Source organism: Chelonia mydas, chromosome 12 (genome assembly GCF_015237465.2).
Source record: "Chelonia mydas isolate rCheMyd1 chromosome 12, rCheMyd1.pri.v2, whole genome shotgun sequence".
Lineage (NCBI taxonomy): Eukaryota > Metazoa > Chordata > Testudines > Cheloniidae > Chelonia > Chelonia mydas.
In genome coordinates this window covers 19691404-19763492 of record NC_051252.2, presented here as the reverse complement: position 1 = coordinate 19763492, position 72089 = coordinate 19691404, and the positions used below count along the sequence as shown (strand labels likewise).

Genomic DNA, 72089 nt, shown 5'->3' with positions numbered 1-72089 from the left:
TGCCTGATGAGCAGTCCTGAGTTTGGCTGTTCTCAGAGACATTAGCACTGGGAAGGATCCCTTTGGTCATCTCCCTGCATAAGCTTCAGGATAGCATGAACGGATCATTGCAGAATCCCTATTAATTTGTTCTCTCATCTTGCCTTGCAATAACACTAGTGATATTGCTACCACCTCTTCTGGGAGATCATCAGATGGTCTAACTGGCCTCACGGTTATAAAGTACTTCCTCCTATTTAGCTTAATTTTTTCCTTTTCTTCAATTTTAGCCCATTATTGTTTGTTGTACATGCACTGACTACTAAAAATAATCCCCCTCCTTCCCCCCCCCCGCCCCAATTCCGCTCAGGTGTGCATAGACAATTGCTGTGCAATCCATGAATCATTTTTCTTTTGGGCTGTACAAATTCAATTCTCTTGATAGCAATGAATTAAGGACCACACTGTTGTGTGCATTTGCAAGATGTGTACCTTTTCAATCAAATCCTGTTTTTATAACACCTTATCACAAGCCTCCTTAAAAGCTCTCTGTTCCAAATATTACATTCTCTGCTATGAATGACAAAGCTTAAAAATCCTACCTGTGCTAAAGGTTACAGTACAGGCAGAATTCCTGCAAAGGAGCTGTCTCATGTATACTATCTCACTTACTTCCTCTATTACCATGAACCATTTTAAAAACGTTGAAAAGCAAGCTATGAATTGCTAAAAGACCTGACAAAGATGGATCATAAGCCATTTTATAACGAAACATCTCCATGTTTCATTTAGGCCCTTATTCTGCAATGAATCCCACAAAAGCAGACTCCTGCACCCACGCAGAACTAGGTGCAGGACTAGGGACTTCGCAAGCAATACTCTGTAGTGCTGTATTCCTGATAGCAAACTAGATCGTGTGCAGGAAGGACCTTTTGACTTACTTATAGGTCCAGATTCAGCAAAGCACTTAAGTGTGTGCTTAAGGCCCATTGGCTTCAATGGAACTTAAGCACATGCTTAAATGGGACTTGCAGTGCAATTAAGGGCTTTAGTAAATTGAAATGGCCTTATGCACATTCTTAACTTTAAGTATAAAGAAAAGGAGTTCATGGCACCTTAGAGACTAACAAACTTATTTGAGCACTGAATGCATCCGAAGAAGTGAGCTGTAGCTCACAAAAGCTTATGCTCAAATAAATTTGTAAGTCTCTAAGGTGCCACAAGTACTCCTTTTCTTTTTGCGAATACAGACTAACAGCTGTTACTCAGAAAGTATGTGCATAAGTGCATTGCTAAGTCAGGGCCATAAGCAATTTCCTCATCCTAGAAATTGAAATCCTTCAAAAAAAATTTTAAAATTATAATTGTATGTTTGCTTATGATATTTGACAAATTGCTTTCTTGTTATGTAGCCATCAGGAGCAACCATCTCACTAATTGGCTCGAGGGTTCTCTACAGCAAGCCATTATCTGACTCACCTTAAAGAGCTAAAAATATCACTTATCGGCAGGTAAAAGAGATGTTTGATATAAACCACATACAGAAGCTCTGTGTTCAGAAAGGCCCATCAATATTTTCTGAAATGGCAGAAATACATTTTTAGGAAAACATAAGGAGAGACAAATCAATATTAAAAAAAATATGGTTCAGGATGTTCAAAATCTAAGTAAAGCTAAGTAGAGCTAGTAGACTGAACCAATTATGGGACAAATTGGCTTGCAAGTTCATCCAGATATTTCTTAAGTGAATTTCACCACATACAGACATCATTGCAACATTCACCCTCTTTACAAAAAACAGCCTTCCCTAAACTATAGCCCAACACGTTGGGAGACAACCATTATCACTGGAAAAGTCTGCTTAGAAAGCAGGAAAATTATTCCTTCGAGAGATCTAATGTATTTCAATCATATAGAAGGCCCACATACGACACTGATGGGAGCTTTATTGTTATTGTATACGTATGTCTAATGTGTGTTAAAATGGCTTCAAACCAAGTAGAAAGTGCTTCTGGTAGTGGATTTCCCCCCCCCACACACAATCACATACTTGCTCCTTAAAATGACTGCCAATGTCATCATTACAAAAAACAGTTTAGCCCCTAATGCTAATGGTGCTGCTTGTAAGTTTGGTAGGTCAAGATCAGACTAGTCTAATGGTCCCTGTAGCCTTAAAAATCTATGCATTTCTTGTTACACTTTTCATGCACTGTACAACTTTTCAGTTATAGGTAAGCATTTGGAGAAGTATTTCAAAAGTATGTAATAAGCAAATTTAGTAGAGGATGAAGCTACAGTCTGCTGTGGCATACAGACCTACAGCAAATTAAAAAGGTTCTGAAAGGCTGAAATAAGCTCTAAAAGAATTCTGATACATAAACAGCATCAAAACTTATACTTTCTCCTTTTCCCTTCCATAAACATGCCTTAACTCTTTCTCTCTTCTGCCTAAAGAGCCAAATCCTCTTATTCGATCAAGGCCGCTACTCCAGGAAGAGCTTTCTTTCCAGCAATTACTCTTTTCAGCAGTGGCTCATGGGGGCAGCTGGTGTAAATTGTCATAGCTCCATTGAATGGAGCTTCCTGCTTCATCCCAGACTACTAAGCACTTGGACCCTAATCCACAAAAGGAATGTAGGCACATAAACCCCAGACTTAGGAAACAACGTCTCCGGTTTAGGTGTCTAAAGTCTCAGTTTTAGACTCCACTGCGATCCCCAAAAACTCTCATCAAAACTCAGTCAGCATCTAGGTTTTCAGGGTAAAACTTTCTGCTTCTGCTGCCTCACTCTAGGGGTCCAGATGCCTATCTCCCACCTCAGTCCAGAATAATCCACAAACCCAGGGCAGATGGACATTGGGCACCTAAGTCACATGCAGGGCCAAATCCGGTAGGCATGCTCAGAGGCTGCCTATCAGATCGGGTCTGTCAAGGTTCCTTCCCCACTCTGAACTCTAGGGTACAGATGTGGGGACCTGCATGAAAACCTCCTAAACTTACTTTTACCAGCTTAGGTTAAAACTTCCCCAAGGTACAAACTATTTTACCCTTTGCCCTTGGACTTCCACTGCCACCACCAAACGTTTATCTGGGTTTCTTTATTAGGAAAGCGTTGTTTGGAAATGTCTCCCCCCCAAAAAAATCCTCCCACTCCTTGCACCCCACTTCCTGGGGAAGGTTTGGTAAAAATCCTCACCAATTTGCATAGGTGAACACAGACCCTAAACCCTGGGATCTTAAGAACAATGAAAAAGCATTCAGTTTCTGAAAAGAAGGATTTTAATAGAAGTAAAAAGTAAAAAAGAATCACCTCTGTAAAATCAGGATGGTAAATACCTTACAGGGTAATTAGATTCAAAACAGAGAATCCCTCTAGGCAAAACCTTAAGTTACAAAAGACACACAGACAGGAATATCCATTCTATTCAGCACAGCTTAATTTCTCAGCCATTTAAAGAAATCATAATCTAACGCATATCTAGCTAGATTATTAACTAAGTTCTAAGACTCCATTCCTGTTCTGTCCCTGGCAAAAGCGTCACACAGACAGACACAGGCCCTTTGTTTTTCTCCCTCCCCCCAGCTTTTGACAGTATCTTGTCTCCTCATTGGTCATTTTGGTCAGGTGCCAGCCAGGTTATCCTAGCTTCTTAACCCTTTACAGGTGAAAGGATTTTTCCTCTGGCCAGGAGGGATTTTAAAGGTGTTTACCCTTCCCTTTATATTTATGACAGGGTCCCATTCAAAATCTGTCTGGAGAAGGTGCTGGTGGTGCCAATGACTGTTCTACTGTGCATAAATATTTCAAAAATCATCCAGTGGTTAGGGCCCCCACATAGGACAGGGAGATCCTGGGTCCAGTCCCTCTTCTCTGATGATTGTCATTATTCAGCCAGAGTGGAAGAACAGCTTTAGCTGGAGAGACTGAGGGAGCCCCACATCAGAATTGCTCATAGTTCAGTGGTTAGAGCACACAAAAGGGGGAGACCTCTGTTCAAATTCTCTTTCCCCCTCCAGCAGAGGGGTGAACTGAACCTGTCTCCCACGTTCCACACAAGGGCTTTAACGACCGGGATAAAGGTTATAAAGTGGGCAGGAGCAGCATCTCCTTCCCCAGGCATTTTGCATGAAGGCATGTGCCTAACTCATTCCCACAAGCAATACCTTAGGCAGCTAAGACACCAGACTCCAGGCTGTGCGTTCCCATTCATAAACTGCTAATAGAGCTAGGTCCCTATCTCCGAGAGAGGGCTGGGGCTCATGGCACTCCCCATCATTGGCATCTCCCATTGGCTAGCTTAAGCTGCTCCCTGCCTAGCGCAATGACTTTTGTGGATTGCATTCATAGGTGCCTCTCTTGCACAATTCCACTGTACAGGGTACCTAGGAGTCTAACTCAGGCTTCATGGATTGAAGTGTTGTTCCTGTGATTTTCTGGGCACCTAAAAGTTAGGTGCTGTGACACTCAGCATTACCACCCTTAAGTTCATTTGTGGATCTGGCTCCACAAACAATCTGGTTGTTTGCTCCCAATACTCAACATACAAAGTATATGCAAAATAAGTTGACTACCAGGGAAGATGTATTGATTTTGCAAGTTTACTGGCTACTGGAATCTTTCTTTTTCTAGCCATATTTATGGTCACTCAGCAAAACTCATGCTATAAAAACAAGTTTTTCTTTAGCGGATTGACTGCAATGGGAGTTACACATACGGAGGCAAAAACTGGCCTATCGCATGTACCTATCCCAAACCTAGGCTTGTTGGCACAATGTGAATTTAAAAACCCCATGTCTTCGAGACTTATGGCCCAATTCTCCTCTCACATCTACTTTATACTAGTGTGATTTGGCTTCACTATACAATAGAATGAGGCCCTTTGTAGATGTAGTATGTCAACGTTAATTTCAGCTGCTGAAAGCGCCAGTTTGATAGCCCTTCAGGTTGAGCGCTATTTATCTACAAAAAGGATGCTCTGGAAGGAGACATCTGTCCTGGGGAGAGGGTAGCAGTCTCCCTGCCTCTTCATTCTTATGCCTTTCTATGGAGACTGCCAACAAAGTTGTAAGTTGTTCTCTCCGCCTACCCGAGAGTCGTTCCCCACCCCCCCATCATTTTACACAGGCCACCAACCAGTCTTCCGCTTGCAAATGACATTCAGTGACTATTGACCAAGGGCAGACCAGTTCTGATGACAATTTTGGTAAAAAGCTCCATGGTCCCATTACCAATGCCTGAGCCATCCACACCTGAATACAATTTACAGGTAAACATTTATTCTGTACAAGGAAACAATCCGTACAGAGAGGGGGAAAAAGACAAATGAATGCATACAAAACCATCAATTCTGTTGGCATGACTTTCCTTCAGTTTGATATCTGTACTCATTGCCAACTGGCTTTGGAAGATGTGTCTGGACACAACTGAGACACTGGCTAAACAAGTATTGAGCAACAGGACTAATTTTATCCACGAAAGAGACATCTACCCACTTGGCTATTTTAATAGGCATCTCTTTAGTGTAACTTCATTTGTTATTCTAATTAGCAGCCAATAGGTAAAGGCGAAATGTACTTTGATAACAATGGAGCTGTGAAGATACTGAATGCCTATTACCGTGGAGTCTGGGCTCACATTCCATTCACAGGGGAACATTAGAGCTTTAGTCTGGTATTAACTTTAAATAGGACTTAATGCCAATGGAGACTGGGAATTCCCACCCCACCCACTATGGAACTGTGTGGATCATACCATGACGACTAATGGCACTGCATATGGTGCCTCATGACGACATATGCAACTGGAATTTATTTTAAAATTCAGTTTCTTTAAAATGACATTAAAGAAAGAAGTCAATGTAAAGATTTCCTTTTAATAGATCCTGTTGCATAAGGGGTCAATTGTTCATCACCATAGTCCTCATATGGTAGGTAATTTATTGGGAGAGTTACAAAGAAGGCAGGGTCTTCTGCTATAGTCACATAAGGGGAAGTAGAGGGGGGCACTTCGTAAATTCTTCCTGGTTTCAGAGATAATACAGGCTTCAGAAATATTCCCCACTATACTTAAAATGGGCAATATTACTCGAATCAGTAACATCTGTACAACTGGAATGAGCTTTTTAAATGTATCCATTCTACAGAAATACATATTACAAATAGAGGTGAGCATCCCATCAGATGAACATTTGTTTCTCTGGCAGTTTATAAAGTAACTCAGGCTATTTTAAGGCACTGATAACAAGTTGTTATTGCTTCTCATATTAATTTAAAAGCAATCTATAAGTAACATTATTAATGTTTGTGGATTTAGAAGGGGTTTTTTTTGGTAAAGTTATCACATACGGACACACTGGGGTGGATCTAAATTTAAAAAAATCAAAAAATGTGCATCAATTTAAAAATTAGCATCGTTCAAAATCTAAATAAATGAAATCAAAACAAAAAACCACAATGCTGACTTTGACTTACAAGGCACTCCATTATTCTGCTGACCTCTGCCACCCCTTACTTGAAATATGTCAACCCACTCTTGAAAATGTCCAGATCTGATGCACAAGTTTATCTATCTGAAAATCTGCTATATCAGGAAGCAATATTTAATGATGTTTTATTTACTGAGTGTGCATACTAATCTATTTATGATTGTTTATGTATTATTGCACAGCAGGATGCAGCCAGATCAGGATTTTGATACATGTGTTTTTCTTCTCCAGGAGGAGTGGGTGAAGGTAGAGAGGGGAGAATTAGTATTTATTTATATTACACTAGTGCCTAGAGGTCTCACGCAGACCAGCAATCCCTTGGGCCACATGCTGTACAAACACAGAGTAAGGGAACAAGCTCTATCCCTCAATCTCAGTTCAGACAAGACAAACAGCTATACAAACAAATGGAGAGAATGTGGGAGGGAACAGAGGGTAACAGTGACAGGAACATGTGGTTACACAGATTGGTTGTGGGTACAGCTTGCAGGTTGAACATTTGTCTAAAGGCTATAAATAAGATCTATTAATGATCAGTCACCTCTGCTGGTCACTTGCCTAGTCGTTGTTAGTTGTCTGTTTACAGACATGGTAATAGAAATGGATCCTGAAGAGGACAGCAGAAGGTGTTCTATTCAGAAGGCACAGCATAGAAAAAAAAAAAAAAGAGCGTGACGGTGCTTAGGGAAAAGACGGGAAAAGACAAATGGGTGATCGAAGCTGCCAACATTAGTGGAGCAGAGAGGAGGTGGGTCGGGGTGACACGATAAGATACAAGAGCAGGTATGTTGGGATGGGCTAAGATATAGGGCGCCTTTTAGGAGCTTGTATTTGAAGTAGTGGAGAAAGAAGAGCAAATGGAGGGACTGAGGGAGTCAATGGCTGCAGCTGAATCACAGGGATAGCATGCATGGGATTCAATGAGTGAGAAAGGGTGGGGATGTTTGATAAGGCAAAGGGCACAGCTGAGAGAGGAAACTGGGAGGGAAGCCCACATAATTGTGGGATTTGGAACAGAGGAACTGAAAGTTGGCTGTAAGCCAGGATTGGAGAAAAAGGAGTCAAAGGGAGAAGAGAGAGTGTGGAGGGAAAATATATTATTCCTTGGTTCACTGATATTACTGGACAACCCACCTGGCACAAAAGGGTCTGACAGTCTCTTACACCTGTGTAGTGTGTAACGATCTACTAAGTCAGAATTCTTCACTAGCTCAGCATTGAGGGCATTCTGCACCTGGATACCTGACTACACAAGGTGCAGGGAAGTGGAGAATCAGGGCTATTGGGAAGAATAACCCAACCTTCCCCCTTGTTCTCATTCTTCAGATTCTGCAAAGTCAGCTTGATATTAAAAAAGTATCTGCACTTTGGGTAAAGAACTCTTGTAATGAAACATTCAGGAACCATCATATTGTAATTTGAGAATACTGACAATGCTGTTGAAACACACACTCTTGACCTATAATGTTTGCCTAGAAGGACTTCACAAAACAGCACTAGTTCTCTGTAAACAGGCTTTTATTGCAGCGTAGAGTGTAGTGTGCAACTGTAAAAGAGAATATGGTAAAAATTGAGGGCTCAAAGGGCATTATAACAGTTATGTAAAAGGAGAACTGAAAATGGATTTCCTAGCTGAAGCACACTTTGGGGTAGTGGAGGTATGTACAAATGCAGAAAGCTATTTGTCTCTGAGTTTGCAGGAGTTCTGTGTTATTTTCTACCTGCATGCCAAAATACTGACCCTTTAGGTCAGCCTTAAAACAAAAACCAGTGACTTCTACAGAGAGATGAAACTAGTATGAAAAAGTTTGGAGTGTGCTACCAATGCACCATATAATCAGCATCCACAAGAGGGAGGAGGAGTAATTGGTTAACATTTAGAAAGCTTAAATCCATTCATCCACCAGTATTTTTTATATGAAGTAAATGAAACTTACTACTCACCACATTTCAACATAGCTTATTGACTTGCTGTTATGTTTTCCCTTCATCATGTTTCTTGTAAGGAGGGGAACTGTTCACTTGCATAGACGACTATGCCAGACAGTTGGGATGCCAAACTGTAGTCATAATCCTCACACTCAGCTCAAGTGCCACTTTCAGAATTTGTTTTCTACAGCAGAAATTGAATGATTTATTTTGTTAATCATCAGTATATTACAGAGCTCTAGTTGTCAGCCTTGGGATTGCAGTGTAAGAAGCATGACTATACATGTATAGGCTGTATAATAGAATCTCCACAGGGTGATCTTGCAGGATATTTTCACATGGCACTGCTGCGGGTCCCTGTTATAGCCTCTGTCCTTCATGCCATTAGAGATTTTTTCCTCCCGTTCGGTCCATGCTGGAGCTCTTCGGCGATTTTGGGACTGCATGGTTTCCCATGCTGATGGGCTCTGCATAGTGACCTGTGCAGGTGCACTTGCCACGCTGACCAAACAGGAAGTGAAATTCAAAAGTTTGCGGGCCTTTTCCTGTCTACCTGGCCAATGCATCTGAGTTGAGAGCGCTGTCCAGAGCGATCACAATGAGCACTCTGGGATAGCTCCCGGAGGCCAATACCATCGAATTGCGTCCACACTACTCCAAATTCGACCCAGCAAGGCCAATTTCAGCACTAATCCCCTCGTCGGGGGTGGAGTAAAGAAATCGATTTTAAGAGCCCTTTAAGTTGAAAGAAAAGGGCTTAGTCGTGTGGACGGGTGCAGGGTCAAATCGAGGTAACGCTGCTAAATTCGACCTAAACTCGTAGTGTAGACCAGGTCTTGGTATAGGAGGATATTCTGTTCCTGGAAGTGACACCTTTTGGATGTCAACTGAAGTCTGGGCACTTCTCATTCAAGATTCCATAGCACATTTTGTAGAATATTACTTCATGCTGACCAAAGTCCATCATGAATAATTACGTCCCGCTGACGCCAATTCCCCTCTACCATTTCAGTTGGATATAGTATTCCTCAGTTCCTACACTCAAGTGTTTTGTAATGCCATTTAGTGTGCCGCTAAGCAGCTCTTGCATTTCATGCCAGCATTGGCTACATTTCATCCGTGGGTGGAATAATTCTTGCATATAACGCCCAGAGGTATTAGTGAGGCATAATTAGGTATTACAGAAATGTGAAATATTATAATGCTGTATGATCACATGTTGTGAAGCAGAGTAGGGGAATATGGCCTAACATATTTAGTACGATTGGCTGACACAGTGGGCATGTGGTTCAAGCCCAGGATAGTGAGGCAAGAGATCTGGGTTCTATTCCTGCTGCAGCCATATGAACTTGAGCAATTCACTTAACCTTGCTCTCCCTAATAGAGTGAGAATACCTCACAGTGCAGTTAATTGCCTGTAAAGCCCTATGACAGGTTTCAGAGTAGCAGCCGTGTTAGTCTGTGCATCCAAAGAAGTGAGCTGTAGCTCACCAAAGCTTATGCTCAAATACATTTGCTAGTCTCTAAGGTGCCACAAGTACTCCTTTTCTTTTTGTAAAGCCCTGTAAGTTCCTGGTGACGGTAGTGCAAATTTAGAGAGATATGCTAGTCCCCTCCCCCACAAGCTATTTTTCCACATTTCCTTTAACAATATGCACATTAAATGAGCAGTTAGACTGTGACAAGCAACACAGATCCAAGTAATTCCCTTTAGAGAAATAAGCTCCATCATCTAACATTTACTATATGCTCAATATCAGCAAAGCTTTCCTTACTTCATTCATTAGAGGTGATCTCCCCACTTGATATGCAAATGAAACTATCCTCTTCTCCCCGGATAAAGATGCAAGCTATGCATGGGTGCCATGGGTTAACTGAACCACTTAAGGACAACACAACAGGCGTTGTATATGTATGTTTCTACTCCTACTACAAATTCCCTTTGTTTACTGCACAGGAGAGTTAAATAGACCCCTAAACAGAAATGAGTTTGATGCAGAACATAATTCAGTTATAGTAAAAGGATTAATTTAGGCAAGCCCCTGTTGATTGTTACATCCAATTCATCACCAGATCCATAAAAGAGTGAGCTTCCCCAATCAAATACGTGCCTGTAAGCAAAATCCCCACCTTGTGAGGACACAGAATTCTGCTAGGCATTTTAAATTTCCCAGCTCAAAGTCAATCAAGTTATAATTGGCTCTAATCGGTACCCCCAAGAGGTGCTCAATTTTTTTCCTGCATCCAACTCAACCTCAAAATAAGTGTGACATTTTTTCCCTCCACGTGAAAACACAGTCATTTTCAAGTTGCTCTCTACAATTTAAAAAAAAAAAAAAAGTCCCCCACCCCCATCAGTACAAGTGAAAGAAGATACCCAACCAGCACAAATGGAAACTACTTGAATTCAAATGATCATTGTGAGCATAACTGTAATGATTATTTTTATTACTAATTAGATAATGGCAGCCTGCACTAGGTACTTTTAACCCCAAAAGAATTCACAATCTACAAAATGAAACCAAAAACTCTAAGCATTTTGGTTAAATGGATGTGATCTTGTCTTCCTTTCCCAGAGGTTCCTAGTTGCAGACTGGAGCTTTCAGTTGCCTGTTTCTTCATTACATTATGCCACATGAAAACAGAATTAGGTTGAGAATTTTAAGGAGGAAGGTAGCTTGGATGAAAGTGATCATGAAATGACAAAGTTTGTGATTCTAAGTACTGGTTGGAGGAGGAAGGACTTCAAGAAGGCTGACTTCAGCAACCTCAGAGAATTGGTAGGCACAAATACAAAATGAGAAATGTCTGCCTAGGAAGGAGTACTGTAGAAAAGGATCTGGGGGTTATAGGGGATCACAAATTAAGTATGAGTCAACAATCTAATATTCTTTCTAAAAAAAGCAAACTTCATTCTGGGATGAATTAGCAAGAGTGGTTCCCTTAACCCACCCAACAATATTGTTAATCTATCCAACTATACTCTTCGCCCAGCAGAAGCAGCTGTCCTATCTCGGGGCCTCTCCTTCTGCCCCTCCACCCCCACGAACATGATATAGTTCTGTGGTGACCTAGAATCCTATTTTCGACGTCTCCAACTCAAGGAATATTTCCAACACACCTCTGAACAACATACTAACCCACAGAGACCTTCCTACCAACACTACAAAAAGAAGGATTCTGGGTGGACTCCTCCTGAAGGTCGAAACAACAGACTGGACTTCTACATAGAGTGCTTCCGCCGACGTGCACGGGCTAAAATTGTGGAAAAGCAGCATCACTTGCCCCATAACCTCAGCCATGAAGAACACAACGCCATCCACAGCCTCAGAAACAACTCTGACATCATAATCAAAAAGGCTGACAAAGGAGGTGCTGTCGTCGTCATGAATAGGTCGGAATATGAACAAGAGGCTGCTACGCAGCTCTCCAACACCACTTTCTACAAGCCATTACCCTCTGATCCCACTGAGGGTTACCAAAAGAAACTACACCATTTGCTCAAGAAACTCCCTGAAAAAGCACAAGAACAAATCCGCACAGACACACCCCTGGAACCCCGACCTGGGGTATTCTATCTGCTACCCAAGATCCATAAACCTGGAAATCCTGGACGCCCCATCATCTCAGGCATTGGAACCCTGAGAGCAGGATTGTCTGGCTATGTAGACTCCCTCCTCAGGCCCTACGCTACAAGCACTCCCAGCTATCTTCGAGACACCACTGACTTCCTGAGGAAACTACAATCCATCAGTGATCTTCCCGAAAACACCATCCTGGCCACTATGGATGTAGAAGCCCTCTACACCAACATTCCACACAAAGATGGACTACAAGCCATCAGGAACACTATCCCAGATAATGTCACGGCAAACCTGGTGGCTGAACTCTGACTTTGTCCTCACCCATAACTATTTCACATTTGGAGACAATGTATACCTTCAAATCAGCAGCACTGCTATGGGTACCTGCATTGCCCCACAGTATGTCAACATTTTTATGGCTGACTTAGAACAACGCTTCCTCAGCTCTCGTCCCCTAATGCCCCTACTCTACTTGTGCTACATTGATGACATCTTCATCATCTGGACCCATGGAAAAGTCGTCCTTGAGGAATTCCACCATGATTTCAACAATTTCCATCCCACCATCAACCTCAGCCTGGACCAATCCACACAAGAGATCCACTTCCTGGACACTATGGTGCTAATAAGCGATGGTCACATAACCACCACCACCCTATACCGGAAACCTACTGACTGCTATTCCTACCTACATGCCTCCAGCTTTCACCCAGACCACACCACACCATATGATCCATTGTCTACAGCCAAGCTCTATGATACAACCGCATTGGCTCCAACCGCTCAGACAGAGACAAACACCTACAAGATCTCTATCAAGTGTTTGTTACAACTACAATACCCACCAGCTGAAGCGAGGAAACAGATTGACAGAGCCAGAAGAGTACCCAGAAGTCACCTACTACAGGATAGGCCCAATGAAGAAAACAACAGAACACCACTAGCCAACATCTTCAGCCCCCAACTAAAACCTCTCCAACGCATCATCAAGGATCTACAACCTATCCTGAAGGACGACCCATCACTCTCTCAGATCTTGTGAGACAGGCCAGTCCTTCCTTACAGACAGCCCCCCCAACCTGAAGCAAATACTCACCAGCAACCACACACCACACAACAGAACCACTAACCCAAGAACCTATCCTTGCAACGAAGCCCGTTGTCAACTATGTCCACATATCTATTCAGGGGACACCATCATAGGGCCTAAATCACAGCCACACTATCAGAGGCTCGTTCACCTGCACATCTACCAACGTGATATATGCCATCATGTGCCAGCAATGCCCCTCTGCCATGTACATTCGTCAAACTGGACAGTCTCTACGTAAAAGAATAAATGGACACAAATCAGACGTCAAGAATTATAACATTCAAAAAACCAGTCGGAGAACACTTCAATCTCTTTGGTCACTCGATTACAGACCTAAAAGTGGCAATTCTTTAACAAAAAGACTTCAAAAACAGACTCCAATGAGAGACTGCTGAATTGGAATTAATTTGCAAACTGGATACAATTAACTTAGGCTTGACTAGAGACTGGGAGTGGATGGGTCATTACACAAAGTAAAACTATTTCCCCATGTTTATTCCCCCCCCGACCATTCCTCAGACGTTCTTGTCAACTGCTGGAAATGGCCCACCTTGATTATCACTACAAAAAGGTCCCCCCCCCGCCCCGCTCTCCTGCTGGTAATAGCTCACCTTAACTGATCATTCTCATTACAGTGTGTATGGTAACACTCATTGTTTCATGTTCTCTATGTATATAAATCTCCCCACTGTATTTTCCACTGAATGCATCCGATGAAGTGAGCTGTAGCTCACAAAAGCTTATGCTCAAATAAATTGGTTAGTCTCTAAGGTGCCACAAGTACTCCTTTTCTTTCAGCAAGAGTGTTGTAAGCAGTAATGTTTCTATTCTACTCAGTACTGAGAAGCCTCAACAGAAATATTGCACCCAGTTCTGGGCACCACACTTTAGGAAAGACGTAGACAAACTGGACGTTAGACAAACACCAGTCAGGGATGATCTAGATAGTAATTAGTCCTGCCTCAGGGCAGTAGACTGGATAGATGGCCTATCAAGATCCCTTCCAGTCCTACATTTCTATGATTCTATTATCCCCATTGCAATAAGAAAGCTGGAGAAAGCTGAATCCACAAAAAGCGAACTATCAAAATTAGTTGCATACATTAATATGTAACATGCCCTGCTCTTTGAGAGAATACAGCTTAGAATAACCAGCAGCAAGCAAAACCATAAGCCATGGAAAACTACCATTTTGATGGGCAGCATTTCATACCACTTTGCACAGGAATAAACACCTGCACCAGGTGCAGGGTAGTGGAGAATCAAGCCCGCCCCCTTGCCGTTGAGGAAATTGAGAATGGTGCATTTACACATAAATAGTAATAGGTCTGTAGCACAGGCCAGGACATAAGGAAATTCAAGCTTGCCTGCAGCAATCTCTGTCTCAGATGAAGGCCACCTCCCTACCTGACCATTTATATTATGCCCAGGTATATGCAGAAATCAACAAAATTATTTCTGTTGGCCAAATTGAAAGGCAGATTTATGTTGACAGCAAGTTAGTGCTCCTCTATCACTTTTCTGTAATAATTTATTTATTGCCAGCACAACACATGTAGGACTTGAATTTACTCTGACTCCTCCTATAGGCTCAATTCTCTTTTGCATTGGAACTCTGGGCTGCACAGAAGAGGTCAGAGGCCAGTACCAGAAGACTTCTAGCACCTTGATTCTCAAGCCAACCCAGTCTCTGATAAGAATCTGTGCCACGGATTCAAGGTTCTTAACAGACTCTCTGCCAGTGAAGGATAAGCATGGCACAGCAAAGCTCCACTATACCCACTCCCTGTCTCCTATGCTAATGGATGGTTGGCTGGGGCAAACATAGGACCTGAAGCTGGTATATTCTGGCCAACAGGAAGGTCACCCTGTCATGGCACAATTCTTTCTAGGCCATTTATGGCCAGTTTTTGGCTCTTTGGCACCTCTAATCTGTCCAAAGCTGGAGTAGAGAATCCAGCCTTACAGGTCAGACTGTAACTTTCTTTTAAAATTTGCAGATCTTTTGTGGATCTTCAACAGAGGACTACTTTTGTGTGACAAGCTGATATGGTAGCATATCAGTTAGATGGTTTTGACATGAATGTCAATCATGAAGCCACTTTTGCAACAAGTTACAAAGCGTCTTGGTGCACAAATCACAGGATCATAGGGCTCTTTGTGTCTTTGTTTTCAGCACTGCAAACAGGCTTTAGAAGTGACTTCTTGTCCAGTTAAATCTCAGAAGGAATATGTAAATGCTAGTTTCTCAAAGAAACAAATCAATGAGATCTGATAGCTGTAACTATCAGAATGATAATGGAGCTGGTAGCTTTCATTACAACTACATCCAAAATCCACAGAGTTTCATGAGCTCAGATACAAGGGAACAGACTCTCAGAATCATAGAAATGTAGAGTTAGAAGGGACCATGAGAGGTTATCAAATTCCAGCCATGCAGGCTGATGCAGCACCAAGTAAACCTAGACCATCCCTGACAGGTGTTAGTCCAACCAGTTTTTAAAATCCTCCAGTAATAAGAATTCCACAACCTCCCTTGGAAGCCTATTCCAGAATTTAACTATCCTTATAGCTGGAAAGCTTTTTCTCATATCAATTTAAATCTCATTGCTGCAGATTAAGCCTGTTAGTTGTGGTCCTACCTTCAGTGGAGATGGAGAACATTTGATCACCTTTATAATAGCCCTTAACATATTTGAAGGCCATTATTGTGTTCCTTCTCCCCCCCTCCCCAGTCTTCTTTTCTCAAGACTAAACATGTGAAGTTTTTCTAACCTTTCCATAGGTCAGGTTTTCTAAACTTATCATTTTTGTTGCTCTCTGCTGGACTCTCTCCAGTTTGTCCACATCTTTCCTCAAGCGTGGCACCAAGAATTGGACACTGTATTCCAGCCTCACCAGGGGTGAGTAGAGTAGGACAATTACCTCCCATGTGTTACATAGGTCACTCATGTTAATACACCCCAGAATATTAGTTTTGTCACAACTGCATCACATTAACTCATTCAATTTGTGATCCACTATAACCCCCTAGACCTTTTCCAGCAGTACTGTGACCTAGCCAGTTACTCTCCACTTTGTAGCTGTACACTTGATTTTTCCTTCCTAAGTGTAGTACTTTGAACTTGTCTCGATTGAATTTCATCTTATAGATTTCAGACCAATTCTCTATGTCACAGTTGTTTTGAATTCTAATCCCATCCTGCAAAGTGCTTCCAAACCCCCCAGGCCCAGCTTGGCATCACCCACAGATTTTGTAAGTGCACTCTTCACTCCATTATCCAAGTCATTACTGAAAATGTTGACTAGTACCTGATCTAGGACTGACCGACCACTGGGGGTTAGTCCTACTGGATCCAGGATTAAGACCCCACTAGATATACCCTCCCAGTTTGACAGCGACTCATAACTATACTTTGAGTATTGTCTTCCAACCAATTATGCACTCACCTTGTACTAAATTTAATCTAGACCATACTTTCCTAGTTTATCTATGAGAATGTCACATGGGACTGTGTCAAAAGCCTTACTAAAAATCAAGATACATCACATCTACAACTTTCCCCCATTCAGTAGGCCAGTAATTCTATCGAAGAATAAAGTTCGGTTGGTTTGGCATGATTTGTTCTTGATACATTCATGCTGACTCTTCCTTATAACCCTATTATCTTCTAGGTGCTTACAAACGGATTGTTTAATAATTTGTTCTAGTATCTTTCCAAGTATTAATGTTATATATTCCCTGGGTCCTCTTTGCTCCCCATTTTAAAGATAGGTACTATGTTTGCACTTCTCCAATCTTCTGGGACCTCATTCAGCCTCCAAGACTTCTCAAACATAATTGCTAACAATCCAAGATTGCTTCAGTTAGTTCCTTAAATACTCTAGGATGAATTTTATCTGGTACTACTGATATGAATACCTCCAATTTATCTAAATATTTTAAATCTTTTCTTTCCCTATTTTGACTTGTATTCTTTTTCCCTTGTTGTGAATATTAGTTGTGTTGAGTATCTGGCCATCATTCACCTTTTTAGTGAAGGCTGAAACAAAATAGTCTTTAAACACTTGAACTTTCTTGATGTCAATTATTAATGCCCTTCGCTGCTAAATGGAGGGCCTACACTTTCCTTCACCTTTCTCTTGCTCCTAATGTATTTAAAGAATCTTTTTTTTTGCCTTTAATGTCCCTTGATCGGCTAAGGCACAAAATGAGTCCCACCTTTCTGATTTTGTCCCTACATGCTTGTTCTATTCTTTTGTACTCCTCAACAATTCATCCACATTTCCACTTTTTGTAGGATTTTTTTTTTTTTGATTTTCAGGACATTAAAGGGCTCCAGCTAGAGCAGTATTAGCCTCTTACTATTCTTCCTGTCCTCCCTTCACATCTGGTTAGTTTGCAGCTGTGCCTTTGGTACAGTCTCCCTGAGAAACTACCAGCTCTCATGAACTCCTTTATCCCTTAGATTCTCTTTCAATGGGAATTTAGAGAAGTTCTCTGAGTTTATTAAAGTCTGCTTTTTTAAAATCAGTTGTCCTTATTCTGCTGTTCTCACTCCTTCCTTCCTTCCGGATCATTAAATCTGTCATTTCATGATCACTTTCACCCAAATTGCCTTCGACCTTCAGATCCACAACCAATTCCTCCCTCTTGGTCAGAATCAAGTCTAAAATGACTGTCTCTGACTACTTCCACCACTTTTTGAAATAAAAAGTTGTCCCAATGCATTCCAAGAAGTTTACTGGAATTTTGTTTTGTTTTGCCATATTACTTTTCCATTAGATGGCTAGGTAGTAAAAGTTCTCCATTACTACCAGGTCTTGTGTTTTGGCTATTTCTGTTATCTGTTCTAGGAATGCCTCATCCACCTCCTCCTCCTGAGTTGGTGGTCCACAGTAGATCCTTTCCATTTTGTTACCTCTATTTTTCCCCCCTTTTATCTTTATCCAGAAACTTTTGATTGGTTTGCCGCTCACCTCCTTCTGGACCTCAGAACAAGTTATGTTTTCTTGATGTATAGCTCAAGATCTCCCATTTTTCCCTGCCTGTGCTTCCTGAGGAAGCTATACCCCCTAGTCCAGTCATGAGCTGTATCCCATCTAGTCTTAGTTTGGCTGCTAATTAAGTCATAGTTGAGCTTGAATACAAACACTTCCAGTTTTTCCTGTTTACTCCTGCTAGTCTTTGCATTTGTGTACAGACATCTAAAACGTTGAACAAATTCCACCACTGGTTCCCCTCATGTTGCTCCTACTGCAGCTCTGAGCACTGTACAGCTGACTTCTTCTCCCTCACCTGCATCCACCCACCTCTGCCACTTGGCACACAGGAGAGTGGAATGAGATATCCACCTACTCCCCCACCCCTGCCCCGCCCCACTAAGTGAGCTGTCAGAGGAAGCAGAGGCTGTGCAGCCCCTGCATTGGGAACAAGACCCCGATCCAAGAAATCCTAATGACCATTTGTCTCCCATATCCCCCTTCATAGCTATGCTAGAGATAGGGATTATCCAGCCCCAAATACTTAGTTACTCTAATGGGACAATATCCTAGCCTTGAGCTACATAATGAGCAGGTAATCACAGGTGAACTGAGGGTAGTATTCAGCACTATCTTTGTTGCCTATCCTACAGCTCCTATTTTAAATGTAATTCTGCCTTCCTCACAGGATGAATTGGACACCCTGCTGTAGAGCAAGCAGCATATAGGTTAGTGAAAGAAAGTGCTTGAGGTTGTGCTGGATAATTCCCTCTGTGTGAATTCCAAGAATGTTTCTATGCAGAGGAAAAAAAAGTAGAGATGTAGATTAATAGAAAGATGGAAAGGGAACGAACATCTGTCACTTATCTAATTAGCAACTGGATAGGATTGTCATTCCAGCAATGGACAGCTGAAATGCCCTTGTTATTAGAGGAAGAAATATGTGCATTTGTTGAAGAAAGCAGTTTGATCATGAAAGATTTTAGAAAAACTGGCCCTTTTCTCCTGAAAACAGCTGCAGTGTAAGTAAAAGTTGCATCTATTTAACTAGCTGGGGAAGCTGATGATGTACAACACGCCTGAGATCTTCACTGGAAAAGCTAATGGTTCCTGAGGCACAGACAGCATTAAAAGCAAAGGGAGCAAACCCAGGCTGCCTCTTCTCTGAATGGGAGCATGTATATAGAAAAGAGAGACACAGGCGGGGGGGGAACAGCAGGAATAAAAGTGCTGCTTCCTGCTCTCTAAAACCCATAAAGTTTATCGGGTCAAAATTCACCTCTTTGCGTGGGGACTAGAGTAGGTCCTTAACACGGCACTACAGTAGCCCCACCCGATTTGAGAACCCCTTGACCAACACATCCTGTGCACCGACTCCACCCAGGGTGGGTTACTGGGGGAGAAGGTGCAATGTTCAGTGCATGATATGCTCTTGCACAGTACTAGTGAGAAAGGAAAAGCAGCTGCTATGCCAACCCACAATTTGATGTGCAGCAAGGAGGGACTTTGTGCAGTTTTGTGGCATACCTCCAGGTTGGGGAGTGCAGCTGGATTGTGTCTCAAAGCCCCAGCAGGACACTAGATCAGGCATTGTTACTTGGCATTTCCAGGTTTTCATTCATTTTTCCCCTGCCTGTGCACGTCGCACAGAGGGTACAATGGAGGAGACATTACAGATTGGAGCCGGCTGTCCAAACGCATGGGAAGGAAGTTTTACCATATTCATTTCCTGCCTCATCTTTCACTATCTAGATGATTCCAGATGTAGAATTAATCTGTATGGGGAATGAGCAGCTGGATTATGGGTTCAGGATAACATTCCATTTGCAGTGCTCACTGTGTGTGTTTTTTTTTTTTTCCTCTCCAGGAAAAGCAGCATCAGGCCTGCAATACAAAAACCCATTGCAATTGAGTGGGGATTTATATTAGTTGTTTTTAAAAAATGCATTAAAACCAACTTTACAGATATCTTTTGGTTTCCTTCCACTCAATGCAGTTTGGAGAGGATGGCATATTACAGGGCAAAAGATGGAAATATTAGGCAGATGGTCACTGCATTTGTAATCGCTCCCATGCAAAACAATGAGAAAGCAAAAAGGCTTAGGAGCCCATTGACTTCAATTAGCTAAATACTGCTTTTTGTAAAGTTTGGGAGTACAAGACACATTTACTTCATTACACTCCAGAAGCTGCTGACATCCCCATGACCCAGCCCAGGAGCCATTTCCATCATTCAGTGGATGAACATCTCAAAAAAAAAAAAAAAAAAAAAAAAAAAAAGGAATTCTGGAAGAAAAATTGCCCAACCCTGATCACAACAAAATCCTTCCCCCCAAATCCATCTTATCAGCATCTTCTTCCACTGACACCTAAGAGAAGAAAAGATAGGCCTTGTGGCCTAATCTGAAAGTCATTAAATCCAGGCTCTCTTGGACGAAAAGGGACAGCAGGATTCCAAAGTCATGGTTCCCTCATGGAGCATGTCCAACCACCTGCTCCTCTGATTTAAACCATGGGGTTGTCATGTCAAAACTAAAGCCCTTGCACTGCACCTGAATACTACTGGGGAGATACAGAAATGCACATCATGACGCATAAGCGTAATGGACTCCCTCTGAGACCCATCACTGAACAAGCAGGTTATCATGTCCTGCGCTGGCTGATGTTTCCCCAACGGCCTTTGGCTGGAACCCTTGCTAGTACAGCACACTGCAGTGCTCTGTACTCAACACCTGTGGCAATATCTGCATTAAAAAAACAAAACAAAAAGTTACAACCTTCTAGCCAATCTTAGGGGTGTGTGTGTGGGGAGGTGGAACCCTGCACTCTTGACCACTGCAGCTACCTGAGCATCTACTGAGTAACATACTCCAGGCTGTGCATCTGTGACAAAGGGCAGGCAAGTCCCTCTACTCAAGAGGGGATGTTCTCTCTGCCATTTCTTCTAGGTTCCCAGCTTACTAATATACCTCAGTCTTGGCTAGGTGCTATTCAAATCCAGATCATCCAAGGCAGTTCACAAGTAATGGCTCAGAGTTTTAATTTACTGTTTACTAATACAGTCAATCTTTAGGAGAAGACATAATACTGAAATGTCATACATTGTTTTTGTTCATTTGCTAATTGCTGAACTACTTCAAAAATCTCTTTAGCAATGTGTTTTACAGCTGCTTATCTAAAGATTACTACATACACGTTGATACATTAAATTTCCCCTAATATTTTCTTCAGATAATACCAGTGTAATCAAGACAATACTTTCAAGATGAATTGGCATTTAAAATGAATCTTGAATCAGTAATGAGGACAAGATATTAAGAATTGCTTTCCAACTCCCCTAATGTGACCAAGCAAATACTTCAGAGCCCTGAAATGCTTTGGATTCTTAGCAGCCCGGCGGAATGATCTTTTTGCCAAGATTGTTATTTGCTGAAATCCGAGACATAATTATGGTCAGTGGAACATCTAATCTTGAAAGACCTTAGCTTTAATTCTTTATGCTATCAATCTCTCTCTGGATTTTCTTTATGTTACATTGGGAATGATTAACTAAGTGGGGAATAGGTCCATAGAATTACATATCAGTTAAACTGGGACAGGGGAGGATTACTTAGTTACTCCAGTAAGAACCAGGTCTTCAGTGTTCATGTTAACCTCTTGTGTGCTGCATTACAGTGCAAATCTAGCACCAAGTCAATTTCAGATGGCATTACAAATTCAGAGTACATGAGCACATGGCTGATGCTCTCTGAAATTATTCTTCCATAAGGTTTGCTTACAATAGTGTCACCAGTGTCTGGAATGGGTCACAGCTGAGAGAGCCAAACTGCCAGAACTGGGCAGACGCTCCCAAACTGGTGGTATATTTTACAATTAGATTAACCAGGCCAGCAACAAAATGTGTGCTCCTGGACCACTATACTAGCTCACCAGGAAGCCATCGGCAGTCCCCTTCAGCACTCCAGCCTATACCACCACCCAGACGACAAGCTGGATTTCTGTGGTGAAAGGTTATTTTAATACATACACACACACACACACCCCCACCACCAACCACACCACACACTAGGTTCTTCCAATCCCAAAGGATACGTCACTCACCCCAGGACTAGATGCTCAGGATCTCACTAAAGACAACCCGGCCAATTACTTCAGTAACTAAAGTTTATTAGCTAAGAAAAGAAATGAGAGTTATTCCGATGTTTAAAGCAGGTAAGCTACATTACAGGTGAATTAAAGCTTGTAAATCCAAAATGCTAACAGGGATGTTGTATCTGCTAGGTTTTTTTAGGTCTCTGGATTTGCCCAAATAGCATTGGGGACCTCAATCCTTTGTTCAAAATTTTCCTTGTCTAAGTTCACCAGTCCAGAGGAGATGTAGGAAAGAAGAGGTAAGGGGGTGCCTTTTGTTCTCATGTTTTATATCTTGGCCCCTCCTCTTCTGGAAAAATCCTGGCTGTATTATGGAGTTAAGTAGCGTCTTGAGGTATGTGCTCTGCCACCAGTCTTTCATGTGAATTGCAAATTTTGCTTGCACCTTGTGTGCGCTACATGCTGCTTAGGGTCTCTCCAGAAATGATACACAGAAGCTCACGTTCACAGCTCCTTTGGTTATTCCTGAAGGGCTAACCTGGGGGTATTTCCCAGATCCACAAGTTTGAATTACAAAAAACATAGTTGTAATGTGTGTATCAACATTGCATATGGAGTTATGAAAGTTTGCTAAGTAATACACAACAGATAACTTCTCCAATTATATCTTTCAGGGCATACTTTGTACAAGATTTATCACAATTTTGTAAAAGATGGTGACCATATTAGTGTAGTGTAGACACCTTCCCTTTTATACAGCATCACACCTAGTATATTTTGGTCAGTGCCCCTCTGTTGAATTACCATTGGCCCAACTCCCCTAGAGCTGGAATAGTTGTGCAAGAGGGGCTTTGGCATTACCACCATATCATGTAGACTTGCTCACAGAAAATGGCAGTGTAACCACCTCTAAACTATTGGAAATAATTCTGTGCATGGTGATGGGCATTACAGGCTTTCTAGAGGGTCCAAACTCTGGGCAGCATACCACATTTCTCCAGTGTGGACCATGCATGTGGTGTGAAGACTAGCTATAGCATTATGATATGCTGCCCTGAGGAGAGTTGTTGGCAGCAGGGTCCTGAACCCAGGACCTCTGGATCCAAGACCATGAGCCTCTACTGCTTGAGCAGTATGTTAATATAAAAATCTATTAAAGGTTGACAGGCGACAGGTACTGTGAAAATTATGTTACTTACTTAGTGTCCAAAACAGGGCTATAACCCATATGCTACCAGCTATGCATGGGACTGGTGTGATGCTCCTGTTTACTAATGGAAACTACTGCTCCAGGAGACAGCAGCTCCAAGTTACAGCACCAGAAATACTTGATAACATTTTGAATAGGGATAGGTAAATGCCCCCTCCCCCGAACACACACCTGGAAGTTTAAATCAGAAATCCCTTGAATTGGGAAGGGGGGCGGGGGAGGAGGAGGAGGAAGGAGAGAAGCGAAGCGTGTTGGAACCAGTGTGGATTCAAATCCTCAGTTCTAGACAAATCCCTATAGTTTTGGTTCTGAGTCAGCTCCAGAACGGAAATGGACCTTGTTTTTGGTTTGTGTTCTGCTTTTGTCAAACTTTGGCATGTGATGGCAAAAATTATATCATGATGTCACCTGATCTAGCAAGACATCTGCCATATTGTGCAGAAATATCCCAGGAACTGTTATTGCAAGATTTCAGTGTTCTCTAATTAAAATTTGAATGCTTACCCTGCGGCTATATAGCCTAACCATAATCTGGATACCTCCTCCTCAGACCATTTGTTTTTTTTCCTAATTTCTGGAAGTACCATCTTTTATTATCTAGAAGCACCCAAAATGTACAAGGTATTGTACAAACATTAAGATGACAGGGTGCCCACTCTGAACAGTTTACAAACTAAAAGAAAACCAAATCAGTAACATCTCTCAGAGGAGTTGCCTTCAGAAAGGACAGCCTATCACACACTTCAGGAATATTCGGTTACATGTAATGTATATTACAGGATCATCCTTACAGATATCAGATAGAAAGAGAAGGGCTAGGATAGTCAGGTGGATTAAAGTTCTGCAGACCTAAGTTAAAACAAGAGCTAGACCATAAGCAAAATTTATGGGCTGGTCTCAATCTAGCTTTAGTCGAAACCTAATATTACAAAAAAGACCAGAGAGAGAGAGACAGACACATTGTACATAGGGCAATTGGAATCTGTTTTGATGAATGCTTTCTAACAAAATAGCGAGGGACCTGTATTTATTTGTAGGAAACCTTGCACAATCTGACTATATTATTTCTTGTACTAGTGCTATCAATAGTTCACTTTAATATATGCTACAAATCACCACATTAATGTAAAAAAATTTTATGCATGCCACCCCCTAATTTAAGTGGTTGCATTAACTAGAAATTCTAAAATGGTATTCAATTTAAAAAAGGTATTTTTTCCTGTATTCTTGAGTGTTTGCAATGTGCAAAGCACCACATTGATCTGATATTGATCAGTGTTGAATTATGAAACCCACCAGGTATAGAGCTTCAGTGTACGCATAATTTAACAGCTGCTACAAGTGTGTGACAGTATGAAGATACCCATCTTGGCAATCATGCAGTAGAATAATCAATACTTAATATTACCACCAAAAATGTGCCAGTGAGGTTTATTTGGTAACTATTTTGTGCATGCAGAAATTCTCTATTTAGGTCTGGTATGAAGGACAGATTTTGCAGACAAATCTGTTTCCTTCCAGATACAAAAAGTTAATTTCTCCAAGGGGGTAAGGTGTAAGATCAATACCTTGTAGTTTCCAGTATTTTTTTTTTGGGGGGGGTGGGGGGGGGAAGAAGTGCATACAATTGTTACATTTTACTTTAAAACATTAGGAGCTTGAGACCCTAGCTACAGAAGAAGTGAAATACCTGCAGCAGAGATGGTTCATTTTTAGTAGGTAAGTTGTGATCATTAATCACTCAAAATATGTAAACAGAAAAGAAGGACTTGTGGCACCATAGAGACTAACAAATTTATTTGAGCATAAGCTTTCGTGAGCTACAGCTCACTTCAATGTAGAAGACTGCATTATGCATGCCTGCACTGAACTGCATTTACCCTGAGAAAAAAGGACTTCAGATTCCAGTGCTACGGACCATTAATTTGACTACAAATATTTTCCTCTCCTATGCCCCATTCCATCACCAGAACTTGCAGAATTTTTCCACTTGCTTGTTTAGTGTGTGATGTTCTTTTTGTAAATCTTAGTGATTTTGTTGACCAAAAAATGTTTTTGACTATTGGTGAACTTTGCTGTTTACAGTAGGAAGAATATTTATTACCCAGCAGGTGCTTTGCAGGGGATTCCATTGTTTGGTGGGACAAAGTAGCAAATGGAAAGTACAGTGTTCATTGAAATGGATTACACAACCAAGAATCAAACTCTGCCTCGCTTGTGTGGAGACTGATTTTCCCATTTCTGCTACATTGAGCTGATCATGAGTGCGCGTGCATACAGCTGCATCTATGCTAGTCAGAGTCCAAACCCAGAGCAGATTAAATGTCTAACTCAGAATTTTCTTTTTTTCTTCCAAGTGACAGGAATAAAATGTATTACCTATGACATTGCTTCTCATTAAAAACTCACAGCAATTAATTTTTTCCCCAGAAAACAGCAGATCTAATGCAGTTTTACAACAGCCCACTCATATATTGATTCTTTGAGTTTAGAAATAAAATACAACCTGTGTGTCTGTCTTTGACCCTGGGTAAATGATTCCAAGCGGTCTCTTATAAAGGAGGTCAATAATTCACTATTTTAGTCTTAACACCATTTATTTTAGCCCTTGCATATATCTAGCTATCACAAGCTGTCCAAGAAAGTCCTACTGTGAAAAAAGTATCTATATAATAAGAATACATCTGGGCACAGGCCCATTTCTAATGCATTTGGGACAGTTCATGAAGGTCTGCACTAAAAGAGAGGTCATCCTCCAAGGCACTGATACACTGGGTGAGCTCATTTACTCAATTAAAAACAGACAAAGGGACATCCTTGGCTAACAGCAACACAGTTGGAAAGCCATGAGCAAGGAGCCAATGTAGATATGGAAATAAAAAGAAGCAGTGAAGTGCAATGAAACTGCAGCTGAACAAGAAAAAACAGAAGCCTGCTTGATGGCTGTAGAGATAGCATTAAACAACACAGAGGGAATAAGGGAGAGGGTTTTCCACTGAAGAGCTGTTTTGGCTGGGAGGGGTCCTACGATGGATGTGGGGTGCTTGATGGTGAATATGCATCTGTATCACATTCTAGGATCCCATTATTGGGAAGAACAGTGGGTATTTTGGGGGCCCTAGATGTTGCTATTAAAAACAAAAAACAACCCCCCCCCTTTCTAGGAGTCCGGGGTTAAGTTCAGGGGTGGGCAAACTTTTTGGCCCGAGGGCCACATCAGGGAATAGAAATTGTATGGCGGGCCATGAATGCTCACAAAATTGGGGTTAGGGTGTAGGAGGGGATGTGGGCACTGAGGTGGGGCTGGAACCGAGGGGTTTGGCAGGCAGGAGATGTGGGTTGGGTGCGGGTTAAAGCTGGGAATATGAGCTCTGGGGATTAGAGGTTTGGGGTGCAGGAGGGTGCTCCAGGCTGGAATCGAGGGGTTTGGAGAGTAGGAGACGGGAAAAATCAGAATTCGGGCAGGGGCTCAGAGGGTGCAGGCTCCAAGCGGCACTTACCTCAAGCGGCTCCCAGAAGCAGTCCCTTCTCTGGCTCCTGTGAGGAGGTGTGGCCAGGCGGCTCTGCATGCTGCCCCTGTCTGCAGGCACCACCCCTACAGCTCCCATTGGAGCACATAGGAGCTGGAGTGGGGCCATGCCATGGCTCCTGGGAGCTGTGTGGAGCAGCCCCCGGCCCAGTGCCCCGGCTGGAGCGTCGGAGAGGGGCCAAGCTGGGTGGTGTGGCTTGCAGGCCAGCTTAAAATGGCTTCTGGGCAGGCTCTGGCCTGCAGTGGCCCACCCTGTGCTAGACCGACCCCTGGAAAATTGAGGATTCAGAGTACTTTAACACTAGGTAGCTATAGGATGAGAAGACAGACAAGTTTCTAGTCCCATGATAGAACCTAAAAACAGAAAGAGTAGGAATAAATCATCAGTTTTCAACATGGCAAAAGATTAGTAGTATGAGGTGCCATCAAGTTCCATTGCAGGACCACTAGTGATCCACTAGTGATTAATTATCTGGGGAGTGGGATGAACAGCAAAATGTCAAAAACTGCAGATGGCACAAAACTCTTCAGCTTAGTCAAGATGAGAAAAGACTATGAGAAGCTCAAATGGAATCCAACAGACTATTGAAATACAGTGTTGACAAATGTATTTCGTCCTGTGTGCATTACCTTGCAGATACATTGCTGGGTTCTAAAGTGAATATAACCACTTAGAAAAAAAAATTATGTTCAGTTAAAACCTCAGCTCAATGCAGAACATCAGTCAAAAACACCCAACCAAACAAACACAAAAAAACCAAAGAACTAGAAAAAGATCATCTCAGGGATTTTGGAACTCCCACTAGGACCAACTCATTTTAGTCACTGTCTTTGGGAGAGAGTGTGACTTCCTTTACATATTCTTTGCCATTGTAAATGGGGAAATCCCAACGTGATTTGAAGCTTCCCTTCCACTAACATACCCCAACTCCCCAATGCCACTTATACCTACACACACAGCTGGACCCATCATTGCAGGCGGCAAGAGTTAAAAGTGTAGATAATCCCAAAATTATTAAATCATTTGCAGAGCCCCTTTAGAAGGCACATGAATACAGTACATTATTGAGCAAGATACCAAAATGGAAGAGGACTGTTTTTATTGCTATGAAACCGATGGCTACAGCAGAGAGACACAAATAGCTCACTCACAAAAAAGAGGACTATCTTCCACTGAGATGTGAAAGGCCTATTGTATAACTTTAACATGCCACATATCTTTTAGCACAAATGTTTGTGTTTGTACCTTTAAAATGTCTTCACGTGTGTATGTATGTGTAAAACAAGCCATTATCCTCTGATCCCACTGAGGGTTACCAAAAGAAACTACACCATTTGCTCAAGAAACTCCTTGAAAAAGCACAAGAACAAATCTGCACAGACACACCCCCTGGAACCCCGACCTGGGGTATTCTATCTGCTACCCAAGATCCATAAACCTGGACGCCCCATCATCTCAGGCATTGGCACCCTGACAGCAGGATTGTCTGGCTATGTAGACTCCCTCCTCAGGCCCTACGCTACCAGCACTCCCAGCTATCTTCGAGACACCACTGACTTCCTGAGGAAACTACAATCCATCGGTGATCTTCCTGAAAATACCATCCTGGCCACTATGGATGCAGAAGCCCTCTACACCAACATTCCACACAAAGATGGACTACAAGTCGTCAGGAACACTATCCCAGATAATGTCACGGCAAACCTGGTGGCTGAACTCTGTGACTTTGTCCTCACCCATAACTATTTCACATTTGGGGACAATGTATACCTTCAAATCAGCGGCACTGCTATGGGTACCCGCATGGCCCCACAGTATGTCAACATTTCTATGGCTGACTTAGAACAATGCTTCCTCAGCTCTCATCCCTTAACACCCCTACTCTACTCGTGCTATATTGATGACATCTCATCATCTGGACCCATGGAAAAGACAACCTTGAGGAATTCCACCATGATTTCAACAATTTCCATCCCACCATCAACCTCAGCCTGGACCAGTCCACACAAGGGATCCACTTCCTGGATACTACGGTGCTAATAAGCGATGGTCACATCACCACCACCCTATACCGGAAACCTACTGACCGCTATTCCTACCTACATGCCTCCAGCTTTCACCAAGACCACACCACATGATCCATTGTCTACAGCCTAAAAGTCTATGAATCAACTGCATTGGCTCCAACCCCTCAGACAGAGACAAAGATCTCTATCAAGTGTTTGTTACAACTACAATACCCACCAGCTGAAGTGAAGAAACAGATTGACAGAGCCAGAAGAGTACCCAGAAGTCACCTACTACAGAACAGGCCCAACAAAGAAAATAACAGAACGCCACTAGCCATCACCTTCAGCCCCTAACTAAAACCTCTCCAACGCATCGAGGATCGACAACCTATCCTGAAGGACGGCCCATCACTCTCACAGATCTTGGGAGACAGGCCAGTCCTTGCTTACAGACAGCCCCTCCAACCTGAAGCAAATACTCACCAGCAACCACACAACAGAACCACTAACCTGCTATACCAATAAAATAAAAGCCAGCAGGATCTTAAAGGGGAAAAGGCAAAATACCACATTTATTGTGAATACAGAAAGAATCTTAGTAAGCAGTTATAGCTATAACATGCCATTCAATTTAATATTTATTCACACACAGGTTCTGCAAGGTTATCATCATAGTTATCAGCCTTAGAGTTGCTCATGCTAAGCCACTGGCCTGGTGGCCTGGACATGAGGAGGGAGCAGGGCCTCATCAGATGCACATCTGATGCTCCTGGAAGTTGGTTTGCAGAATCAGACCCCAAAGTTCTCACTTTCCAGAGTCCATTTTTATAGGAATTTCTTCCTATGTCAGTCTATGGGAATTGCTTTGTCATGTTGTTGCTGAATCAAAATCAGCAGATGTCACATTCTTGACAGCTCCATGCTGCCAGATGTTGTTATCTTGTTCTTTGGTTCTCCCATTCTTGAGGCTGTTGGGTGGATTCCAGTCCGCCCTCCGGGGGTCCTCTGGTTATTTCCACTTGATGCTTTCTTCAGCTGATGGACACTGGATTCTTAGGAGGGCACCTCCCTGATCATTCAGTTATTATCCACACCGAACATGCATCCACATACATCCTCTCTCTCTATTTTAATCACAATTGTTAAAGCGAGATGAATACAACAAAAGGGTGGGGAGCCTCTGGGTGCAGTTTCTGTTGTTACAGAGTATTGCTTTGAGTCTCTGTGTGAGTAGTTGTTGTTACAAAGAATTGGTTTGAAAACAGACTGTCTTAGAATGTACTAACACAATTAGCAGCTTGCAAGTTTCACACAGAGGGAAAGAAACAGTACCAAAAACCAAGAGACCTCTTAATTAGTAATACCCTGGAATTTAAATTATGGGGAATCAAACTCATTTCTGATTTTAATACAGAACTTCTTTAACATGATCCAACAAACCCAGGAACCTATCCTTGCAACAAAGCCCGTTGCCAACTGTGTCCACATATCTATTCAGGGGACACCATCATAGGGCCTAATCGCATCAGCCACTCTATCAGAGGCTCTTTCACCTGCACATCTACCAATGTGATACGTGCCAGCAATGCCCCTCTGCCATGTACATTGGCCAAACCGGACAGACAGTCTCTACGTAAAAGAATAAATGGACGCAAATCAGACGTCAAGAATTATGAACATTCAAAACCAGTCGGAGAACACTTCAAACTCTACAGACCTAAAAGTGGCAATTCTTCAACAAAAAAAACTTCAAAAACAGACTCCAGCAAGAGAGTGCTGAATGGGAATGAATTTGCATTGAATTGGATACAATTAACTTAGGTTTGAATGAAGACTGGGATGGGTCATTACACACAGAAAAACCGTTTCCCCATGTTTATTCCCCACCCCCACACGTTCTTGTCAACTGCTGGAAATGGCCCACCTTGATCATCACTACAATAGGTTCCCCCACACACACCCCGCTCTCCTGTTGGTAATAGCTCACTTTACCTGATCACTCTCGTTACAGTGTGTATGGTAACACCCATTGTTTCATGTTCTGTGTGTATATAAATCTCCCCACTGTATTTTCCACTGAATGCATCAGATGAAGTGAGCTGTAGCTCATGAAAGCTTATGCTCAAATAAATTGGTTAGTCCAAGGTGCCACAAGTACTCCTTTTCTTTTTGCGGACACAGACTAACACGGCTGATACTCTGAAACCTATCCTCAGTTTGACACACATTGTTATAAACTGGGTATTTATGGCAACACCAGCAAATTGTTTCTTGGGAGGATTGGTATAATACTATCTATGAAATTTGTGGCAAGGTACCTTCTCTGTCTCAACTGTTTTTTGCCTTGGTGAGATGGGCTTGGGTAAAACAGTCGTAGGATGCACAGGGGCAGACTGTTCCTTCTCCCAGACAGTCTTTTGGGTTTGTTTTTCTTCCCTTCTGGGAGGGAATGCAGCCTCTCCACCTGGTGAGGCTCACTATCTTGCTGCTCCTAGCCTATTGGCAGCTTGACTCCTCCTCGCTTCTCCCAACAGGGGAGGGTTTAAAAAGGTCTCAGGCAGCCCTTAGTTGGAATCAGCTGATCCTAATTGACCTCAGGTAACTCCCTCTCAGCTGATCCTAATTGATTAATCATAGAATAGAATCATAGAATATCAGGGTTGGAAGGGACCCCAGAAGGTCATCTAGTCCAACCCCCTGCTCAAAGCAGGACCAAGTCCCAGTTAAATCATCCCAGCCAGGGCTTTGTCAAGCCTGACCTTAAAAACCTGTAAGGAAGGAGATTCTACCACCTCCCTAGGTAACGCATTCCAGTGTTTCACCACCCTCTTAGTGAAAAAGTTTTTCCTAATATCCAATCTAAACCTCCCCCATTGCAACTTGAGACCATTACTCCTCGTTCTGTCATCTGCTACCATTGAGAACAGTCTAGAGCCATCCTCTTTGGAACCCCCTTTCAGGTAGTTGAAAGCAGCTATCAAATCCCCCCTCATTCTTCTCTTCTGCAGACTAAACAATCCCAGCTCCCTCAGCCTCTCCTCATAAGTCATGTGCTCTAGACCCCTAATCATTTTTGTTGCCCTTCGCTGGACTCTCTCCAATTTATCCACATCCTTCTTGTAGTGTGGGGCCCAAAACTGGACACAGTACTCCAGATGAGGCCTCACCAGTGTCGAATAGAGGGGAACGATCACGTCCCTCGATCTGCTCGCTATGCCCCTACTTATACATCCCAAAATGCCATTGGCCGCCTTGGCAACAAGGGCACACTGCTGACTCATATCCAGCTTCTCGTCCACTGTCACCCCTAGGTCCTTTTCCGCAGAACTGCTGCCTAGCCATTCGGTCCCTAGTCTGTAGCGGTGCATTGGGTTCTTCCGTCCTAAGTGCAGGACCCTGCACTTATCCTTATTGAACCTCATCAGATTTCTTTTGGCCCAATCCTCCAATTTGTCTAGGTCCTTCTGTATCCTATCCCTCCCCTCCAGCGTATCTACCACTCCTCCCAGTTTAGTATCATCCGCAAATTTGCTGAGAGTGCAATCCACACCATCCTCCAGATCATTTATGAAGATATTGAACAAAACCGGCCCCAGGACCGACCCCTGGGGCACTCCACTTGACACCGGCTGCCAACTAGACATGGAGCCATTGATCACTACCCGTTGAGCCCGACAATCTAGCCAGCTTTCTACCCACCTTATAGTGCATTCATCCAGCCCATACTTCTCTGGTAACCCCTTCTCAGCTGAACCTGATTGACCCGTAGTTACCCCTCCTCAGTTGATAGGGAGGAGGGCCTTTTAACCTTCTACCCCCACCCCTTGCAGCTGTCTGTCGAGTTTCAGGAATGTTTAGCAAATGGGCCAATTGATTTTTGTCTTTTCTTCACAAAACTTTTTAGTCTGGTTTGTATAGATAGCTCAGTGTGCTGGACGGGTACATAAAGTCTTTTTTTTAAGGCAGGACAAATAATCAAAGAAATATTAAAATGCCTATCATATGGCTAGAGAAAGAAAACAATATGTCCTTCAAAGTAGTTTGCCCTATAGCAGGTAGGTAGGTGAAAATATGGCAATAGTCAACAATAAAACCTCTTTGCACAATCTCCTTTTCCAAAGAGATGGTATCAAGTAGAAAGCAGCCATAAGGGTGTACTTGGAAAAGTAAACAAAACCCAAACCAAAAGGGTTTAATTTATTGCAGAATCCTCAACCCCTACTTATACTGCAGGGCCAACTGTCTGCTATCAATGAATGGTCATTGAGGAGAATAGCAGACAAGGCCAGGCTGTTCCTTCCTACACAGGGTTTTGGTGAGGTCAATCTGAGCTTCTTGTAGACCCACTGACCACATTCTTGCTTGTGTGATGTTCCCTGAATTCCTACTATCTGCCACAGAGATCACATGGTCTTCATGTCAGAACCACAGGTTCCCCCTGCACAAGCTCCCAGCTGCTTTCCTCTCCATCTCTTGGGCAGAAATGTGTAGTTTCCCCTGTGATAATCCCTATGCATGCATATAAGCAGTCTCCTAATTTTCTGGCCAGAGGGAATTTCCCACACCTCAAGTCTGTCCTGCTGAAGTTTGCATCTGCCATACCCATTACACCGCACCCAGTACCTGTATCATCTGGGATTCCAGGAGTAACTCATGTAATCGAAAAATACATTTGTTATTCAGCTGCAGTCTACTTAGACCATTGGCAGCAGGGAAATGCAGCAAAAAGGCAGGCAGAATACGGGTAGCATTGCAGAAGACTAACTTGCTGCTGGATTGTCAGCAGAGTACTTGGACATTAGATGCATGCGAATCAAAGTGGAAAGTACACAACTGTGTGAATGTTGGAATTGGGGTGCCTGGCATAATAGCTTGTGAGCATATGGTGCAAACTGTACTGCAGCAGGGAGAGTGGCAATGACAAAAGCAGAGTTTAGGACACTGGAATGTTAGGACAGGGCTTTTCAATCTTTGGTATGCACACCAGCATTGAGTGCTTCAGGCTTTAACTGGCACGCGGAGCTTTCCCATTTCAGCATGAAACTTTGCCAGCTTTCCTCATACCTGTAGTTCTACTTAAGCCAACATTGGTGGGTCCTCGTGTGCCCCCGTCACCTGCTTCCTCTCAGTTGTTGGCAATGTAACTATCACGGGAGTTTGGGCTACTCCAAACCACAATTCCACAAGCATGGCAATAGGAGTCTTCCAAAAGGTCTTATACCCTTATCTCCAGTAATCTGCCGTGAAAGCAAATCTAATCACCCCCAACAGAATATCAATAAATATGAAGAACGCCATCTCTGGCAATTTGATGATTAACTTATTAACAGAAGAATATATTCCTCCCTTCTTGATGTTGGTAATCTCTCATTAATACTTTAAGTAGAAACAGTCAACACATTGGATGAGGCTTTCTTCCGGCAACTCACGGAAGCTACTAGATCGCATGCCCTGATTCTCATGGGTGACTAATTTTCCTGATATCTGCTGGGAGAGCAATACAGCGGTGCATAGACAATCCAGGAAGTTTTTGGAAAGCGTAGGGGACAATTTCCTGGCGCAAGTGCTAGGGGAGCCAACTAGGGGGGGCGCTTTTCTTGACCTGCTGCTCACAAACCGGGTAGAATTAGTGGGGGAAGCAAAAGTGGATGGGAATCTGGGAGGCAGTGACCATGAGTTGGTTGAGTTCAGGATCCTGACGCAGGGAAGAAAGGTAAGCAGCAGGATATGGACCCTGGACTTCAGGAAAGCAGACTTCGACTCCCTCAGGGAACAGATGGCCAGGATCCCCTGGGGGACTAACATGAAGGGGAAGGGAGTCCAGGAGAGCTGGCTGTATTTCAAGGAATCCCTGTTGAGGTTACAGGGACAAACCATCCCGATGAGTTGAAAGAATAGTAAATATGGCAGGCGACCAGCTTGGCTTAATGGTGAAATCCTAGCGGATCTTAAACATAAAAAAGAAGCTTACAAGAAGTGGAAGGTTGGACATATGACCAGGGAAGAGTATAAAAATATTGCTCGGGCATGTAGGAAAGATATCAGGAGGGCCAAATCGCACCTGGAGCTGCAGCTAGCAAGAGATGTCAAGAGTAACAAGAAGGGTTTCTTCAGGTATGTTGGCAACAAGAAGAAAGCCAAGGAAAGTGTGGGCCCCTTACTGAATGAGGGAGGCAACCTAGTGACAGAGGATGTGGAAAAAGCTAATGTACTCAATGCTTTTTTTGCCTCTGTTTTCACTAACAAGGTCAGCTCCCAGACTGCTGCGCTGGGCATCACAAAATGGGGAAGAGATGGCCAGCCCTCTGTGGAGACAGAGGTGGTTAGGGACTATTTAGAAAAGCTGGACGTGCACAAGTCCATGGGGCCGGACGAGTTGCATCCGAGAGTGCTGAAGGAATTGGCGGCTGTGATTGCAGAGCCCTTGGCCATTATCTTTGAAAACTCGTGGCGAACGGGGGAAGTCCCGGATGACTGGAAAAAGGCTAATGTAGTGCCAATCTTTAAAAAAGGGAAGGAGGAGGATCCTGGGAACTACAGGCCAGTCAGCCTCACCTCAGTCCCTGGAAAAATCATGGAGCAGGTCCTCAAAGAATCAATCCTGAAGCACTTACATGAGAGGAAAGTGATCAGGAACAGTCAGCATGGATTCACCAAGGGAAGGTCATGCCTGACTAATCTAATTGCCTTTTATGATGAGATTACTGGTTCTGTGGATGAAGGGAAAGCAGTGGATGTATTGTTTCTTGACTTTAGCAAAGCTTTTGACACTGTCTCCCACAGTATTCTTGTCAGCAAGTTAAGGAAGTATGGGCTGGATGAATGCACTATAAGGTGGGTAGAAAGCTGGCTAGATTGTCGGGCTCAACGGGTAGTGATCAATGGCTCCATGTCTAGTTGGCAGCCGGTGTCAAGTGGAGTGCCCCAGGGGTCGGTCCTGGGGCCGGTTTTGTTCAATATCTTCATAAATGATCTGGAGGATGGTGTGGATAGCACTCTCAGCAAATTTGCGGATGATACTAAACTGGGAGGAGTGGTAGATACGCTGGAGGGGAGGGATAGGATACAGAAGGACCTAGACAAATTGGAGGATTGGGCCAAAAGAAATCTGATGAGGTTCAATAAGGATAAGTGCAGGGTCCTGCACTTAGGATGGAAGAATCCAATGCACCGCTACAGACTAGGGACCGAATGGCTAGGCAGCAGTTCTGCGGAAAAGGACCTAGGGGTGACAGTGGACGAGAAGCTGGATATGAGTCAGCAGTGTGCCCTTGTTGCCAAGGCGGCCAATGGCATTTTGGGATGTATAAGTAGGGGCATAGCGAGCAGATCGAGGGACGTGATCGTTCCCCTCTATTCGACACTGGTGAGGCCTCATCTGGAGTACTGTGTCCAGTTTTGGGCCCCACACTACAAGAAGGATGTGGATAAATTGGAGAGAGTCCAGCGAAGGGCAACAAAAATGATTAGGGGTCTAGAGCACATGACTTATGAGGAGAGGCTGAGGGAGCTGGGATTGTTTAGTCTACAGAAGAGAAGACTGAGGGGGGATTTGATAGCTGCTTTCAACTACCTGAAAGGGGGTTCCAAAGAGGATGGCTCTAGACTGTTCTCAATGGAAGCAGATGACAGAACGAGGAGTAATGGTCTCAAGTTGCAATGGGGGAGGTTTAGATTGGATATTAGGAAAAACTTTTTCACTAAGAGGGTGGTGAAACACTGGAATGTGTTACCTAGGGAGGTGGTAGAATCTCCTTCCTTAGAGGTTTTTAAGGTCAGGCTTGACAAAGCCCTGGCTGGGATGATTTAGTTGGGGATTGGTCCTGCTTCGAGCAGGGGGTTGGACTAGTTGACCTTCTGGGGTCCCTTCCAACCCTGATATTCTATGATTTAATGTATCGTTTTCTCTGAACAATTCATTTTAACTAGTCATGATATCCAAGAATCTGAGACTCTAAATCTGCAGTTTAGTACTGTAAGGCCACTCTTGACTTTTATATTTAAAATAAGATACATTTTATTTTCACTGCACTATCAGCATTGAGTGGGGCTCAGTTCATAGTGCCCAGTTGCAGTACAACTACATAAGGGAATTGTTACACTCCCCAATTTAAGCACACTAATGCCACACACTGAGGGCAGTGTTCTCAAGAGAACTACCACCCCACCATTAAAGATCACTGTGAGCCCTCAGTCAGCAACAATGCTATGGAGGGTACCTGAAGAAAAAAAAAGTTGGACCTTTGTGGGAACTTGCAAGTCTCACCAGTTTCGTCATAGGCTTTCCCCATCAGCCTATGCTTTTCCTCCCTCCCTGCCCCCCCACCCCCCACCATCATTTTTAAGTGAGTTTCATATATGTGTGATTCACTCCCTTCTTGCTACCCACCCACTGCAGCATATGAACAATGGGAGTTCTCCAAATCTTGAATCCTCAGGGATGTGTTTCTCCTGCTACAAGTCAACTACATATTCTGGAGAACATGGGCTACAGCTGTGCAAAAGTTCCCCAAACTGTCCTCCATGGACTGTCATCACTGACCTAGAGGAACCACTTCAAAGGAAAGGCGTTAGCTTAGTTTCCAAGGCGCATGTGAACCTAGGCTTCTCTACTGACGTATGTCCATTAGACACTGTACTGAGAACCCCTCAGAATAGTCTCACATAGCACATAATGGCAGCTCAGTGGCCTAACAAGAAGCCTCTGGTCTCTTCTACTGCAAAATGGCCTCTATCATAAAATTCGGGCAGAAAAAATTTGCAGCAGGTACAAAATTCACATAGCTACCTACGTGGCATCTGCTGCTGCTTGGAGAAGCATCCTCTCAGTCTGCTTATGTCTGGAAGGGAACTTCCCCTACTCAGCCCTGACACACTCCTGGAGAGGTCCCGTCTCATCACCATCTTGTTGGAGATGTGGCCTCACCTCTCCTGTCTATTGCCACTGAATAGGGAAGAACAAGAGAAGCTTGCTTGCAGGATTCAAACTCACATCCTCCTCCAAAGTTACGGTAGTGGTCAGCATTCTAATAAACAGCACTGACTGTACATACCACTCCTCCATAACAACGACAAGGTCACAAGCTCCTCACCAAGCACGTGCACATTATCTTGTCCACAACCATAAGGCTACCATGAACAGTTAATATAAATTAAACACACCCCACACATTTCCACTGCTCTTCCCAGTTCTAATTTTATGCCTTCCTCTCCCCCACCTGTGCCTCCCATACAATCTTCTGCATTAGATGATGCAATAGCCACTGGTAGAGAGTCTACTTTTGGAAGCAGTACAGATGAAAATTTAAAAAAAATCCCAAGAGTGTGCAAAACAACTAAGCCCAATGAGAGACAGATGAATTCACTCAGAAGGTCAATAGATGTTTTTCTCCCAAGTTTGGGGAGTTCAAGCAAAGTATGGTTCATTTGTTATTTCTACCCTTAGCAAAGTTAAGTTGGTGGATGGTATAAATTGGGTGGGGAGAGAAGAAGGATTGTACAGTAGCAGGGCATTGGCTGATTCCTTAACCATATTCCAGACAAGTATGTAGTGCAGTTGTAGCCATGTCAGTCCCAGGATGTTAGAAAGACAAGGTGGGGGAGGTAATATCTTTGCTTGGACACCAGCAGAAGTTGGTCCAACCAAAGATATTACCCTCACTCACCTTGTCCCTCTCTTCCAGACAGGGCACTATTGAGGTACTTTAAGAAATGTAGAGTAAGAAACCAGGAGGGTGCAGGTGGGCAGGGAATGTATTAGCTGGACTTCAGAAAAATATTCACTTTCAAGTTAATGCCTCTTAAAACACTTTTTTGTTAGGGAATCTAAATTACAGCTGACAACTGTCAAGATCAATATTGCACACCTGATTGTTTGGTGGCAACAGAAATACTGTATCACCAGCATCACAGACTAGCTATTTAAACTGTAGAAGTGACTTCTGTTCCCATTATGACATTCCCAGATGAGAGAGATGTACTGGGACAGAAGTATACTTCTATCCTTTTGGAAGAGACATAGGAGGCCCTCAGTTCCAAGCTCTCCTGTGGCCCCAATAACCTGTGTTCGTACAGGGGCTGCAAAGCCGGTGGGGTGAGGCAATCCACTCAGAGGAATCCCCTCATGTAAGGGGTTTCCTATGGTGGCACTAGGCTGGTGGAATGGCCCTCACGGTCTCTTAATATTCTCTGGGGAACAGTTGTGTAGGGCCAAGGGAGGAAGGAGGTATGACTAGTGTGCACAGCTCTACAGTTATTGTGGACTGGTGGATGCTTCCATAAGAAGCCATTACAGGCAGTGTAATTTAGAACAACCCTGTGGTTGCTCTACATTACACAACAGGGATTGCTCCAATCCCCTGCAATTTGCAGAAACCTAGAGGTGCAAAACCAGCTTGTCCCCACTCTCATCCTAGTCTTTGCCTCCTGAATTACATTTCCTGAGGCACGTAGCTCAGAATAAGGGCCTTCCGATCGATCCACCTCAGTACTTTAGAAAGAGCATGTGTCAGGAAATTTTGATTGGCGTTTTTGACAAACAGTAGAAACCATAAAAAACTTCTCATGGGGGAAAAAAGTCAGTTTCAACAATTCCCATTTTGGAAAAAAGTTTCAAATTTGTCAGTGTCCCATTTTGACTTTTTTTTAAAAAAAAAGGAGTAAAGAAAGTCACTGTTTCAGTTTGCAATGACTATTTCAAAATTTAAAGTTAAGTTATAGTATTTATAAATATAAAAAGGTTGACATTGAAACATTTCAATTGACCTGAATTTTTTTGGATTATCACTCAATGGAAATTTGAAGTTTCAGTTTTTCATCCTAATTCAGGACAGGAGAAATTTTTTTTTTAAAGATCTTGATAAGTTACCCACGATGGGCAAACAGTATTACCAAGCTCTACTTATATAGCCCTCAGCTTTATCGTATCCAAGCACTTTCCTTGACTCTGTTATGGTTATCAGTAACAGAAACCTCACGGACAGTCTCAGTGTGTTTTAAGACAGCATCCAGGGATTGTGTAAGGTATCTGTAAACAGATGGTGGATTCATCTGTACAACATTTGTGTTACCCTTTTACTAGTACCAACAGGGCATAAAGTATATTCTCTGACAAGAAGGGAATGACTTTGCCTTTTCATTATTCTCCAGTTGCCTAGAGTGTAACATAGATCACAGGAATCTAGGATGGTTCATTTATTCAAACAGAAGCATTAGAGATATATTATTCATCTGTCATTCCCACTTCATGCATTCATGGCTTGTTAGAACTTCTCTCCTATTGCTGAAACCTCTTCGGTTTTGCACAGAGATGAAGGCATATTAACCGAGGCACAGTAGAACTGTTCATGTATGCCCCCAAAAAGTTCTCTAGGTTTCACTTGGCAATTTGCCATGTCCATAATTATTTGCGCACTTGCAATTAAGAAACTATTTGTAATGATGGAACCACAGATCAGAGGCTTAAATGCATAAAAGCAAATGTGTTCAACCAAATTACGTAAGTATAAAGAAAGAGGTCAAAGTAACCCAATATGTTCCTCAAAGAGGAAGATAAACCCTCCTCATTCCTACAATAAAATGTGTACCTTGAACAATGTGACTATTCTACGGGCAAAAAAGCTATTGAGGGTACTTGTAATATCGTTCCAACTTCCCAATTTTATTTTACAACAACTCTAGAAATTGTGTAGGAACAATAGAAGTCCATGCAAATTGTGATTTCCATAAAAATGACAAAAACCATGACCCATGTGATGGGCTGGATCACAGAGACCCCATTGGGAACTGCCAACTGATGTGCCAAGAGTACTTCTGAGCCAGTTTTTCCTGGCAGCTTGGGACTTCAGAACCCTTCCTGGTCGTGCCAGACATGCTAGCCTAATACAAAAAACAGACCCAGGTCTGAACTACATCCCACAAACTTCAGGCTTAACTGAAAACAGCTCAAGAAGTGTTCCTGTCTCCACTACTCAGATACCCAAACCCCACATAAATCTATTTTACCCTGTATAAAGCTTATACAGGGTAAACTCAAATTGTTTGCCCTCTATAACACTGATAGAGATATGCACAGCTGTTTGCCCCATGCTCTCACTCCCCCCCAGGTATTAATACATACTTTATGTTAATTAATAAAGTTATTTATTTACTATGAGGCTGGTACAGTCAGATGGTTTCAATGGGGTACGTACACACACACTTCCCCCCAATCATTCTACTTTTCTACTCTCTGCTCCCTTCAAATGACCTCAGGAATAGTTATCTGACTCAGGGAAAATCAACTGGCTCCTTTACAGTTGGTCAGGTGTCAGTGAATTACTCACCCTTTCCAGGGGGACATTTTGAAGATTCCCCATGCATGCTCAGTGGATATCGCCAATCTCTCTCAAGACTCTGAAAGACACATGGTGTGAGTGAGGAAGGAGGCTGGAGGCCACCAAGGCATTCCATATCTCTGCCAGAGACAGGGGACATTCCTTTTAGAAGCTCATTTAGCTGCTGCAAATAAGGAGCACACTGCTCTGTGGGCCAAGAAAAATATTTATTTTGTTTGCATTGATCATTAGTAGAAAGTAGTGTATATACCAGCTAGTCAACTGTTCGTGGCCATCCAGAAAATGCCTCATTGGTCACAGACTTTCTGATCTTAAAGATGGAGACTCAGCTCCTCCCCTTGACAGAGTAAGATTGTGCCTTACAGCTACATTTTCTAATTTGTAAAGTCCCAGGTAACAGCATTTCCCCAACTTGGAGACTAGTCCATAGCCAAGTCACCAACCTGTGGTTTTCCTGATATTCAGACCCTTTTTCTTAATTTGGTCCTGATACTCTTAAGTATACTCCCACATACCATACTACATTCCTCCCCCTAATTGGGGATCACACCCTTCCAATAGGTTTAGGCTAGGTATATTGACCCCTCACTCAGGTAGCAAGACATTTCACTGTCTCACATAGCTACAATTTAAGAGTTACTTAAAGATTCCATTGTGTTTCCCATGACCCCTGTTACTCCCCTCCCCGCTCCACTCCTTCTCTGCATTGACCTGTGTGGAGGGTCATGGCCTTGTCTTTCCCTTTGCCCCTTTTCTCCCTTCCCTATTCCCAAACATTTAAGTACCTTAGCAGCACAGGGACTGTAAGGCAATGCACAGTTAACACAAAGCTACTCAAGGAATGCCCTGTTAAAGTCAGATTTTGCCCAGCCCCCAAAGTTTGTGCCACTTTCATCCAGTGAAAAAAACTGTCTTCATGAAAAAGAATGGGAATTTGCAAGCTAAAAGTAACTTAGATTATGCATATTCTAAAAGGTCCTATAGTGCGTAAGTACAGGGGTGGCAGGTTTGTAGAAATTTTGGTGGCACACAGGACCTCCCCCCTGCCCCAAACTCCACCCCCCCCCCCCGCCACCTGCCTAAGGCTCTGGGAGGGAGTTTGGGTGTGGGGAGGAGGTCTGGGGTGCAGGCTCTCAGACAGAGAGTTTAGGGATAGGAGGGAGTGCAAGGGTGAGGGCTGTGGATGAGGAGTTTGGGGTGTCGGAGGGGCTCAGGGCTGGGGCAGAGGGGTTGGGGGCATTGGAGAGGCTCAGGGCTAGAGCAGAAGGGCAGCCTGCCCTGGTCCCAGTGGAGAGAGGCACTGGGACCCCGCGGCAGCAGTTGATGCGGGGAGGTGACAGAGCAAAGTCAGCATGAACTGCAGGCTCCAGGGCCAGGGGAGGTTAGCGGGTGCAGCAGGTGGGACCAGGGGAGAGACCCCTGGCCCCAAATATTGGTGGAGCTGGGCCCCCGGGCCCTGAATATTGGTGGAGCCTGGGCACCATGAGCCCATAGAACAACAACTTGCAGCCCCTGAGTAAGTACCACACAATCTTTACAACTGTATGTATAGAGTAACTGTGCACTTAAAAAAAAAACTATTTTATAGATGGGAAATTGAGGCACAGAAACCAAGACCCAGATCTTCAAAGATTTTAGGTTCCTGCTAACTTCCATTTATTTCAAATTAGAAGTTAGGGGTGTAAATGCTTTTGAGGATCTGGGCCTAAGGGACTTGCCAATGTCACTTGGGAAGTTAATGCTGGAAAAGGGACTTGAACCAAAGTCTCTGGCTAGTGCATTAACCACTGGATAATCCTTCCTCTGAAAACCAAAGGTTACATAATTTTTGCCCATCCTACAAGAGATTAGGTGGGACATTCACCAGTAGCCACTTGCACATAAGGCAAATACTTTTCCATTACTCCACCATGCTTCCTACTGAACAGCAAAAATCACAAGAATCATTTTAATGTGTCCAACCTCACTGTATGACACAGATGAAAAGATTGAGGAGGCTCATGCTCCCCACTCTGGGGAATGGGAAGTAACCAACAGAACATTTTCAAAGATTGCTCTGTTTTAACCTAAGGACACTGACAGGAAAATGACTGCTGCCTGAGGCAGGCATGCTGTTTGCAGAATCTCCTTAATCACTACTTCATCTCTCAATATTTCACTGTACAAGGGTGTTCCATTCAGAGAACAGCAGTACGTGCCTGGAGAGTGGTTTACAAAATCAAGTCACACTAAGCTAGCCCAGCAAGGCCACACAGATTTGACAAGTACTATATCTATTTAACATCATGTTAATTTATGAAATTGGGTCCAGAGTTATCCCCAATTTATACCATCTTCTATAGGCACTGAACAAGCATCCCAGGGCAGAAAATTCACTGGTGGGGAAGTTGTGGCTCTAGTGCTAAAGAAAATGGAAGTTCAAGATGGATATTTCTTTTACCAGCAGCGCAGGTATGGTGGTGTACTACTGTAATTAACAAAGAAGTCATTTACAGCAAATGTTTGCACTGAATCAAAAAACCTCAATTAAAAAAATATTATTGAATCAGTAAGTGGGATATTTTGGTATAATCTAAACTTACAGAATGCATGAAAGACTAATCATATGATCTGTTCTATGTTCAGTTTTCCTTACCTGCCTTTCCCAGGCATACAAGACTCAATAGGATTTTTGTTTTTAAAGTATTTTTCCAACATTTTTTTCAGTGTCTTAAAAAAAAAGAAAGAAAGAAAGAGGGGACTTAAGCAATATTATAAATAAAATTAAAAATGCTAAACTTCCAAACATTCCAAAATCTGAGCTGAAACCCACAAGATATTAAATGCTTTGCATTTGTCACCCTTTGAATGATTAACCTCTTAAACATTTTGAGGGGCTGACACCCGCCCAATCTCATTGTAAAAAAGAGGAGAACTTTGAAGTCAGGGAAGTTATGTTACAGTTATATTTGTTGTGAGACAAATCAGACCCACTACCTGAAATACTGAAGTAGAAAAAAAATATTTAAAGCTTACTACTCAATCGAAACACTAATGCAGGGCATGAATGACTATTCTGCAGGTGTCTCTAGATTCTACACTACTCCCTCAGAATGCCCACTCTGACTGTGGATCCCTTGCACAACCCCAGATCCTCCACACATGAATTTCACCCTGAAGTAGTAACTGACCCAATTTTCCCCTTGGTTCCACATGGCATTATGAATGCCTCCAAACAACAAGAGCAAACAGGGAATGAACAGACTCCCGTAGGCCTCGTAGAGCTAATTCACTTGCGACCCCTACACACAACTTGCTAAAGTGACAGTGGATTCCTGGATAAAGAGAAGCAGAGTGTGTTGGATTAGATGATCTACTGCAGGGTGCCTTCTAGCTCTAAGAAGTCTGGGCCAGATACTGTCATCCTTATGCACATTAATATCTAGTAGAGATGACTTGTTGAATGAGGGTAAGTAAAAGGTGGCAGAATTTGGCCCTCAGTGACTTTGCAATAACGTATGCAACTATTTCCAAATTTTCTTTTCAACAAACCTTTCTAGGATACTCAATGGAGCTTTAAGAGACACCCTTGGATTGTCAAGCTGCTAGTCAAATAGAGACTCAACAAGAAACTGAAAATAAATTACTTCAAAGTGCATTATGAATGAGCAGATTATGTATTTTTTAATAGCCTACATTTAGGATTCTGAGATCTATCCGCCCCTCCTTGTAAGCTTTTATGTTATTCACTAGTCTTATTTCTTCATCAGAGATGAAAATTGACATTATGTATTATTGCAGCAGCAACGGCACTGCATCTTCGCGCTCTCACACGCACGAGCTTTGCTTGTCTATAAATCTCAGATTAGCAGCATGGATTAGGAGTTAGTATGGAAAGAATAGGAAAAAGTGAATCCATTATGACTTGTTTCAAAGGCACTTAAAACATGAATCCAACAGCTTTTCTTTAGGAGGAACTATGAAAGGGGGAAGGAAAGGGGAGAAATAAGAAAAATGCTAATGAAATTTAAAAACCCATGATACTGTACACACACAGGCCCATAATGACCAGTGACACAGATAACACCGTACATCTTCATAGGACTACAGGCACAGTGACAAAGTCTCTGAGTACACAAAGTATGCTTGGGAACTTGAGGGCCTGACACAAAGCAGACATATTTGGTTTGCTAAGGGGAGGGTAGATAATAGCAGCCAGAGTAGGTGCCAGCTACTTAACCAAAAAGAGGTGGGTCCAAGGTTGTGCCCAGAATTTCAGTCTTACAGCAATTCCAAGTCAATTGCCAGCATAGAGAACAAAAGCTAAAATGTATTTCTCTGGACAGAGAGAAGCCTTTGCAATCTGAATGAGAACTGTCCCGATAAGCCAGGCTGGCACAGGTCATTCACCTATGGATGGCTGTAACCCTAAGCACACCTATGCTCACACTCCTGAAGTGTTCGCTGTACAAACTATGCTTTGTAAGGCATCCTTTGAAAGCTAACCACACCTGTCAATATCGTGACATGCAGGTGACAATACTGTACATGGAATTATGGATAGTCTCAGACTTTAAAGCATACTATCAACTCCCCCTAAGACGCCTGGTTTAAACAGGTTCTCTCTAGAGAAATGAAAGGAGGCCAACACCTCCAACCAGTAGTGGTCAAATTCAATGGGCTATTCATTCATATCAGAAGTTGCAGGAAGAGAACATTTATATTGTAAAATTGCAGCAGGACGCTCCCATGTGATGCTTACCAGGGGCAACTTAAATCAAGATAGATTCAGTCCCCAGGAGACTGAGTCCCAGGGGATCAAGTGGACGCTGGAAATAAAAGGCAGACCTTGAGGTCCAAGGACACACAGAAAGACTAAGTTATCCTTCACTTGACGGGAGAAGGAAAACCCACATGTTGGAATCTCTGGGTATGCTCACTAAGAATAAACCAGCTATTGCTGGAAAACAAAGATTGTTCAAGGACATTTCCTCACCAAAGTCTGTAATTTGTAAAGTTAGGTTTTATCCATTAGAAAACACATGTTTACTTTTATTTGTTTGTAACCATTTCTATCTTTATTCCTTCTACTTGGTATCACTTAACCTCTGTTCTTTTGTTACTAGACTTGTTTTATTTTTACTATAAGTGAACTCAGTGCTGTGTTTGAAGGGAGGGGTGTGTTTACAGCTTATTAACGTGATTGGGTAATGTACTGACTCTAAAAAAAAAAGCACAGAAAACTTAATATCTTCTGTGAAGACACAGTGATACGTACAGTATGTTAGAGCCATATCTTTGGGGAGCTCAGGAAGTGGAGTTCACCGATTGTTACCTGTAGTGTCTCGAGGCATTTGCTGGTAAGGAAGACAGACCGGTGTGCAGGGACCTGACTCTCAGTCTAATTTCTAGCAATGCTCACTCTTGCTCAGCTATGGAGGTAACAGCAGCCCACAACTCTAGGTATGTGCAGCAGTGTGTTGCAACAGTGTGCCAAAACCAGAATGTTCATATTTTCCCTCAACTAAACTCTCGCTCCTCTGCTCTGTTTGTCAGTCTCTGTAAGTCTGATTCTGCACCACTGAAGTCAACAGAAATTGTGTCATGGGAACTGGCTTGAGTGGTGTAATGTTTTCTGGCACAGCCCTTTATTCCCCACACCCCTGCCCCAAATGTGAACCCAGTGAGACTGAGTTTTCCCATCTCTGTTTATATTACAAGAAAGAGGATTTGTAAACTCAAACAAGTCCCTTTGCTGCCCCTACAAAAATAGAGCTGAAAAGATTTGCCAAACCTCTAATTTCCTAGCATGTGTGACACTTGCAGAGAAGTGTTCCAGCTGAAGAGCTAAGCTCCAGAGTTGCCCAACATTCTGGGATGTTCAGGTGAGGAGTTCAGGTTTAGAACAGTTTCCAAAGCTTAGAATAGATATGAAATAATCCACCTAATCCAAATCAGAAAAGTATTTATGAATTCCCATTCAAATTTGTAAAGCAATCTAATTCCTACTATAACTGCTTTTATCCATTCTGTATTTCAATACCCATTCTAACCACCCAGTTACTAATGCAACAACTGGAAGCTGAAAGACTGATTTATACTGTCTAATTGGTAATCCAGTATTTCATTTAATACAAGTGAAGTTTTATTAGCCCTGTAGCACGGATATAGTCAGGGGAGGGGAGCTCAATAGCCAAACAATTAATTAGGGGTTAGCAAAAACATTTAATTGATTTACAATGCAATTCAATATATGAACACAGTGCTCTCACTAAAGCTATCAAGTTCCCGACCAGCCTCCAGTGGGCTCTGTCAGGAGCGTCATTGACAAGATTATTAATTAGCATGGGTCTGTCAGTGTCCAGTGTCCCAATTTAAGTCATTTGTTTTGTCATGCTGTGTACTGTACACTGGCAGGCCAGTAAAAGCAGCATTAATATGCCTATCAGCATGGCTTCTGGAGATCAGCTTCAATTATTACAGATGAAACTTCCTGAACATCAAATAAAAAAAATTATTAAAATGTGCTGAATCAGTAATTCTGATGGAAAAGTTTTAAAGGGTTCAATACATTATTGTCAAGGATCATAATCCTTCATCTCAAGTGGAAACATCTCAGGGCAGGATATTCACAACAGCATATTTTCTGAAAAATCTATAGCTTTTGAGGTATGTGAAGAACGTAATACCTTGACAGCCTTGAGTTCCTTTAACATTCTTCAAGGATAGCAATTTTTCATTGTGCCCAAAGTACTTATTGCCAATTGTTCCCACTTGAAAACTGAACATGACAAATGAAATGAACCAGAGACCACATGTACAGCTGACTACAGTTGAGCACAAATGAATAAATGCAGAGTCAGTCACATACACATCTTTAAAAGTTTATGAAATTAAAACATTAAAGATTTGAATTTGTTCTTTTTTTGATGAATAAAAGAACAATTTCCAGACCAAAGGAGGAAGAGAGAAGATAGCTGCATTGTTGCCTCCCTTAGTACCATGCCCTTTATTTATATTGGAATGAACACTAGATTGATAATGAAAACCAAAATGCACAGATCGCCAATCTCAGTTTCCAGCAAATAAAGTGCAGGAAGTATTATAGGATTAAACAATAAAAATAAAATCGGCTACAAATCAAATACTCTGTACTACTATAGAATATTAAAGGCAATTTCCTGTTTATTTTACAACTGTGCTGTGATTTAAGCGTGCATTATCTCTTGTAATAATTTGACAAAATAGTTTAAAGAAAGAATGCTCTTGGTGCTATTTCAACTCATACTTGCGAAGCAGCTTAACCAGCAGAAAGAATCACTAAAAGCTCAATTCTAAAACACACCTAGGTGTGTCAGCATTAGTGCCTTCTAGTGCGTAATAGGATGTCAAGCTCAAATCAACAAAAGCCTTCCTAGGTTCAGTTCAGCATTTGATTGAGGATTACATGGGTTCTTTTAACAAAACTGTTTTGTCCATCACATTAGTCCAGTTACTTCAAAGAGCAAAACTCCAGGATATCAAAAGCCACATTTTCATAGGTCACAAAAAAATTGAAACTGAGAATGCAATTTAAAAAAAGACATACATCATCGTGTATTAAACTTACAGAACCCAATGTGGTAAAACACATTCAGGACAAGAGCTTCGTAGGATACCAAAAAAATTAAAAACTAATGTAGTTGATAAGAATATCCAAAGTACATTGTAACAAACAACAAAAACCACATTTATAAATGAGTGATAAACCCTCATAGGTCAGAGCATAAGCCATCCAACAACTTACAGGGGTTAGGAAGACACTTCTCATAGAATCATAGAAGATTAGGGTTGGAAGAGACCTCAGGAGGTCATCTAGGCCAACCCCCTGCTCAATGCAGGACCAACAGCAACTAAATCATCCCAGCCAGCCAGGGCTTTGTCAAGCTGGGCCTTAAAAAGCCTCTAAGGATGGAGATTCCACCACCTCCCTAGGTAACCCATTCCAGTGCTTCACCATGCTCCTAGTGAAATAGCGTTTCCTAATATCCCACCTAGACCTCCCCCACTGCAACTTGAGACCATTGTTCCTTGTTCTGTCATCTGCCAGCACTGAGAACAGCCGAGCTCCATCCTCTTTGGAAACCCCCTTCTGGTAGGGGAAGGCTGCTATCAAATCCCCCCTCACTCTTCTGCAGACCAAAACAAGCCCAGGTCCCTCAGCCTGTCCTTGTAAATCGTGTGCCCCAGCCCCCTGATAATTTTCGTTGCCTTCTGCTGGACTCTTTCCAGTTTGTCCTATTAGATAGGATGGATGATCTTGTATGCTATGGTCTGTGGTCCTAAAATCCATCCTAGCAATGTACTGAAGATAGTAACTAAAGAGATGAAACCCCCCAAAAGAAGATTAGAGATAATTATTCAGGATTGTCAATGGTTTAAAGAATTTGAATTCATTTCCATCATACCATGACCCTGAAAACACCTCTCTACAGATAACTAAAATGTTTCTGCAGAATCTCAGGATTATATAGGCACATTAGTACTGAGATACTATGATGGTAGGCATATTGGAAAAGAAAGATAAACAGACCGTGATTAAGGGCCATGCCATGCCAGAGTTTTATTCACAACTCCCATTGATGCCAACAGGTGACTGCATATAGAAAAATAGAATACGGACCCAAGCCAAAATTTTCAGAAGTGGCCATTAAGTTGGGTTAATTTTTGGAACTCAGCTTGAAGCATCCAAAAAACTAAAGTACCCTATATCAGCAGCAACTTCTGAAAGTTTGCTTATAAGCGTGTGTTTGCAAAAAGGTGTAGGCCTATTAAATCCAAAACTAAGCTATCCTAGTACCTTAAATGACAGGTCTTCAGCTGGAGCCTTACCTAATGCCCACTGAAATCAATAGAAAGCCACCCTCTGACTTGAACAAGTTTAGATCAGGCCTCAATTTACTAAGCTAAGCAGGGCCAGACCATGGTTACTATTTAAATTGGAGTCTTCAGTGAGCAACCTAGGTGATCTGGTAATGGTGTTTCAGCAGATAGTATGCTTACCTTCAGTTGTGAACTAGTGTCTTGCTATTGTATTCATTATTATTGAGCTGCTGGCTTTCAGCTAGAACATAAAATTGAAGTCCTGTTCACTTACAATCTTTTAAAGATCCCTGGAATTTTTTTTTTTTTTTAAATACAAGTTAAGGGTGCTAAACTTGGCAGTCTTTTAGGAAGTATATGGCATACTGTGTTATATCTGCACCTAAGACTGCATTTGTAGTGTGCCATATATCAGCCAACACCCAGCATTTTTCTATCTAAAGAAATATTTCCCTGCTCAAGCTTTGGTGGAGTCCAATTTTGTAGGTTATTTATGTTTCAGGGGTATGAGGGATACCTGCTTGGGGAAGCAAGCGCTCCAGTGTGTCACCTCAACTATTAAGCAAAAGCTTGTGTGAATTCAACCTTTGGCAGAGAGTTCTACAGTCAAGAATGCACTAGCCCTAGTTTTGACAAGCTTTATCTTGGGTATGGTCTGCAATATTTTTGCACCCACCTCTGCACCATGTTCTCTTTGAGGGAGGTGGACCCTGTCTTTTTCAGAGGTTTATCAGGACCTTGAATTGGATCAGCTATTGACTGTGAAGACAATAGAGTATGAAGCCCTGGTGATATTCTTCTCTTGAGCAGAAGAGGTAGATAAGAATGGACCTTTGTAATTTGTAATCAGTTTTTCTAGGCTATCATCGGTTACTATATTTCACCATTGAAGTTAGTTACTTTAAGGGCAAAATTGTTCCTCCGTACGTAGCATTAACCGTCAGTTAATAGATTTTATAAAGAACAATGGGATTCATTTAGAGGAGAATTAAAAACCACACACACACACACCACAGCTTCTAGTGCCAGACAGACAAGACCAATTTAGAAATTAGAAATGAAGATTGAGGAAGCAGACCAAAATAATCAACAGCTGCATTATGGGACATATCTGCTGAAATTCTTAAGTAAGCAAGTCACTGTTTCCAAAGCTCAGTTGGCAGACAGAAGCAAGCTACAGAGAATATATTTAAAAAAAAAAAAAAGATATATACAGATGCATTAGTTGGAATCAGAGCAACATGAGACTAAAGAGTGGAGATTTTAATGGCAAATATCCAACAATGAAAAACTTCCAATGCAGCTGCAGTTTTTGTATTTGCCAGCTGAAGACAAAGACAACCAAAGGGACAGAATTAAGGAATTTGGTGGAAGCACTATGTTACCAGATGAACAAGAATTCATTAAAAGGAGTAACCTGCAAGCCAGTGAGAGCAGAAGCTGCATGTGATGCTATCTGTAACAGGCCAGAAATAGCTGAACAAGTATTAGGGGAACCCCATAAACAGACTCCTTAGAGAGAATGTGTGCATTTTGTTTATTATATGGCATTACAGTTACTACAAGCAGAAAGGAATTTAATACAAATACATCTATACAGCTGTATTTTCATACGGTCATTAAAACAGTAATATGTTAAAAGGGCAAAGCTAATGTAAAAACTTGGTATACGTCTACTGAAAATCATGAGTGTTATTTTTATTTAATTCTGAAGTGGAGTGATGTAAAAGTGAATTACACTGCTAGCCAGTGGCGAGAATGGTTTTGAATAAATACGGCTAAGTCTCTGTGCTTGTATCATAACTATTGTTTTTTACGGTAGGAATGAGTAGTTGATTCCACCCAGAACTTGGGACGTAAAGAAACAACTTAAAGCGGTAAATTCAGTCTTCTTGATCTAACCCTACCCCCCCCCCCCAAAAAAAGTTATATTATATATACACACACACAGCACAGTTTCTTCTCCTGCCTGTAGGTCAATTGCTGCTCTGAATGTTGCATCACTTCAAGTTATAAATATCTTTATGGTATCTGTGTAAATCCCCAGCACTGGTTGCTTGTACTCACTGATCTACAGAACAGGAAAGCTGAAGAAAAAGTCCTTTTGTTGCTCAATAGCAAACCTTGTTGAACAGCTAAGGGACAAAGGGAATCTTGTCCAGTTTGGCCGAATCAGAAAGAGGTCCTTCATCAGATTGGCCAAGAGTAGTCTGCAAAATATTTGCAAGAAGGCCCACTCCACTCAAACTGTACCTTGGACTCCAGAAAAATTCTAAATGTAGTTGGTATTGGGCCATTGAAACTATTCTCTTGGTCCAGAGAAGAAATCTAACATTTTCATTCTTCCTCTGACATCTTTACTTATGCATCTTATGTGCTGTGGCCCCACGTAAACTGCAGGTCTTTCATATTCCTACTTATATTTCCAGAGAGTGCCCTTGATTAAAGTGAGTAGTTGCCAGATTTTAATTTTTACAGCTTCAATTTTTTTTAAACAAATTAAAAAATGTTTACATGTCTTTAAGCATCCCACTAGTGCAACCTTCACATACAAAAAAGTTAAAGTGGAGGAGTTTATTTGTCAAAGATATAGATCCTCAGAGTGATGTATCTTACTTATTGCAGCTCATGAAAAGTGCTCTGCTGTATATCATTAAGAAGCACTCTTCTGAGCAGCTTTTACCAGCCTGCCAGCCATAAGGACCCCAAAATGTCCAAAAGAAGAAGTCTCTTTGGCACAGAGTTCAAGCAAAAATGATGTCAATTTTACAGTTAACAGGAACAGAGTTTCCCTAGCCCATCTAAACATTTCATCTTAATGAAGGAATAGCACTATTTCCATAAGGATTCCCCCCCCCACCCCCCGGATGCTTAAAACAAACTACAGCGCATTTCACAGAAGATATGGTAGGGAGAGGATCTCTCAATACCACCAGATGCCTTGTGATACCATTTTTGTTCTGCTTATGAGATCTTATGCTTGCAAAAATCTGTCTGATAAATAGAATAAGCTTACGCATCCTTAAAACAAAGTTTAAGCATTTCCTTGAGGAATTCACAGATCATGAACATTTACATTTCTCAGCACCCACCCTTCCATCTTCCTGGCTATGGACAAGGTGTTTTAAAAAACATCCCCACGCTCCCCCACCACACACAGCCCTGTTTGAGGATCTGGGGGGTGGCCAGCCCTCTGTCCACCTGAAATGACAATGGTACAATGAAAAAACCCAAGAAAATGGAAGTTATACAAACATTCACTGTGATGAATTTGAAGGATGACACTGCCAACAGCATGATTTTGCCACCAATCTCCCCCCTAATGAATAGCACTATATTTACTTGCATAGCCCCATCAAAGTATTTGGGACTAATCACCTGAGGAAGGTGCTGCTGCACATATGCATCACAGAATTGGTACTTAACTTGATAAGTGTTATTGCCAGGGGGAAGAGAGGGGTGAAAAAACAAAATATGCTAAAAACCACAACGGGACCTGTGATATCAAGGCAGCAGTTAGTAGTGCCATCATTCACAAATTTTTCTACACCATTGGTAGAATGGCAGCTATTTTCATTTTCCAACTAAAATATTGACTTGCAACCCCACTGCAGCCAGAAAATCCGAGCAGTAGATACAGCATGAAACAAATGTCTTGCAGATAGTATTTGAATATTTGGCATCCATTTAAAGATTGAATAGCAGAATAAAATATCCATATCAGCCAGAACAGCAGCACTGAATGGTAGGGAATGCTTCACTGAGAGGAATGTCTCACTGTCTGCTTATCTCTGCTACTCATCTTTTACAGCCTCTATTGGTAATGGAAAAATTGCAGCATCACTGCAAACAGCCACATAAGAATATTTATTCATCATGATTAGTGCTGCTGGCCATTACTCATCAAGCAACGTGCACCCAACTTAAAGTTGTTCATTCTGCCTGTCTTTGACATTCAAAATGTTTCTACTTATGAACCATGGGCCTAATCTTGTTAAGGGCTGAGCAGCCACTGAAATTAAGGGGAGCTCCTCGTCTCCCCTGACTGTCTGGGAACGTAGGAAGCTCTGTTTGAGGCTGGCCAGCTCCCTGCAAGAGATATGTCTAGCTCCCTGGGGTCAGGGGGTGTCAAAGGAGCTCAGCACTTTTCAGGAGCAGATGCCCTGTAGCTAAGACACTGACATGAGGGTGTGGGAAGACAAACTGCATGTACTTTGTGAAAGTCTCAGGACACAACCCTTTTTTTAAACAAAATTTAAATTTGTGATTGTTCAGTTATAACATTCAATTATTCAAAAAAATATAAGAAGTACAGATCTTAATATGAGTGTTGTTTAAATTAAACACTGTTCATACAACAACTAAAGCTGAAGTCTTCTTGGATAATTGCATTGGAGTTCTTCCTCAAAGACATCCAGGTGCCATTCTGAAGTCAAGTCACAGGACAGAAGAATTTAAAGTTTCTTACTCTCTCCTCCTCCCCCCGAAATGGGCCATGCTTATCCCTCAAGCGTGACAATTTTTTTCAAACAAACAAGAACAGGAATTCTCAAAGCTGCAATTGATGCTCCAAGGAACAAGACCACTGAACATTCCAAAAACTACATGGGAAAGCTTCCTTTAATTCCTTGGCAGGACCTAGAGCTTCTTCAATTTCTTTTTTCGGTGGCTTAAATACAGCCATTTCAACTTTCACTTTCTCAATATCTAATCCAAGAATTTCAGCAGAAGTGTACTTTGCATTTTTCAGAATGGTTTCTAGAGCATCCTTGAATTTTGGATCTTGTCCTGCAGTAAACTTCAGGAATCTTCATCAGCTTACTTATGAGCTGTTCAGCGTAAGATCTACATCCTTGAAGGTTATGCTATCTTGATCTCCTCTCAGAGGTAACTCATTTATCACCATCAACTGGTGAATTTCTGTTCAGGTTTTGAAGTAGTACCTGTTTCTTTCAATTTGTGAGGAGGACACCAAAGCAGCAATTGTAGGACATGAAAAAGTAAATGACAAAATATAATCAAATGTATAATTCATTAATATTGAGCAAACAAACTGAAGGATGAAACTAGTAAATATTTTGTATTGTGGATCTACCACATCAAGTTTTGGAGCTTTCCTCAAGATAAGGGATTTAAAGTTTACAGGTGCTGAAGAGCCTGTTTTTAAAAGTCTCTCACCACTTGGCATGGTGACTCAGTTATTCAGGCTGGGAAAGTCTCCTCCTCTTAGTTTTCCATGACTAGGGTTCTCTTTTCACTTTCAGGTTGTTTCGATGTTTTTCCATTAATGTTAGTGATCCATCATTGTCTTTTCTTGTGTTGTGCAATGAAGCTAGCTCCAAGTACCTGTTGGGGAAGTGACCCCTCCCAGCCTTATTGCTACAGGGACATGAAGCACAGTGGAGTGGAACTTCGCAGCAAAAATTAGGAGCCTGATTTTATACACACATACATAAGTTTATAACCACTGGGTGTGTATATTTCTCATAATAACCATCAGGTTCAGAACATTAAGAGTTTCCTTAAGAAACCTTGCTTGAAATACTTCCACACTATACCATTGTATACAAACTGTTGATTCAATTGCATATTCTTTGGGGTTCAGACCCCCCTGTTCTCCCGTTGGAGTATCTGGACCCTGATTTACATTTCTGTGACAATCCAGCAAAGTTACCTCTAGCTTCTCTTTTCTTTGCTGCAGTCCAATCAGCCATTGTATTAAAGTGGACTAAGCAGTTTTCATGTTTGAGTAAATTTTTCCATTTGCTAAAAGGTATATCCCATGGTATTGCTGGGAGTGCAGACATTAGACAAGGAAAACAAAAAGCCTCAGCAGTTTTAACAGGGTTGTTTGAGTACCATCTATGTTGCTTGTCAGTCTAGGAGTTTCCCTGACTGTGCAGTAGTGTCAGTCCCTGGAGCCTGGACAGTCCACCAAAAGTTTCTTCTAAGCTCTAGATGATCATTCCAGCCCTAGTCAGCCCATCCACGTTCTCCTCTCCCTCAGTTCAAAAGGAACTCTCTTCTCCCCGCCAAACAGGTAGGCGGAGTCTGGCCACAAACTCCAGCATAGAATCCTGTGCCCCCACTTTGTAAGCCTCTCTGTGGCTGCTTTCTTACCAGGCTTATACATCTTTGCATTATGTTATTTAATAAATCGCCACAATCCACTTAGCTGAAACCGTGTCAATAACGGCCACCCCTCACTGGGTCCTCACTGGCAAGGAGAGTGGGAAGACCAGTAGGAGGGGACAGAGTATGCTGGAAACAAAGGGAGGAAGGGATTTTAGGCCAATTTCAAGGGGTGGAGCTGGAAACCTAGCAAAACACTAAAAGCCTCCCATAAAGCAGTCTACACCCCTACACATTCCCGAGCAACTAAGCAAGGAGCAGTTCCCTCCATGGCACACAGAGGTCCTTCTGCATTCCCCAGCTAGCCTGCCTCCTGAAGAACGTGCTGCAAGCAAGCCTCCTCACCCTTGACAGCAATGAGCCATACCCTCAGCGCCTTCTACCGAGCTTATGGGGTTGCAGCACATGTAGACATAGCCAAGCTAGCTTTGATTTGAAGATCAAAGCTAGCTTGAGCAGTAACAACAAAGCCGTGGCAGCACATGTGGCTGCATGGGCTAGCACCACTAGTCCAGGACCCTGGGTACATACTCAGAGGGCCACAGCTCATGCTACCGCTACTCAAATTAGTTTTGATGAGCTAGATCAGTGATACTCAGACTAGGGTGATCACCCATCCTGAATAGGGCAGGACAGTCCCGAACTCCAGAGTTCAAGTCCCAGTCCTGGGCTGAATGATTCTGGACAGCATTTGTCCCTGAGGCATCTCTCTGTGCCTGCCTGAGGCTCAGGGCTGGTGCCAGCCTCTTCCTGTGGCAGGTGGAGCGCTGCTGAGGTGGTGTTAGCCCCGCCCCTTGCCATGAGGTGCTGACCCTGCTCTTCTCCCACCCCCCCACCTCCAGCCCCACCTTGGCCAGGCTATGGCAAGAGCTACCCAGGGAGCATGGGCTGCTATGGGAGCCCCAGACCCTTCACCTGCCTTGGGCATTGTGCCCCAGGGGGTGGGTACTGCTCTCGGACACCCTGGCCCACCGCCTAGGGTGGGTGAAGGGTCCCAGGCTCCACAAGCAGCTCTTACCAAAGCCCAGCTGTGGCTTCTGGCCTGGCCAGGTGGGGGGGGCGGAGCTCCTGCATGTGTCCCACTTTTGTCTTTTGAAAAGTGGTCACCCTAACTCAGACTGAGGCTCAGGAGCAGTTCTGAGTTGCCTGGGCTCTTTGGAGCACATATTAAAACACTGGGTGATTTAATTAAGCACCAATCAGGATGTTTTTACTATGTTAACCAAGTTAGTTATTAACTTTATTTGCTGTAAGAATTATATATTAAAAAAAAGCTAAATATTTCCCCAATCACACAGTTTAAATGCAACTAGTACTACAATGAAATAAATGAAGTAAAATGAAACAATGAATTCACTCTTGTGGCTGTTTTGGGTAATACTGATTGCTAATTAGGCTCCTGAATCACTGATGTCTGAGTATTGCTCAGCTAGAGCAAAGCTTTCATGGGTACACCTACAGGTGCTGCAATCACACATCCCGACTGCAGTGTAGACATAACCTGAGAAGTTACAGCTGCTTCATTCAGCTGTAATCCATCTGTGGCTTTCCTTTGTCTGCACTGTTGGGTTATGACCCCAAGTCTTTATTGACTTGGATCAAATCCTAAAAGGTGATAAGTACCTGCAACTGCCAAAGATTTTAGTCGGAGTTGGGGTGCTCAGCACCCCCCAGGATTGGGCCTGGAGATTGACTAAAAGAAAGTCAACCTTTTTCCTCAGCATCCATGTACCAGCCTTTGGAGAGTCTGTTTTGCTCCCAGACAGAAGCCCTTATGAACAGTAATTTGTTCTGGGCCACATTCTGGCTAGAGCCAGGTGAATAATGGGGTGGGTGTGGCAGAGCAAGGAGCATGTGAGACACACATTGGCTTGTACGTGGCATTGTCTCCAAGAGTGGTGCAGCAGGCATAGCCTTGTGCTCTGCCTTTGGGGAATACTCAGATATCAAGCTGCTTACACAGAGCCCAATGGTGCCTTGTATGCCTGCAGCAAGAGGCAGCTCAGAGCCGTACCATGCCAAGGGAAGCACCAGAAGGCATTCTGCTTCCAGGAAAAAGAATGCCTCTGGGTGTTTACAGGATTCACTGTTGTATCCCCTTGCAGGGTTCTGTGCAGGGCAGACATCTTATGCTCTTTATCTTTGCTGATATTTTTATGAATTTTTTCTGAGTTCCCTCTATTTTGTCAGTGTCCGATACTGAGGTGCCCAGAAGCAAGTACATTATTCTGAGTGAGCTCTCACCAGAGCCACATGGAGAAAATTACTTTCCTTCTGTACACAGTCTCTTTGCATCCAGTCCAAAGACTGATTTTTTTTTTGGACCACCACACAAACGCTGTTATTCTTAGGGTCCTCACTGATGAAACTTGCCAGAAATATTGATAAAGAGTTGAGAATACTAATTTGCTCTTTACGCCAATTAATGAATACAGTAACTCCTCGCTTAATATTGTAGTTCTGTTCCTGAAAAATGTTAAGTGAATCCAATTTCTCTGCAAGAATTAATGTAAATGGGGGGGGGGGGTTAGGTTCCAGGGAAATTTCTCACCAGACAAAAAAAAGTGTGTCTATGTATACACAAAGTTTTAAACAATTTAATACTGTACACGGCAATGATGATTGTGAAGCTTGGTTGAAGTGGTGAAGTTAGAGGGTAGGATATTTCCCAGGAAATAACTTACTGCTAAATGATGAACTAGCATTCAGCTGAGCCCTCAAGGGTTAACACATTCTTGTTAATGTAGCCTCACACTCTACAAGGCAGCACGAATGGCGGGAGTGGAGACAGCATGGCAGACAGAGACAGACATGCACCCTATGTGAGAGAGAGAGATGCACATTGCCCCTTTAAGTATGCTGACACCACTCCAGGTACATTGCCTTTTTAATCAGATCAGGAAGTTGAGACAGTAGCTGCAGCCAGCAAGCTCCCTCTGTCCTGAGCCCTGTCACGTGTCCCCCCGCTCTCTGGAAATGGGGTAAGCGGGGTGCAGGAGCAGGGGGACACAAACTAGCCCCCCTCTTCTCCCTCCTACCCCCCCCCCCCCCCCGCAGCAAGGAGAAGGCTCTGGGGAGCAGCTCCAGGGCAGAGGGCAGGAGCAGCACATGCTGCGGCGGGGGGAGGGACAGCTGAACTGCCAGCAATTGCTGGGTGGCTGCTGCACAGGGAACTTAGGGGAGCAGGGAGCTGCTGGTCCACCCTGATTCCAAGCCCCCACCAGCTCGCTGCAAGGGGCTGCTCTTCCTGCAAGCAGTGAACAAAGCAGGCGGCTGCCAAACAACATTATAAGGGAGCATTGCACAACTTTAAACGAGCATGTTCCTTAACTGACCAGCAACGCAACAACATGAACCAGGATAACTTTAAGTGAGGAGTTACTGTATGTTGACTAAGACACTGACTCTGCAACCACTTATGTGCATCAAACTGAGTCATGCACTGAACTACTTGCGTGCTTTCAGTGGAGCACATGCATAGGTGCTATCACAGGTTCCACTCATCACAGTGGCCCCTCCTGCTGGTTGACCTGGGGATTAGCTCTGCCAGTTGGTGCCTCTCCTATCCTCCTCTCACCCTGTGGTCCTGACATCTTCGTCACAACTGTTCCCTTCAACCATTAACTTCATAATTTTATCCAAACCCCACCCCCCAAACACACACAATTCTCATTTTCCCCAACCATTTTTCCCCTTAGGCAAACATTTACAAGGGCTAATGCATCAATATATATATATTTGAAAGGTCTCTCTCTCACTTGCATGTGAATTCTCTGTTAAAGTCAGACCTTTTCCCAAAAGCATTATGTGGCAAACATCAGTTGCATCTGTCTCTTTTGCAAGAGGGCATATATGTTAAGAAATAAACAGTCAAGTGATTGTTCCTCCAGCCTGCTATTTATTGCTAGAATACCGAGCAGCCTTCATGAACAACAGGAATTGATGTTCTTGTCAGCAGCAACAATATTTACAGAATATACTATTACATTAAGAAGCAAATGGAAAGTAATGATGTGATGGCACAAAAAAAAAAAAAAAAAAAAAGGGAGGAGACCGTCTCACTCTATTAAAGCCTGCTCACCTTTTGTGGAGATTTGCAGTGCTTTGTATTCATAGAACCTTTTCCATCAGATATTCACTATTTAAACTGGTTATCTGCCAAAGTCTGCAAGAAACACTTTTGTGATATCAGAAGGAAACAAATAGAAAGCTATTACAAAATAAGACAAAAACTACAGAACATGTCCACCATTCCAGCATGCAAATTCTCCTCGGTGGGCAAAAAGTACAGGCAAGGGGGGGGGGCAGGAACAGAGATAGATATGAGATTTTAAATAGCTGCAAAATGTGGACGTTATCCTGCTTTTATTGAAATCTGTCCATTTATCTTGGGAATTAATATGGTGCTCACCACTGTAGTACGTAAGTGCCAAATACGATCATTAAATTCACATACAGTTGACAAGGGTTGCTAACTTTCTGATTTCCCCACCTCTTCTGAGGCCACCCACTCACTCCATTCCCCGCCCCTCCCTCCAGTGTTCACTCTCCCCCACCCTTGCTCATTTTCACCGGGCTGGGTGTGGGAGTGCGCGAGGGCTCCGAGTGGAGGTGCATGCTCGGGGAGGGGGGGGCGGCCAGAAATGAGGGGTTCAGAAGACGACTCCAGGCCCAGGAGCCAGACATGCCAGCTGCTTCTGGGAACCATGTGGAACCAGGGCAGGGAAGGAGCCTGCCTTAGCCCTGCTATGCTGCTTACTAGACTTTTAATGGCCTGGTCAGTGGTGCTGACTGGAGCCGCCACGATCCCTTTTCGACCAGGCGTTCTGATTGAAAACCAGATGCCTAGCAACCTGAGATGCGTCAGTGCCACAAAACTCCCATTGATTTCAGTGAGGTCTGGAGCAGATCTCATTTAAACAAACATCTCCATAGATTTCAAGACTGGAAATATTGTGCTTTACTGCTTCCCAAGACACTATTTAAAATATATTTCCCTTCCTTTTCAGTGATTCCGCCCCCTTTCATGAGCACAGAAATGATGAGTTTGATTTATAGCTCTGGGAACCGATAGAAGGTGATACCTTATTTATTTGGATTGAAACAAACACTGCTATCCCAGACACTCCTGCCATCAGTTAGAAATAAGATTTTTTTTAAAAAATCGTTACAGAATCCAAATAATCAAAGCACATTCCCCCACCTCCATACAAACACAAGGCAACAAGACATATCAAAACACACACCCCGGTCAAATTCCCCTGAGAATCCCCATCCATTTCTATTTTAATCCTCCTCAAGTTGTCTGTTCAGAAAGATGCTGAAGGTCAACACATTTGAGCTATGCTGGATCAAGGGGATGAGACAGTAAATTTCAGAGATGAAAGGCTCTTGTGGCAATGTATTTTGCCAGCAGTACCCTCTCTTCTAAGCCAAGGGAACTCCAGCAGCCTCATAAGAACAGACTACTCTATTAAAGTTTTTCCACAAGTATCCCAAGATCTTTCCACTGATTTTCTGCAGAGGTAAAGTGTAAAAATGATAACATTTTGAAACTAATTAGTTAACCAATGATACAGACCAATTAACAGAAGTTACATGTGAGCTCAGTTGCCAAAACACATTTTTGCACACACACACACACACCCTCCCCCCACAATAAAGCATTAAACATATGAAAGAACAGAATAATACAGCTTAAGTAAATATCCAATAAAAGAACAAATCAGCTGATTCCAGCGCACCAAAAGGTAGGAATTTAGGGGAAAAAAGGTCTCTTTATAGGATTTAGTGTGTGTTTACCAAACAGACACATTTCATCAAACAAAGCTCTCTTAAGCCAATGGCTGTGAATGTACATTTGTAGAGAGGGGTTATGTTGTACAGCTGCTCTGGTACTACAGTAATAAGGACCATGCCTGGATGGATGGAGACACAGATTATGCATTTAACAAGTTTCCTTTTTACAAGAACATTTAGGCCAGCCAATTATACAAATGCAAAAAAACATTGGGTAGAGGCAACACTCTTCTCTGATCAGAAGAGAGTATTAATCACATAGCTTTAGGGTGCATTTGGTAACTAGCAATTACTACTAGTGACCAGGAAAGGAAACAATAATGCAAGCACGTTTCAGCAGTCTTATGCAGCAAGTAGTTCTGTTCTCCCATTTCAACATTCCTGAAGACGGGTTGCAGTTTGCTGAGCACCCCATCATGGCCAGAAGTTGCTTTGCAAGCAGCCTGTCCTTGTTGGCCCCCTTTTATCAGCCCCTTAAAAGTTCCCCACCATCTCTCTTGTGGCTAATACCGCCCCCATCTGGGGAAGGTTTAACAGCAAAAGTGATTCAAACAATCAATACTACCCCCAAAATAAAGTCCACAGTCATAATACAAGAGTTCATACTCACCCTAGGCTCTTCTCCCACACAGGGAGTTCTTCCTTCAGCCCAGTCTGCTCCACCCAAAGCTACCAGTCCCAGTCCTTTGGGACAGGAGCTCAGCTCTCTGGCCACAGTTTCCTTATACTACCAGCAACACCCTATTCCCAGGCCTCTAGTCTTTTCTGCTTTGGCAGGCCACTCCCTCCATGGCTGGAGCCTCATGTTTCTAACTCTAGCTAATACCCCACCCCCTGCTATAAGGGTCTTTCCCACAGACACCTTGTTTACTTCCTGCACTTCACTCTATACTGCAGCCATCTGCTGCCCTTTGTAGAGAATTACCTGATCCAACCCAGGTGTGTCTCTTTAGTAATCAGGGTGGGCCAGCCGCAGACCCTCCAGCACCTAAGCAATATGCCACCTGTTACAATTCCCCATTTCTTTCCACAAAACCCTGATCAAAAAAGAAGAAAAAGGGAGGAATGTTAAAGAAAAAAAAAAAACCAGGAGAAAAAACCTGCAATGGGAATACAGACCAGAGTCAGCTAGCAAACTGTGCTTCTGGAGACATGCAAACGTTATAACGGAAAAGCAAAGGTTTAGGACATCAGTTTTGTACTATCACACAACTAAAGTACTTTGCCTCTAGTGTGGACAGGTATCCAGAGAAGTACTTCCAAAACCAAGAGGAAACTGAATAGTTACCAACCAGATAGGGGTACTGTGAGAAATGGTTAGTTAAAGTTGGTCAAACGCTTTGAGAACCTCATATGAAAGATGCTTTGACTGCATAGCACTATAGTATTAGTAAAAACATGATTTTTTTTTCTAAGTATGTAACGTCCAACCTCAAACCTCTCTACCTTTCAGTGGACTGAACTTCCAGGGCTGGTTAACCCACTGACTCAGAACTACTCAGCATCTCTTCAAAAGCTCATGGAAATATTTAGTAAAAAGGTGGACTGTTATTCAAGGTGTTCTTCCTTCAATGAAGAAAAAAAACTATATTGCCATCCACTTGAAAAGTAAAATGATAGGAAAGTCAACAGACTGGGTAGTCAGTGTAAGAGCAGAGGAAGGGGATGGAAGAGTAGACATTTTAATGGAAACATTAAAAAGTAACCATTTTTACGATAAAATTAAAACCAACAGACAAATTGGACTTAATTACAGATAATTGAAATATTGGCTGGAGGTGAAGGTTCATATTAGTTTACTTTTTCTGCGCAACTACTGGCAAAAGTAATCAATTTAAGTGTAATTCTACTCTGAAAGGGGACTCTAAAAATGACATTGTGGTGTTTGGGGTTTACAGTCTCTCTGGGTTTTTTTAACAAATGGGCTCAATTAGGGCGGAAAAAAATCTTTTTACTTGTAATCTGCCAGCCTTGCAAACCCACCCTGAGATCTGAGAACCAAACTGGACTTTTTCTTTATTGCACATCTGCAACACAAAGAGACATTCTGAAGGCCAGATTAAGTCCTTGGTTACACCCATGAAATAACATTATCTTGAAACCATGCCTTCAGTGACCCCCCCACCTAACCTCAGGGCCTTTAATGGGGTTGCCCAGATGTAAATGACTAAACTTAATAAACAATTCTGATATGATACTTACAAGAAATAGAATCCAGCTCCCCCTCTCTTAGCCGTGTTGGTGCTGGAGGGCTAACAGGAGTAAAAACAGTGCAAACTTACTGTTGGCAATATAGTCTGCAGCTCAGATTCAGAATATAAACAGGGAGCACCTCCATGGAGTAATCAGGTGCCATTTTTACAGTCACTTTTTAGACCAGAACCATGCTTTTAACACAGAGGAGGAAGAATTATCTTTGTCTCACCTAATTAAAGATGCCTGGTTCCATCCCTTTCACACACAGCTTTTCAAACCTTTTTGTGAACGGGGACAATTTTCTCCTCTTTACTGCGCAGACAGCTGTCTCTCCTTGGTTAACCACTCTATTACCCCTATTGTTTTTGTCTACGCTATCTTCTCAACTAGGGCTGCCAACTTTCTAGTTGCAGAAAACTGAACATCCTTCCTCCACCCCTTTCCCAAGGCCCCACCCCTGCCCTGCCCTTTCTCTGAGGCCCCACCCCACTCACTCTATCCCCCCTCCCTGTCACTTGCTCTCCCCCACCCTCGCTCATTTTCACTGGGCTGGGGAAGGGGGTTGGGGGGTAGGAGGAGATGAGGGCTCCGGCTGGGGGTGCAGGCTGCAGGAGGGGGCAGGGCTGAGGGGTTCAGAGTGTGGGAGGGAGCTCCAGGCTATGGCAGGGAGTTGGAGGATGGGAGGGGGTAACAGGCTCTGGGCTGGTGGTGCGGGCTCTGGGGTGGGGCCATGGATGAGGGGTTAGGGGTGCATGAGCTGGCTCCGGGCTGGGGGGTGGGGCTGAGGGGTTTGGAGTGTGGGAGGGTTCTGGGCTGGGGGTGCGGACTCCAGAGTGGGGCCAGAAATGAGGGGTTCAGAATGAGGGAGGGGGCTCCAGGTCGGGGCAGAGGGTTGGGGTGCAGGGGGTGAGGGCTCTGGCTGGGAGTGCGAGCTCTGGGGTGGGGCCGAGGGGTTTGGAGGGGGGGCTCAGGGCTGGGGCTTGGGATGAGGCGCAGGCTTTGGGAGGGAATTTGAGTGCTGGAAGGGGTTCCGAGCTGGGACAGGGAGGCTGGGGCGGGAGAGGGGTTGGGCTGTGGGCAGCGCTGATCTCAGGCGGCTCTCAGGAAGCAGCGACATGTCCCTCCAGCTCCTAAGCCAATGGGAGCTGTGCAACTGGCCCTAGGTGAGGCGCCTGTGGACGGGGGCAGCACGTGGAGCCCCCCCGACCACCCCTCCACTAGGAGCCAGAGGACATGCTAGCCGCTTCCAGGAGCCACACAGAATCGGCCACTGCAGCCAGCTGGACTTTTAGCAGCCCAGTCCGCTGTGCTGATCGGAACTGCCATGGTCCCTTTTTGACCGGGCATTCTGGTCAAAAATCGGACGCCTGACAACCCTATTCCCAACAGATACAATACAACTGACTTTCCTGAAACTCTCACAAAATTCCCAATGCTCAGATATCATCCTAGTGTCATGTGTATGGAAGAATTATTTCCAGTACTTTTCATCTGGCAGGGAGGAAAGAAGTGGACTTCCTCCAAGTATAGTTCTAGGAAAAGAACACTAATGTTAATTTGGGAACATGTTTCTGTTTTACCAAACCCAATATATGCTTTATAAATCTGAATTCCCCTTCCACCAAGCCGCTGACCAGCATATTCTATTCTTTTGTACAGAAACTTAATACCATGCTGTGGTTTCATATTGAGATGAAAATTGGAAAATAAGTATACAGGTTTATTCTGTCATCTTGACAATCAGTTTTTTCTTGAGATATTGTAATCCACTTTTCATGCTTTCAACATTAACAACTTCTGACAAAGTTCCCCCCCACCCCATGAAGATAACATCTTTATATAATGACCCTTTTTCTATGTCTAAGATTTGGAGCATGAATTTCTTTCCTTTTATCACTTTGTACGAAAGAGGAAAAAAATGAACCATTATTAAAAAGGGCTTTTCCCCTCCCCTTTTTAATTCTCCTCAGGAAGTAACAGTGTCTTTTCCTTTTATCTTTTCATTCTGAACTGCAGGTGCAATCTCATTGTGTGTTCTGTGGATGCTTTTGAGCATAATATTTTGAGCTCAAAGACATTCCATTAACCAATGAAAATGAATTAAATTAGTACCTGCAGGAGGAATGAACGAAATAAAATGTACTGTAACACCATTCTCACCCATTTTTGTACCATAATACATTAGTGTTCTGTGACTGACATCAGAATAATTTATTCCAGTAAAATAATCATAATCCATTGGGAGTTTCACTTTTTTATTTAACTTAAAAAAACAAATTCTTTTCCCCAAAAATTACATTATTCAGACAAAAAGTAATAATCTATCTTCCTGTTGAGAACAGAAGAAAGAAGAATGGGTTTTACATTTGAAGGAAACGTAATGCTTATAAAAAATGCCAGTTTTGCAGCACTGGAAACTGGATTAGTCTCTTTAGCCACAGAATGGACACAAGATGGGTAATGGCAGTACCAGCTTCCCCTCAGCTCCCAAGACGATGCCTTAGTTACGGAGACACCACTTTTATGAGCAAGAAGGTATGTTAGCTCAATCCTTGTCCTTTGTTCAAGGGTGCCAGTTGTAATGGTGGTCTCTGATAAAAAGACCTGTCCACTAGGATCGATTTTGAGACCATCCACACATTTAAACTGAGCCACCGAATGGTCGGTACCATTGTTTAGTCACTACTGTCCTGGGTGGAATTTGAACTGGTGAAATGTTCCATTTCCTACCACCAGGCAACTACCTTCACCTCCAAGAGCCTCATTTACGAATTCTGATCTGTATGGTCAATGGGCCTTCCCACTTGGCCTAGAATAACTATAAAAAGAGCTTGACACAGAGAAAATGTCAACTTGCCAGGAAACCTCCACTAAAGAATAAAGCTCATGCAAATTTGTTCCTTGAGAATCATATTTCACACCGCACCATTAATCCAACCCCTACAAACTGGCTACAAACCCCATAGAAATTACTTATAATGCTGTATTGGGGGCCACAAATGAAATGGATTATTTAGATCTGGGTTAGCCTGTAATCCTATAGAGTGCTTTGCCTGCTCAGATCACCTAAGAACATTATCCCCTCCACACCTTTCAGACTGCAAGGTCCTTTTCTTTCTTGCTTTCCTTGGCTGACTTCTGCAACAAAGCTATCTATCCATCTTAGTGGCCCCCAATGCCTGGTATTGAAGCACTTCACAACACTCCTATGAGGTAGGGAAGTACTAGTATCTCCATTTTATGAAAAGAGAGAAGGTAAGTAACTTGCCCAAGGTCACACAGGAAGTCTGTGGCAGGGCCTAGGTTTCATTCCTTGCTAGGGCCCTATCCACTGGACCATCCTTCCTCTCTTGTTTACAGCCAAAAGCACAGTATGTTTTCTCTGTGGTCTTTTTAAGCCTCTTCCTAGCACAGGCCAGTCCTACACGACAGACCTTTATCAGTATAACGACATAGCTCAGGAGTGTGAAAAATCCACACCCCAAGTGACATAGTTATACCGACCTATCCCCCATGTAGACAGTTTTATGTCGATAGGAATAGGAGGGTTTCTCCTGTCGACTTGGCTACCACCTCTAGGGAGGTGGATTAATTACGCCGACACGAGAAACTCTCCCATTGGCATAAGTGGAGATGCTCCTAAGTGCTAGAGCGGCACACCGATGCAGTTTTAAGTGTAGACCTGCCCTTAGTCACCTGTGGAAGAGAAGTCACCATTTGTTAGGACATTGGGAGATTTTGCTGAGTATACTGAAATCCCCTGATATAATTCACAAGAATCCAGTTGCAATCAAAGCTGTGCCAAGCCAGATTCCATCCCTGGGCAGCGAGAAGCATGGGATACAATTTTCTGCAGCCCAAAACATTCTGAAGTACTAAGAAACCAGTGGTGACATCCTGGACCCACCGAAGTCAGTGACAAAAATCCAATTAACTTAAGTAGAGAGAGAGGCAGGTGTCAGGATTTCACCCAGACATGGAGGGCATAGCAGAAGGGAGTTCTCTTTTTATATGTGGAAAAGTGAGTCAATGTCTGTGGAGAGCTTTTCCTCTTTACTAAACTGCTCTGAGGGCAGCTCTCCTGGTTTACAAGGAGTTACACGGAGAGGAAAAAGAGTGCTCGCTCCTTCTGAAACAAACGCACAGAAAAATGACTTCCCCTTATTTCATTTTTTGTTTTAATTAGAATTTTTTTCCCCCATAGCAGGTGAAAGAACTCTGCCTGCAAGAGTCTTTTTGTTGACTAAAATCCTGTTTTATGCAATCATATTAAAAGGAACTCATTACTGCTACTTTTTGCTGATTGATCTCTGCTCATGAATCAATTTCAAAAAGTAAAGAACTTTTGGGGAACCACTTTAAAGAAACCTTCAAAATAAATATTGAGGAAATTTAACTGGCAGCTATCTTTGACTAATCTCCACTCTATCTCTCTAAAATGGTACAAGCAGGGTTATTTGGTAATGGAAGATGAAGCAAGTTACTAAGTGTCATATATTGTCTTCAGTATTTGTGTCAAATTTTCCTGTATATTATGATGTATGTGATCTGTTAGGTCTCTTAAGAACTTAACTCAGTTTCTGTGCCTTGTTTTGACAGATGGATTTGTGATCAGATAAATAATTGACCAAATTATTACCATAAAACAAATTTCAGAAAAACATCATTTTCATCATATTGCCCTGGATAACTCTGTAATTCGCAGCAATAGAGCATCGTTTCTCCTCGCTGTGTGTTTGCCATGTCAACAGAGGACCAACTGGTCACAAGGAAAGAGGTGTTTCTAAGAAGCAGCTGAAAAGAAAAGCTGCTTTACTCAAAATTAACAATCCGAATAATCAACATAGACCTTGTCTACATGATGGGGTTATGAACCCTACAAGGATGTGATTTATAAAAGTGCAATAATATGTTGTTCATTAATTGGTCCGTGTAGGCCCTGCTGGTGCGCATTAATGTAATGCTGTTTGAAACAGTACTATTCCCTAGTACACTTTAGTACCTATCAGTAGGGTCGACATGGACCAAATAAGGTACAATATGTCAGTTCGGTTTAGCATGAATCTGAGTCTGGTACGGAGTGCATCACTTCCGGAGGGGAAAACCTACATTTTACTCCACATCCAGGTCCTTCTTATTCTCAGGAAGACGTAAGAAGTTATCCAGTAGTTCAAAGAATCCTCTCATTCACTCAAAGGAGAAAAATCCCATATGGCTTGTTCACAGGCTCTTTTACTTCAGGAAATTTGGCATGAACTCCTGGGTCCATTGAAGTCAACAGTAAAACTCCCATTAACGTACATTTTTCCAGGATTTCTCCCTTAGACTAATGTACTGGGGGTTAAGGAGGAGAGAGAACTATTCCTTCTCCCTAGCAGGATCAGTAGCCCCTTCATTCGTCAACTGACTGTAGACCTGAGGCTGAACCCAGCATCTAGAACACAGCAACTGTTGAATGGCCCAGGCCCAGTGCAGTTCAAGTCAAAGGAAAGACTCCCATTGACTTCAGTAGGATGTTGGTCAGACCCTAAAGGCACATGGCAATAACACTTAATACGGGAAAGGAATGCTGGTTTCAGCTGAAACCTTACTAAGAATTAAGGAAGGACACACCATCTCATAAGACACAAAAGAAATAATACTACACTCCTGGAACTCCCAAAACTCCTATTGAATTCAACAAGAGTTTTTGTGCATGAGGAACACAAGACTGTCCTCCTTATTTCATGCAGAGAATTTTCATTTGTCTGCTTTGTAAATATACACTCTCCTGCAAGCATCCGTAATCCAAACATACTGATTCAGATAAATCTTTAAAAAACCCTATTAATTTGAACATTTAGGGTTTTGTTTTATCCCATTTTTATAACAGCTTTTCCCCCCTTTAATCTTTATTGGCAATGATTTAGTTACATGAATTATTTGATAGGATCCTTTCCCCCCCCCCCTTCTAATGAAGATAAGTATTTTTACATGAATTTTTGCTTCTATATACAGTATTTCCTTTCTACTTCAAGCTGTGGATACAACTGTTTCTGAAAATTATCATCTTTGTTGGAGGTGGCCAATTTATTTTTAGTTATTTCTTTAGGTCTTGATGCTGTTCCTCAGTATGCTTGTGTTTATTCTGTGGATTATTTAGGGATTTTTTTTTTTTAACTGTATAGTTTTTTTCCTCCCAGAAAGAGAAAGATCAAGGGAGGTAAACTAAAAATTCTTCTGATTAGCCCAATGCACAAGAAGTTTCTATCTATCTTAGGTATTTCTCTGGCTCCCATTACTGTAGTATCTGAGAATCTCACAATCTTTAAGATATTTATCCTCACAGAATCCCTTTAAAGGTAGTATTATTATCCCCAGTTTACAGCTGAAAAACTCAGGCACAGAGAGACTAAGTGACTTGGGCAAAGTCATATAGGAGGCAGGGAATTGGACCCAGGTCCCCTGAGTTCTAGTGCCCTAATCACTGGATCATCTGCCGCTCAAAAAAATATAATTTATTTTATTCACAGAAGGGTAGGCTACTGCATCCATTGAAGTAAATGGCAATACCCCCACTGAATTCACTAAATGCAAGATGAAGCCTAAAGAAAATAAGTGCTCACTCATCTACTGTATTTGTATTTAATTAATGTAAAAAAATGTGCGCTGGCTATGGGAAAACACCTTTTATTGACTGTATCTGAATAATAGACAGAAGGAATTTTATAATCCACAGAAAGATTTATTTTCTCCTCTGCTCAGAAGCAGCGTACTGAAAGAGAGCCAGAACAGAATGACTTTGCAAATGTAATTCAATTATCTTGTACTCGCTATGCTTTATATAGGACATAAAAGTATGTTTTAACTCCAATTAATACTATTACTTTTGTCTTTTTTATTCTGCATTTGGGAAAGCAAATTTGGATGTAATACTACAACTATCGCAATCCTGTAGAACACTCTAATTCAGAATGAACTCAGCAGAAAGATACATAGCCCGTTTCTATATGCAATATAAGAATAGTAGAATGAATCACAATTGAGAATTAAGTCCTTCTGTTGTCATCATCATCATCTTGTCCCACAATAATCCTATCAGGCCATGGAATTTGAGAATGAATTTGGCAACACATAAAGGGTCCTTTGTAAGGGCTTGATCCAAGGCATCCAATCCAAAAAACTGCACGTTACTCACAACAAAAGCATGGCAGATGTTAAAGCCTGCTCCTCACACATCTTGTAAAGTAGATATATCTTGGTCCCATCTCTACTGATTTTCATTTCTACAGTGTGCCCCATTCACAGTCTCATCATAGTGGATGTTATTTTCCAAGAAGCTTTGATATCAGAGAATCTTTCAACTTTTGACTATTTATTTCAGCTTATTTATTTCCCTCAATAGGATGTCAACATTCTCAACTGTTGTCATTCCAACCTGAGTTTCCAAGCTTCCAGTTTTGGCCAGTCATCATCTACCTCGCTCCCATATACACCAACACATGATGGAATCCACTGAAAAGTCAATATATTGCCGCACTTTCCGAGCCTCATTATGAATTGCATCATTGCTAGCATTCTGGTTTCTTCAAAAGGAACCAAGAATTGCCACCTGAGAGTCAACAAACGTCACAACATCCGCCTCTATTTCTGCTGTTTATTTCTTGAGGTGCACTGAGAATAGCTTTCAGTTTGAGCTGATATATACTCATCCAGTGTTCTTCCTTATATTCGCTCTATTATTCCACTGGATGAAGATACCACAACCACCATTCTTGAAGGATTTGTCTGATGAACCATCAGTGTACACGAGTCTGTTTGTCTTGTGACTGATACTGTTGGATGGTCTTTTCTACAATTGTCCTTAGTGTGGTCAAATCTATGTGTTCTTTTGAGCTTGTCTTTTTTATGT

General features: G+C 42.6%; 1 long non-coding RNA gene across 1 annotated transcript; it reads right to left on the bottom strand.

Annotated features, from left to right (window-relative positions):
• Positions 1-19392: 19392 nt before the first annotated feature.
• On the bottom strand, positions 19393-63488 carry LOC122462538. Its single transcript, XR_006285148.1, has 3 exons — positions 62613-63488; positions 22156-22226; positions 19393-20798 (listed from the first exon to the last, which is right to left on the bottom strand). It is a non-coding gene; the product is annotated as an uncharacterized LOC122462538 (long non-coding RNA).
• Between the last annotated feature and the right edge of the window lie 8601 nt (positions 63489-72089).